General features: G+C 44.3%; 3 protein-coding genes and 1 long non-coding RNA gene across 6 annotated transcripts in view; 2 read left to right on the forward strand and 2 right to left on the reverse strand.

Moving 5' to 3' along the window:
- Positions 1-2,842: 2,842 nt before the first annotated feature.
- On the reverse strand, positions 2,843-59,778 carry LOC113428448 (major histocompatibility complex class I-related protein 1-like). The gene is made up of 10 exons (XM_087948914.1): positions 59,771-59,778; positions 59,517-59,668; positions 44,044-44,283; positions 10,687-10,947; positions 8,924-9,196; positions 6,992-7,300; positions 5,192-5,272; positions 4,506-4,581; positions 3,467-3,621; positions 2,843-3,097 (listed from the first exon to the last, which is right to left on the reverse strand). The coding sequence occupies exons 1-8, from the start codon at positions 59,776-59,778 to the stop codon at positions 4,529-4,531; spliced, it is 1,377 nt and encodes a 458-aa protein (XP_087805040.1). The 3' UTR covers positions 2,843-3,097; positions 3,467-3,621; positions 4,506-4,528.
- LOC113429703 (major histocompatibility complex class I-related protein 1-like) lies at positions 23,219-30,662 on the forward strand. The gene is made up of 5 exons (XM_026692213.2): positions 23,219-23,380; positions 28,586-28,831; positions 29,343-29,618; positions 30,251-30,556; positions 30,643-30,662. The coding sequence occupies exons 1-5, from the start codon at positions 23,305-23,307 to the stop codon at positions 30,660-30,662; spliced, it is 924 nt and encodes a 307-aa protein (XP_026547998.2). The 5' UTR covers positions 23,219-23,304.
- LOC148128502 (uncharacterized) lies at positions 32,737-36,324 on the forward strand. 2 transcript variants are annotated; one of them, XR_015746355.1, is made up of 2 exons: positions 32,737-33,087; positions 36,089-36,324. It is a non-coding gene; the product is annotated as an uncharacterized LOC148128502 (long non-coding RNA). The 2 variants fall into 2 exon arrangements; XR_015746356.1 differs by having other exon boundaries at positions 36,153-36,324.
- Positions 59,779-63,600: 3,822 nt separating the features above from the next.
- LOC113428064 (zinc-alpha-2-glycoprotein-like) overlaps positions 63,601-70,818 on the reverse strand; it is an 11,347-nt gene continuing 4,129 nt past the window's right edge. For both annotated transcript variants that reach the window (XM_087948917.1, XM_087948916.1), the window contains exons 3-7: positions 70,540-70,818; positions 69,707-69,994; positions 69,213-69,284; positions 66,198-66,343; positions 63,601-64,953 (exon numbers count right to left, since the gene is read on the reverse strand). In XM_087948917.1, the coding sequence (XP_087805043.1) occupies positions 66,222-66,343; positions 69,213-69,284; positions 69,707-69,994; positions 70,540-70,818 (761 nt within the window). In that variant the 3' untranslated portion in view covers positions 63,601-64,953; positions 66,198-66,221. The remainder of the gene's footprint in view (positions 64,954-66,197; positions 66,344-69,212; positions 69,285-69,706; positions 69,995-70,539) is intronic.

Genomic DNA, 70,818 nt, shown 5'->3' on the forward strand with positions numbered 1-70,818 from the left:
CCTCTTCTTCTTTGTGTTTCTAAGGAAAATTGGACACCACAAACGTCTTCTTCTTTATTGGTTTATTCTACAGTTAAGGACAAACCCCAGGTTGTATGGCTTGAAGATGCAATATTAGAAAGTTAGGATAATTAATCAATTAATGAATTAAAAGGTGGCCTTCACATTTTTCTGTGGCATCTTATAATAAGGACATTGAAGGATCTTAATATTCTTTTGAACTCTTAGCCATTGCTTTGTTGAAGAAATTTTGATTTCACAATGGTTGGAATACTTTATTTTTGTTCCAACCCATTGTAAAATCAAAAGTTCTTTAACTGAGAACTTTTAGATATCCCAATTACTTATTTCAAATGAATTAATGGCTTAGGAACCTCCCATAATTCCCATCATTGGTAATATCGATAAAATAATAAGACAGATTAAATTTAGGATGAAAAACTCTATGTCTATGGAGATCCTCAGTCATCCAAGTCATAGTTGCCCCAAAGGTGCTTTTTCAAGAGGCAAATGGACTTCAAAGAACTCTTCAAAGAAATAACAAGGAAGTCCAGTTCCTCTTGAAAAAGGACACGAAAAACTCTAGGTAGCAAATTCCTGAGTTGAATATAGGCAACTGCAGAGAAAAACCAGACTTTCTATGAAAGATGCATCTGCCCTGAGCAGTGCCCTTGTTTCCAATAAACATGAGGAATTGGACTATTTTTATAGGAAACATACACAAACTAGGCAGAATTTTTGTTCCCATAAGAATGATCACCAACAATCCACAACTGGAATTGTCAACAGAGTGTACATTGGTTAGAGGTGATCTCTGTGAGTGTATTTTATTTTATTTTAGTTTATTGTCATTGCACCTCATACAACAAAATTAAATGCCATCTTCAGTGTACATTATAACTGTAAAAATAAAACTCACACATCCTTCACATTCTATACAATTGAATTGAAAACCCCTGAAATTGCATTAATATTGCACTGTACAGTAGAATTCAATATAGTTACTGCCCTGGGGTAGAAGCTGTTTTTCAGCCTATGTGTCCTTGTTTCAATATTTCAATAGCTTTCAATAATTAACTTTAAAGGCAAAGATAAAGGTTCCCCTCACACATATGTGCTAGTCGTTTCCTGCTCTAGGGGCCAATGATCCTCTCCGTTACAAAGCTGAAGAGCCAGCGCTGTCCGAAGACATCTCCATGGTCATGTGGGCAACATGACTAAATGCCGAAGGTGTGTGGAATGCTGTTACCTTCCCACCAACGTGCTCCCTATTTTTCTACTTGCATTTTTACATGCTTTTGAACTGCTAGGCTGGCAGAAGCTGGGACAAGTAATGGGAGTTCACTCTGTTACGTGGTGCTAGGGATTCGAACCACCGAACTGCTGACCTTTCTGATCAACAAGCTCAGCATCTTAGCCACTGAACCACCACTTCCTAATTAACCTTAAGAGTCCACAAAACTGGCCTTAGATTGAATTCTGAGAAAATAAGCTAGCAAAACTACACCTGTTCCAAACATTGACATATCCAGCTTGTGAATCAAAGATCATTAGGATGGAAGGATCAAACCATATAAATACAGGAGTAAATACAGGAGTTACAAAAAAATAAAGGTGAAGCAATTCTCTGTGGTTAGGTCTTTATCTGGGTCTGAAATAAACTGCTACTACAAACCATCGTAGGAAGCTCTCCTCTCCCTCTTCCTCAAAAACAATTTACAAGGTGTTCCTTAAATGAGCCATGGTGGCACAGTGATTATAATGCAGTATTGCAGGCTAATTCTGCCACCTGTCAGCAGTTTGATTCTCACCAGTTCAAGATCGACCCAACCTTCTTCCCTTCCAAGGTCGGTAAGAACACAGATTGTTGGGGGCAATATGCTGACTCTGTAAACCAGTTAGAGAGGGCTGTAAAGCACTGTGAAGCAGTATATAAGTCTAAATACTATTACTATAAGAGCCTCAGTGGCACAGTGGTTAGAGTGCTGTACTGCAGGCCACTTCTGCTGACTATCAGCTGCCTGCAATTTGGCAGTTCAAATCCCACCAAGTTCAATGTTGACTCAGCCTTCCATCCTTCCAAGGTGGGTAAAATGAAAACACAGATTGTTGTGGGCAATAGGATGACTCTGTAAACTGCTTAGAGAGGGCTGTAAAGCACTATAAAATGGTAGATAAGTTTAAGTGCTATTGCTAGTGCTAGTGCTACTTAACAAGAGCTTGTCCTCAGTATAAGCCTTCTCTGTATAAACATATGAAAAAAGTTTAAACCCAATATTTTATCAACACACAATAATTTAATGTATGAGGTTAGCAAGACAAGACAGAGACCATGAAAGAAAGCAAACCATGCCAAGTGGGCGATTCACCAATTCAACCGATTCCCAATGTATAGGAAATATTCGCAAAAGTTGCTTGTTGTGAAAACTCTTAATCATCCATGTCATGGCCGTCCCAAAGGTACTTTTTCCAAAAGGCAAACTGGACATTCTTTTGTTGCTGTTATTGTTTTGAAAACATTTCACTTCTCATCCAAGAAGCTTCTTCAGTTTTAATTGACTGGGGGGAAATGGGAGGATTTACATCCTTTGCAAGCATCTGGTCACAATAAAGGAGAATATTTGTAGCTCAGGGTTGACATGAGAGGTCCTTGGAGCTCTCTGAGCTTGTCTATTTTCTTGCAGATACTTCATTACCCAAACTACATAACTTCATCAGTGCTAATCGCTAATACTGACTGTGGAGATCAGGGGTGGAATTCAATTTTTTTTTTACCACTGCATACAGGGAGACATAGTGAGAGTGGTGAGAAATAACACACAACTAGCACACAGATACACTGTATAGTAAAATGTAGGTTTTTACTTCCAGTGAACAGTTAAGCAAAGTCCAACAAGCAGTCCAAGTCATTCATGGTTAAAGCAGTTTTCAGTCCAGGGATAATCCAATAACAAAGTTCCAGTATCAAAAACAGTTCAGTAACAGACTTACATCAAATCCAAGAATAACGATGATCAGCAACAGTCAATAGGGAAATGCAGGAACAGCAACACTCTCAGCAACAACAGAACAGAACAACCCAAGTTTCTGGCTCCATCTTATGGCCGTTTGAGGAACCACACCCAATTACAATTCTAGCATTCCCTTAAAGAGACAGTATTAAAATGTCTGTCCTGGTTTATATATTTTCCAACCCAACTGTTAGGTGACTTACATTCCTGACAAATACCACCCTTGATGATGATGTTATCTAGTTCAGGGGTCACCAACCTTTTGGACTTCAGGGACCACCAAACTCATAATTTTAAATCCCAGGGTCCACTAACCGGTTCTGTGGGCATGGCCTAATTTGTGGGTGTGGCTTGGTGGTCATGTGACTGGCTGGGCATAGCTTTTATGTTAATATTAAAAATATTTATATAAATATTGATTTTTTTATAAAAAAGAGCAACTTTTACCCCAAAACAGGCAAAGCAGGCAGGCAGATTGAGTTGCCTGTCCTGAGGCTGGGGCTGAAAGAAGCTCTTAAGGTTGATTCTCCAAAGAATCTGGAAAGAAGTCCCAAAGCGGCCAAGATTTTGGATGCTCTTTAGCTGTTCTCGCTCTCCTTTCTTTGATGTCCTGCAGGGATAGAATGGGGGTCAGTGCTGGAAGACAGACACCTCCAGATACCACCCTTTTGTATCAAGGAGGGCGATTTCATTTTTTTAAATGAAAATAGGCCTAGAGTACAAGTGCTATTGCTGGAAATCCTCAGGCACTCAACCGAACAGCAAGTTCAAGGATTCAGAACATTTTTCTCTCCTGAGCTTTGTCCAAGATTTTAATCCTTGTTGTAAATTGTTTTTCCTTTCCCCAAACATGTTGTTTATTTATTTAGCATATGACGATGTTACATTAGCCAGGAGGCTCCACTTCTGAGGCAGAGTAGTAGTTTGGCTGCCTGTTTGCTAGCTCTGTTTGGTTCACACTTGGGTACTTCCCAAGTGGGCGAGCTAACTCCACATCAGAAAGGAACATGAGCAGCTTTCTTGCAGTATCATCCAAGGCCCTCTCTTTTCACCAAAGTCACCTTAAAATGGGAATCGCAACTGGGAAGGTTCAGGGCCAGGGGGGATTTTAACTATACACATGAAGCACTGGCTCAACTCCTCACTGAAGAGGTACCTATTTATCTACTCGTATAGAACATACTTTCAAATTGCTAGGTAGGAAGAAGCTAAGGTGAGTAACGGGAGTTCACCCTGTTATGCAGTGCTAGGACTCAAACAAAGACTATCTCCAGTGTTATTAAGCCACCAAGTCACCATGCTTCTACTCTCCAAACATAGAAAGTTGGAGTATGGTTAGAATTCCTATGGGATTTGTGCTGGATTTATCCCTTGGATTCTTTGGGGCTACATGATGTGACCCTGGGAAGTCTTGTGAATGTGGTTTTGGTTACTGAAATGGGGACAACACACTAAATTGAGGGAATAAATATATGATGTATAAATATATGAGACCTTGTGTAAAAACAGGTTGATGCTCACATATCTTCAGAACCTTCCACGAATTGGCCCCTTGACTTGACCCTGCATTCTTAATTTTAATATTTCAAACTTAAACAAGAATAAATTAGCCATCTGCCGTGCAAAGTACCTGCTTCTTTTATATATAGTGTTTATGGGTTTACGTCTATTTGTGCACCACCTCCCAGAGTCAATCTACGAGGTAAGTGGATGGTTTGTAAATAGGACATACATACATACATACATACATACATACATACATACATACATACATAAATGCATACATACATATATAAACAAATAAGCAAATAAATTGTAGCTTTATAGCTGGTTATACTGGCCCCATGGACAGGTACTTAACAAACATGCAAGCCCTTTCTAGCAGCCATTTTATGAGTGAACCCAAAACTTGTTCCAAATATTCCAATTGTATCCTGAAGGCAGAGAGTTTGCATCTTGGGGTTGAGGATGGAAGCACTGTAACACAAGCACTCATGCAGGTTCGCATGCAAATGGAAGTAGAGGCTGAGAAGAACATGGGGCAAGACTTCAGATCAGCTTGTTTGAAAGTTATTCAGAAAGGATCCGGTGAAAGCAGATCCATCATCCTAAGACCTTTCCAGTGGGAAGTGAGGGCAGAAGGAAGAACAAGCTGCAAAAAATATTTCCTCCTTACTTACTTATCCAGATGATTCCAGACACCAGAAGAATTAAAGCAGTCACAGCCCCTATGATGACTCCTACATGGAGGCTCCTGTTGGCTAAAAGTAAAACAGAGTCTTCAGTCTTCAGGATAATATAACAGATATAACAGATAATTGGAGTTAGAAGGGACCTTGTAGGTCATCTAGTCCAACCCACCACCTAAGTGGGAGACCCTACACCATTTCTGACATATGTCAGCATTCCAAGGAATGAACTCATAGAAAGCAGAATTCCGAGGCAGGTGGACAATTTATTGGATACATCATATTGGCACAACTGGTGAAAACCAACTCTGAAAGTTCCTGCAATTTTCACCTGATTAAAAAATAAAAGTTCTCCCTTCCCACAAGTCATCAGTCACATTGTCCAATGGAAGTGCTGGCCAGTTGCTTCTCGCCCAGCCACCTGTTGGAATGTCCTTGGTTCCCACAGGAAAATCTTTTGTTTTGACTACAAATCCCCAATTGGCTATTTCCATCCTCTCTGTCCCTTCTTCTTCCATGCCTGAAGCCACAAAGATGGCCTCAGTCAGGTCCGCTTCAGGGTTGACATAAAGATCCTCAGCTCAAGGACAAAGCCTGGGCATAGATTTGGCACCTGGCACACCCAGAGGGTGCTCACTGCCAAGCAACTGTCATGAATTCCTCTCTAGTAGCTTTACCTCTGCCAAAGAACCATTACTCCTAGGATCACAACTGTAGAAACCACAACCATGCCTGGACTTGAATGCCTTTCGCACTCTACCATCCTCTAGCACCATGATGGCAAACAGGTGGCACACAGAGCCATTTGTGCGGGCATGCGAGCCCCAAGCAAACTTACCTCACTGCGCATGTGCCTGCCTCCCAGCTGATTTTCGGGCCTTTTTCAACCTCCCAGAGGCTCAAGGGAAGCCTCTGCAGCCTTTGGAAGCTGAAAAACAGGCCCATTTTGTCATTTCCTGTATTTCCAGAAATATCGGAAGTGATGAAACAGGCCCATTTTTCAGCTCCAAAGGCTGCAGAGACTTCCCTCAAGCCTCTGGGAGGCCGAAAAAGGCCTGAAAATCAGTTGGGTGACACGTGCATGCGTAGTGCAGGTAAGGGGGCAGCGGGCCATGCATGGAGGGGCGCATTGCCTTCTGGGTGCTGGCACATGAGCACAAGCACAATTTTCAGCACAGGAGCCCAAAAAGGTTAGCCACCACTGCTCTAGCACATTTAAACAAGGGTTAAGATGATGGAATCACCCATTTTCCTTCACTCACATGACACAAAAACACAAATTACCTACAGGGGTACAGTTCTATGGTTAAGATGACAGGTGATTTTACTACCGGTTCTGTGGGCGTGGCTTGGTGGGCTTGTGGGAATGGCAGGGGAAGGATACTGTAAAATCCCCATTCCCACCTCACTCCAGGGGAAGGATATACTGCAAAATCTCCATTCCCTCTCCACCCCACTAACCTGCTTTCCAGCTTTGTTCTCCTGTGCAGGGCAACAAAAGAAGACCCAGCCAATCAGCTGGCACTCGGGAGGCAGAGAATAGATGGGGGTGGGGCCAGTCAGAGGTGGTATTAGCCAGTTCTCCAAACTACTCAAAATGTCCGCTAATGGTTCCCCAGAACTGGTCAGAACCTCCTGAATACCACCTCTGAATACATTGATACAAACAGGTTGAGATTGAGGGTGGAGAGAACTACACCTGGTGAGCTAATTGTTCTGTCTTTGCACCAAGGGTGAAGTTCCCTTTCTAATTGCCCAATCCCTCATGGGTGAAAATTCTTCTTTACCAACCCCAGTCTTGCAGTTTCTCCTCAGGGTTTTCCTTCCAGGCCAAGACCAGGGGCTCCTGTAAGCTGCCGTGCTTTATGTGGCAGTTGAAGATGTCCCTCTCCTTGGGGTCGATCTCAATGATGAGCCTGACATAATAGGTCCCATCCGAGTTGGGGGCCACGTTCCTAAGGAGGGTCTCGTACTTGCAATCCTCTTTACCCCTCCTCCAGATGGCCTGGATCTCCTTGGGATAGAAGCCAAAGGCCTGGCAGATGAGGACTTCCACCTTGTCACTGGCAGTCTTGTGCATCACCCTCCCCACTGGGGGCTCTGCAAAAATAACAACAGCACACCTCACAGGATCTCTCCAACTACCAAGACAATGCAACATCTGGAAGAAGCTCGCGGAATTGCATCCCTGCAATCCCTTCTTTCTTGAATCTATACGATCCTCAAGAGGTGGACCTTGATGTTCCATAGGTGTCAGTCCTACTAGGTAGACCAGTCCAAGAAACCAATGACACAGAAAGGCTAAAACTACTTTTCCTGAAATTGACTATGATAATGGAATTTGATGCACAGTGCACCCTTTTCCATCTTATGGCCAAGTTCCTTCAAAGTATAATCTGTTTGTTGTAGACTTGAGGTATGTTTCACTTTTTGTTGGCCAAGGATCATGCATATGTCCATCAGTGTTATCTTCCTTACTGTCAGAATGTTTACAGTGTGACTATTATTATGAGACAACCAAGGAGCAAAACACAGGACACAGAGGCTTTATCTTTTAACAGTGGTTTATATATAAAACTACTACATACATACATACATACATACATACATACATACATACATACATACATACATACACGTGTTAGACAAATACCAGGCAAGCAAGCAATCTTCAACTCTACACAGAGAACTACAATGGAGAGAGAACACAAGGAGAGAGGGAAAGAGATGTCCTCACATGGCCACCCTTATATAGACAGCTTCTTAAAGCAGCAGTACCCTTCTGACTCATCCTCAATTCTTCATCTTGGCTTACAGCCTTACAGCAGCTGGTCATTACCTTAACACTTACCTTCTACACCAGGGGTGTCAAACTCAAGGCCCGGGGCCCGGATCCTGCCCATGGCGTGCTTAGATCTGGCCCATGGGGCTGCCCTGGAAACAACAAAAGATTGGCCCGCAGTGCCTCTGCCAGTGAAAAATAGAGCTTGGGCCTCTTGAGCTCCATTTTTTCTGGCAGAGGGTCCCAGGAAGCAGTTGCAGATGAAAACAGAGCTCAGGAGCCTGTTTTTGCTGGCAAAGCTTTCGGGCCATCACTCGCGCCCCCAACACGAGTGACATCAAGCTGTCTGCTCCCATCCTGCCACACCCACACCAGCCCCCCTGAGGTCAAAAACAACCCTGATGTGGCCCTCAATGAAATCAAGTTTGATGCCCCTATTCTACACTATTAATGTTGCATATAAGTGATTGCATAGCCTTGGTAGATGCCATACGCTAAATAAAATAAATCAATAAATACCTTCTACACAAGGCTTCCTTCCATGCAAGATTGAGTTTATGCTCCTTAAGGAGAACTACAGACCTCCTCCCATCCAGTGGTGGGATTCTACCGGTTCTAGCGAATCAGTAGTTCTGATGAGCAGTTGACCCTGCCCGCCCACCCCTGCCCTTTCCTGTCCTATATTTCCCTGTTTTTTTAGCTCAGCTGATTCGTGCAGCACAACAGATTGCAGTGAGTCAGCTGTTTTACTCACCAGCACTGACATAGAAGTTTTTAAGCTTAAAATTGGTGGTGGGGTTTTAACGCTGCGTGTGCGTGCAAAGCACGCACTCGCCGAACCAATTGTTAAACCAGTTGCATCCCACCACTGCTCCCATCCCACCAGCAGCATTCAAAAGTCCAGCCAAGAAAATTATGTAGTTGCATTCCCCTGCACTTACCTATCCTTTGCAGAGCTTCCTTACTGTAAGACAAGTAACTCTTCAACTGCTCAATACAGGTCTCCAAGTAGACTTTGTTTCTCTGGGACCATCCTGAATCATCCTCCCACTTCTCCTTGACCTTCTGGGCCTGGGGCTGAGCTGTCACCCATCTGAAGGTCTCACCGTCGAAGCTGATGGAGTCCATCCCATCATAGCCATAGTGCAAAAACCCTCTTTTGCTCCCGTCTTCCCTGAGCTCACAGCCCAAAATTGCCTGCCAGGTGTGAGACCCTGAAAGAGAGATTAGAAGGACTGACTTCCTCCCCAAGCCCCCCCCCAAAAAAGCTTATAGTAGAGTCTCAGTCTGATTCTTTTCCCTTCCAACACTTCTGGAGAAGGAACCATAAACTTCATGGTCCTTCTGGAGAAGGAACCATAATCTTGATTGGCCTCCATGTTGTACAACAGGGAGAAAAGTGAAGAATGCCTACACCAGTGATGGCAAACCTTTTTGTTGTGATGTGCCAAAAGCAGTCTACCCCGGGCTCCAGAGGCCCTCTGTAGGCTGAAAACAGGCACTTCCAGTATTTCCGGAAGGCCCATTTTTCAGCCTCCCGAGGCTGCAGAGGCTTCCCTCGAGCCTCCAGGAGGGTGAAAATGGCCTCAAATGGGCCAAAAATCAGCGGGGAGGTGCATGCATGTGCAGTGCAGGTAAGTTTGGCTGGGACTCACGTGTCTGCACAAATGGCTCTGCGTGCAACCTGTGGCACACATGCCATAGGTTCGCCATCATGAGCCTACAACAAACTTTTCCCATATCATGCAACGGCCAGTATTTTGGGTGAAGGAAAATAATCTGGAGTTTTTCTTTCTTTCAGAGGAAAGAAAAAAAAATCATCATCGTCTCCTTTCAGTGCTGGAACTTAAAAAGAGAAAAGGCAAAAATGCTGCATTTTGTAGCCTGAAGTTGGGCTATATGGCCCCGTCTCCCTTCCTTGTGAGATGGGGGTGGGCTGCTACCGATTCACACCGGTTTGGGCAAACCGGATGTTAATTTTACATCTGGTTCACTGAACCAGCAGTTGCAATGAATGGCTGGCCCCGCCCACCCACCCCACTCCTCCCCTCCCAGGAGTCTCCAAGCGGCCCATTTTGGATCCCAGGTAAGTGCAGGGCCCATGCAGAAGCTCGGGGAGGGTGAAAAATGCCCCCCCCCGAAGTTCCAGAAGGCCGGAAATGGGCCCATGACAACTCTAAAAGACCAGAGAAATATTGGCTATGGATGTGTCCCATTGGAGAATATACACCCAGGGGGTGGGGGGAAGACCAGGGTCAAGGGTGAGATGAATGATGTGTCTTAGAGTCGGCTGCACCCAGGTAGTGCCGGCATGTTACTCCTAATAAATCTTTTTTAAACTCTGAAAGATGCAGCTAGAGACTCATGATTTGAATGGGGGTGGATTGTCGGAGCCCTGGGAGCATGTTTCCAGCCTCCAGAGAGCCTTTGAAGCCCAGGGAGGCCATTTTTGCCCTCCCAGGGGCTCAAGTAAGGCCTTCAGAGCCCAGGGAGGATAAAAATACCCCCCATCATGGTGCAGGAGGCTGACTAGGCTACACCCACCATGGCCATGCCCACCCAGCAACCAGGTAGAGACCCAGTTGCTAAAAAATTTAAGCCCACCCCAGGGGTATGTTTCTCCCTCCCTCCCCCCTCCCCTCTTCATTTCTCCCTTGGAATAATAAAAGTCAACTGGAGGAAGAAACAAACACAAAGAAACCACCGTTTTGCCATACGCTCCTCAATTCATCTCGGAAAACCTGCTCAGCGGCAAGCAACATCTCATTCCCTTCTTTCCCCTGGTTGGGATCCTCCTTCTCCATCTTCTCCATCCAAGACACCAGAGGCTCCACTTTCCCAGTATGGCTGTCATAGCGAGCAATGGGCTGGTCATCCAGGTAAGCCTTGGAGAAGAATTGGGGCAGCCCCTGGTTGGGCTCTGATGCTTGCAGGTAGGAATACCACAGGGGATGCAAAAGGAAGCCTGGGAAGGAAGAAGAGAAAAGGGTCTAATTAGGGGCCTGCAGCTCCAGGCCATCCTCATTGCATCATCACACAGAAAACCCCCAAGATAAGCCCTTCAATCTGTTGCTGTTGGGTAGGAAACTTCCAGTGGGGGGCGGGGGGAATGGTGAATTGACACTATGTTAAGCTATTAAGTTTAGTACCTGGAACAATAAAGTGTACAATAGGCCAGAATACCCAACTGTAGTGGGTTAGTTAGAAAGTGCTGACTTATGCATGAGGCAATCTACACTATGATTGGTTGCCGTAAGTATAAAGGGGGAGTTTCCCTTTTTTCCCCGCCTTTTTTTTTTCAGGGTGTTCTATATTTTCTTTAATTTTCCTCATGATGTTCCTGTGTTCCTGAATATCTTGTGGTGTTGTTTTTTTTTTCCTTTCTGGGTGATGACAAAGACTGCTATAAATGTTGAATATATTTTTTATAGCAATAGCACTTATATGTATGGCTTCACAGTACTTTACAGCCCTCTCTAAGTGGTTTACAGAGTCAGCCTATTGTCCCCCACAATCGGGGTCCTCATTTTACCCACCTTGGAAGGATGGAAGGCCTAGTCAATCTTGAGCCGTTTTGTGGTTTGCTGGCAGCCAGTGCAGACGGCAGCAGAATCGGACAGTGGGGAAGAAAGGGGAGTCTGGAGAGGACTCAGATGAGGGCCCTGCATCCAATGCAGGGATGGGGCCAGGACCATATGAGAGTGGGGTACTGCCTTCAGAGTCTGGCAACAGTGAAGCAGAGGAACCAGGGGAGCCTGTTCCCAGTGCGCATGTGTGCAGAGCTGCTAGAAGGTGAGAACAGCTGAAACAAAAGGGGAGACTTGGAAGTAAGGCTGGGAGGTGATTGCCCTTCCCATAAGGGATAAAAGTCAGGCCTAAATGATGAAACCTTTGCAGGAAGCAAAGTAGTTCGATCAGTTCCCGGGTCCTCCTTGAAGCTCTGTGTAATTCGGTTGTTTTTTTCTTGTACTTTGGTTGGTTTCTTTTATAATTAACTCGATACTTCTGTTTTTGGCAGCACTTCACAGAACTGAAAGGTGTGTGCTTATCTTGGGGGACTGTTTGAGTTTAATTCTGGCTGAGAATGAAAACAATTCCCAGCATCGCAATAAAATAGGTCTTGTTTTTAAATTAAGTTTGTGCATAATTACAGTTTACGAAGCCTGGGTCAGAACAAGCTGGTCGGGATTGAACCCCTGAATGTGAGGAGAATCAGTCTGCAATATTAACCACTGTGCCACTATGGCTTCTATTTATAGAAATAGCAATTTATTTCCCACAACAATCTGGGTCCTCATTTTACTGACCTCAGAAGGATGAGAGACTGAGTCAACCCTGAGCAATCAGGATTGAACACCTGGCTGTGGGCATAATTAGCCTGCAGTACTGCATTCTACTATAACAGCTCTTTTATATATACACAAGTTTGTGTTAATGTCTCCAACTCCATCTGGACAGCTGCTGTGCAACTCCCTGACATTCTAAAATTGATTTGGGGCTCGGACAGGACCCTTCTAGCTGGAAGAATTCCCTGGATTTAAGGAGAATTTTGGAAATTGTCCCGCTTATCCACTAGATACCAACTCTGTGTGAGAAGGTAGCTGTTGTGGTTCGCCAGCAGCCGGTGCAGATGGCAGAGGTATCAGACAGTGAGCATGAAAGGGAACCAGTCAGGGAGACTGGCAAGGACTTGGATGAGGGTCCTGCATTGGATGCAGGGATGGGATCAGGGCCACTTGGGAGTGGGGTGCTGCCTTCGGAGCCTCCGGAGCCTGGTAGCAGCAAAGCAGAGGACTATGGGGAGCCTGTTCCCAATTTGCATGTACACAGAGCTGCTAGAAGGTGAGAGCAGCTGAAGCAAAAGGGCAACTCAAGAGTAAGGCTAGGAGGTGATTGCCTCTCCCATCAGGGATAAAAGTCAGTCCTCAATGACGAAGAGCTTTGCAGGAAGCAAAGCAGTTCAGTAATCTCCGAGTCCTTCGTGAATCTCTATACTCTGGTCGTTTTTTTCCGGGTTTTTGGGTTGATTTATGTTAGCCTTAATTGGACTTCTGTTTCTTGGAACATTCTGCAGCACTGAAAAGTGTGCCTCTTATCTGGAGGAACTGTGTCTAATTAGTTTTGGCAGGGAATGCAAGTAATTCCCAGCATCATATTAAAAAAGGTTTTACCTTTAAATTCAGTTTGTGTTTCATTAAGTTTGATGAAGCCTGGGTCAGAACAGTAGCAAAACAAAGGTTGTGCAGTTGGCTGGTGAGTTAAGCTGATGAGAGGCAGGTCTTACATTAAGTTTGCAGCTCTGGAGTAGCAGTACAGGCAGTCCTAAACTTACAACTATTTGTTTAGTGACCACTCAAAGTTACAACAGCACTGGAAGAAGTGACTTATAGTTATTTTTCACACTTATAACTATTGCAGCATCCCCATGGTCTAGTGTCTGTTGTATAAATAAAACTGTATTCAGTTATTTATCTATATGGTATAGTCTATAATTTGCATGTTAATGTGCCATAAAACAGTTAACTTGGAAAACAAAAAAGAAACACAGAGAGGTGGATCTGGAGAATTTTCTGGAGGGGAAAAGTCCCAGGAGATTCTAGGACTGTGGTGCAATAAAGTCCTGAGCTGGACTCGAGAAAAACATTGCCTTTTGCTCAGGTAGATCAAAGTGATGGCATGACAGGCTGCCAAGGTGAGACCTGCTTCTGAATTGTTGCTGAAAATTGTTGCTGAAAAAAGATCTTTTCCTCAAGATTTAACCCTGTTTTTTTGCCTGAAGGGTGGAGGCCAGGCTGAGGAAGGGGGGCTATTACCACCCACTTCTCCTGCGAGGTATTGCCAGTGTTGAAGGGAGGAGGGCAAACATCAAACAGGACAAAGTGCAGATGGATAGCAGATTGTTGCTAGGGAGAATGCAAATATATTGGGTAGTTTCCAATTTAGTTTGCATCTGGCACAAAAGTAAAATTGGATATCCAAATCCAAAAAGCTACACTCCCCATTTAATATGGCCAAGAAAAATAGTATACCTTAGTTTATTTACCAAACTTCAGCAAATACCAAACACTGAACAAAACTGAACAGAAGGCAAACAAAAGCAGGAGAAGAGAAGAATTCTAACAACTTTATATATCTATCTCTATCTATTTATCTATCCATCTACCTACCTACCTACCTACCTTCCTACCTATTATCTACCTATTGTCTATTTTTATCTCCATCTCAAGGGGTGCGGTGGCTCTGTGGCTAAGACGCTGAGCTTGTTGATTCAGAAAGTTTCGAATCCCTAGCGCCGAATAATGGAGTGAGCTCCCATTACTTGTCCCAGCTTCTACCAATCTAGCAGTTTGAAAGCATGCAAAAATGCAAGTAGAAAAGTAGGGACCAGTTTGGTGGGAAGGTAACAGCATTCCCTGCGCCTTTGGCATTTAGTCATGCCAGCCACATGACCACGGAGATGTCTCCGGATAGCACTGGCTCTTTGGCTTTGTAACAGAGATGAGCACCACCCCCTAGAGCCAGAAATGAGTAGTACGGATGTGTGAGGTGAAACGTTACCTTATCTCCACCTCTAATCTACCTACTTACCTACCAACGTACCTACCTACCTACCTATTTATACCTATCATCTATCTATCCAAAGCACAAAACCTTTGTGAGCCAGTGAAATCAATTCTGTGGGGTAATTTAGGTTTGTTTGTTTGTTTGTTTGTTTATTTATTTATTTATTTATTTATTTATTTATTTATTTATTATTTATTTATTTATTGCCTCTCTTCTCATCATAGGAAGCAGCCTTTGGTAATTATGGCCTCAATCCTTTAATGTATGTAACAGTAGCAGCATAGAGATGGAAAGTTGGACACCAGATGATCCCTTTCCTGTTCTCACCACAAAGGGTATAATTTGGTGGACCAGGATCAATACAAATAAAGTGAGGAGGCAAAAGGAAAGATGACCTTGGAGGGGAAGACAGATAACACCAAGTGGAAGAAGAAAGAGCCAGAAGAAGGAAGGAAGGAAGGAAGGAAGGAAGGAAGGAAGGAAGGAAGGAAGGAAGGAAGGAAGGAAGGAAGGAAGGAAGGAAGGAAGGAAGGGGAAAAAGAAGGAAATCAAAAGAAAGAAAGAAAGAAAGAGGAAAAAGAAGGAAATCAAAAGAAAGAAAGAAAGAAAGAAAGAAAGAAAGAAAGAAAGAAAGAAAGAAAGAGGAAAAAGAAGGAAATCAAAAGAAAGAAAGAAAGAAAGAAAGAAATCAAAAGAAAGAAAGAAAGAAAGAAAGAAAGAAAGAAAGAAAGAAAGAAAGAAAGAAAGAAAGAAAGAAAGAAAGAAAGAAAGAAAGAAAGAAAGAAAGAGGATAAGGAAGGAAATAAAAAACGAAGTCATCCTTTTTTCTGCAATAAAATTCCTGGAGGTGAGAGAGCAACCAACCAATGGAATAGCTTGCCTTCGGAAAAAGAAACAGGCCGACTGTTTGTCTGAATTGGTCACATAGGGTTTCCTGCTTGAGCCAGGGGTTGGATTAGAAGACCTCCAAGGTCCCTTCCAACTCTATTATTCTATATTCTAAATGGCTTAGAGTGACAGGAAGAAAGAAGGGATTTTTTTTATCCATTTTGTCACACGGTGCCTTCTTCCTGAGTTAGTTAGTCAGTTAACACAACACAACATAACCAACATCGTATGAACCAGTTTGTTTTGACCTGGAAATGTTTTTTTTTTTTAAATTTGAGAAGATGACAATCAACACAGTAAAAGGACACGACTGTTTACTGTATACAGTAAGACTATTTACAATAAATATGAATGACAGGTGTAGGCAACAGTTTGGCAGCAGGCTAAGTCTATTCCCCTCTAGTTTTCCTCCTCCACTCCCTTTCTCTCAGTCCCCCCTCCGCCATTTCTGGGTTTATCAAGAGAGAGTGTCAACTTTGGAAGCCCTATTCCACACTGCCACATAGCCTGAGAAAGTGGGAGGAGGGTGATTACAATTAAGTAGCTCTGAATAGACAAAATAAAACTCTTTTGTTGGTTCCAGGTCATTTAGTATGGCGCAGGATGAAATAAGGATCTTACTTTTGGATGGATCGTGATGCGATGATGACCAAGGGGGGATGGATTTGCAGTTTGGGAAATTGTGGAAAGCCCCCCCAAAATTTTTAGATTCGGGATTCCACAGATGTGGCAGGCGCTATTCTAATAAAGATACTTTTGAGATATGTTTGTCTCGGAGTTACTGATTGGAATGGAGGTTTGCTGGAATGCTAACAGAGAGATTGGACAGCCATTTGTCTGAAATGGTCTAGAACTATTTCAGGGGACCACTGGTGGTCCACGAGAAAATGTTGGTGGTCTGCAGAGAAATGTCACCCCCAAAGCAATTAATCCAGGCTGCGCGGGAACACAAGGCTGCACTGCCCACGTGGCCCGTGGGAACACAAGGCTTGCCTCACTTGCATTGCGAACAACACAAGGTAGTGAGGGGAGGGGGGAAAGGGCGGAGGGGGGAAACTTGTCCCATGTACCCCACACACCTTGCTTGGCCACCAGGCTGCTTCTTTCTTCTTCTGCTTTAGGGTGCATGTAAAGAAAGCAGAAAAAGTCTTTCTTTCTCTCCCCCAAACTCTGCCAGAAATGAGTCTTTGGGACCCTGCAAGGCAACCTGCTCCAAGAGGCTGCGCTGGCACAACAAGCCACACAAAGACTCATTTCTGGCAGAGTTTGGGGGAGAGAAAGAAAGACTTCTGGCTGCTTCTGCTGCTTTCCTTGCATAAAGCCAAAACTCACTCACTCATTTTCTTTCTCTCTCCCTCTCTCTCTCCCTCTCTCTCCCTCCTTCTGCCCCTCCCCCTGAGAATGGAGCTGAAGAAAATATCCTGCAATCCCAAATAAAGAATGATGGATCTGTAGGAAAACAGGATGGGGAATTTTCCTGCAGACATTTTTGGGGGATTTTCCCAGGGTCTCTGGTCCACAGGATTCAAAATTATGAGTTTGGTGGTCCAAAAGGTTTGCAATCCCTAATCTAGTCCAGCCCCCCCCCCCCCGAGCTTTCAAGAAGAGATTAGACTCCCATCTGTCAGACATGGTGTAGAGTCTCCCGCTTGGGCAGGGGGTTGGACTAGATGACTTACAAGGTCCCTTCCAACTCTGATTATCTGTTATCTGAGAAGCAAAACGTCTTCAAAGAAAAACCAGAAAGTACAGTTGCCTCTTGAAAAAAAAAAAAAAAAGCACCTTTGGGACAACCATGAACTGGATGACTGAGAAGCTCCATAGACATTTATGCCACAATAACATATCACTATTATTATTGTTATCATTGTTATTATTACTCACAGTCACCATTCCCCAGCAGGATGACGAAGGTGGCCACTGTCCCCAAGCCCATTAGGGCCAGCGTGCACACAGTCATAGATGCCAGGCAGTGATTATACTGTAGGGAAATCAAACATTTGCCTAGCACACACACACACACATCAAAAGAGGGGGCTCAAAATCTTCATCTGCCTGCCTCCATTCCACTCAGAGGCTGACTCCCGCTCCACTCCCGCTCCCACTTCCCTTTCTCCTCTGGCTGACCCGTTCTTGCTACCGACTGCGCCCCGCCCCGCCCCGCCCCATTTTTCTCAATGGCTGCTCGCTGATGACGCAAAGGAGTCAGATTGGGTGGGGGGGAAGAGGGGGCTTTGCGACTTCCTAAGTGATTAATTGTATTTCTCGCTGTTGTGTATATTTTGGAAGGGACTGTGGGTCTGAACAGTCTAAGGACAATGATGTTATCTATATATCTTATAGGATTTGGCAACTTAAAGAATCCCAGAATTCTTCAGCTAGTCGTTTGGAGATTCTGGTTTAGTTCGAACCTGGATTTTCCTAATCTGTCCTGTGTAGGGATTCAAAGTTTATTTTATTTTATTGTATTTATTTATTTGATTTGATTTGTCAATCTCTTACAAGATAATAGGTATAAGTATAAACATAGTTTTGAATACATGAAATGGATACATATAAGAAAAATAAAAAAGAAACAATAGGACAGGGACAGTAGGCACGTTGGTGTTGCTGTCCAGGTGCTGAAATTCTGGAAAAGAAACTTCTCCTTCAACAATGAATCCTTTTGGGGAGGAAGGGGGAGGAGGAAGGCTCGAGTTTGGGCAGAGCCAAGTGACAGAACCGGCATGGAGGAAAACTCGGCAGTATCTGGATTGTGGTTCTTCCTCCCCCCACCCCCAAACATCACTTTACTAACATTGTACTCAGTTGCTTAAGGTGATCGTGACTCACGCGAAGTGTTAATACCACTTTATAATGCCTTGGTAACGCTACACGGGGAATACTACATCCAGTTTGGGTCATCATGATGTAATGGTGAGACTGTACAAAGAATGTAGAGAAGAGCAACAAAGAGCATTAGGGGACTGGAAGCTAAAACATACGGAAGAACGGTTGCAGGGACTGGGCAAGGCTAGTCTAGTGAAGAGAAGGATCAGGGGTGACATGACAGCAGTGTTCCAATATCTCAGGGGCTGCCACAAAGAAGAGGGAGTCAAGCTATTCTCCAAAGCACCTGACAGCAGGACAAGAAGCAATGGGTGGAAACTAATCAAGGAGAAAAGCAACTTAGAACTAAGAAAACAATTCCTGATAGAATAATTAATCAGTGGAACAACTTTCCTCCAGAAATTGTGAATGCTCCAACATTGGACATTTTAAAGAAGAGATTGGACAACAGTTTGTCTGAAGTGGCATAGAGTTTCCTGCCTGAGAATGGGGTTGGACTAGAACAGGGATCGCCAACCTTTTGGACCTCAGGGACCACCACTCATAATTTTAAATCCTGGGGACCACTAATATGAATTTTGACTGGCGGTGGCTTGCTGATGTTTGTGGGAGAGAGAGAGAGAGAGATCTAATATCTCTCTCTCTCTCTCTCTCTCTCTCTCATACACACACACAAACACACAGAGGAAGGGATGAGATTCAAATTTCTTAACAGCTGGATCTTGTTAGTGGCCTAATTTGTGGGTGTGGCTTAGTGGTCATGTGACTGGCTGGGCATGGCTTGTATGTAAATATTATAAATATTTATGTAAATATTGAATTTTTTATTTAAAAAGAGCAACTTTTATCCCAAATAAGCCAAAGCAGGCAGATTGAGTTGATCACAGAATAAGAAATCAGAGTTCTATCTTTTTGCCATCGGGTACCTGAGTCTGTCACATAAAATTTGCTTGCAAGCAAACTCACAAAATTAACTCACAACACACCATGTATGTAAATATTGAATTTTTTATTTTAAAAAAGAGCAACTTTTACTCAAAATCAGGCAAAGCAGGCAGGCAGATTGAGTTGCTCACAGAATCACAGATTCATTTAGAGATCTGTGTTTCTGCCATTGGCTATCTGAATCTGCAACTGAATAATAGAACCTTCAGTCCTAAGGGAGGTTCGGCTCTGCTTAAATGCAGAGCCGAAGATCTAAAGATTAGCTAGAAAGCAAGAAATCCAATGGTTTCCTGCTTTCTAGCTGATCTAAATCTCCCAGCACAGCAGAACAGCTGATGGTTGGGGGGGGAGGAAAAATAGCAACTTAGCCAGCAAGTTTGCCAGGTAAGGAGTGAGTGGGCAGGGAGGGTTCCTGTGGGCCATGTGGGCAGCGCAGCCTTCTGTTCCTGCGCAGCCTGGATTAATTGCTTTGGGAGGTGCTCTGAGGGTGACATTTCTCTGCGGCCCACCAAAACTTTCTCGCGGCCCACCAGTTGGTGACCACTGGACTAGATGACCTGCAAGGTTCCTTCCAACTATGTTATTCTATTCTATTCTATTCTATTCTATTCTATTCTATTCTATTCTACTCTACTCTACTCTATTCTACTCTACTCTACTCTATATTCTATTCTATTCTATATTCTATTCTATATTCTATTCTATATTCTATATTCTATTCTATTCTATTCTATTCTATTCTATTCTATATTCTATTCTATTCTATTCTATTCTATTCTATTCTATTCTATTCTATTCTATTCTATTCTATTCTATTCTATTCTATTCTATTCCTATTCCTATTCCTATCCTATTGTATCCTATCCTATCCTATTCCTGTTCTATTCCTGTTCTATTCCTGTTCTATTCTATTCTATTCTATTCTATTCTATTCTATTCTATTCTATTCTATTCTATTCTGATGCAGTTAAATGTATAAATTACACACTTGAGGAAAAGTTATTAAACGGGGCTCAGCCCGAGGCACAAGGATGTCCAGTGAGTTTCTGGTGGGGAAGGAGTCATTCTGTGGGGGACGCGGCCCGGCCTAAATGTTTCTACCCACCTTCCTCTCCCTACTGTAAACTGCAAGTCCTGTGAGGCAAGTCCCTGGCTCTCACCCCTAAAAGCAAGAGGGGCGCCAGGCACAAAAGCATCGTCCCCGTGTGTGTCAGCGGCCACCGATTGCCACCAAATCTGAACACCGCCACCATCACCCCAGCCCCACCCTCTCCAGCCAGCTCATTCTAAATAGCTTAGAGTGACAGGAAGAAAGAAGGGAGGGAGGAAGAGGAGGGGGGAGAAAGAAAGATGATAGGAAGATAAAGATAGATAGATAATTGATATAAAGATAAATAGATAATAGATATAAAGATAAATAGATAAGATAAATAGATAAGAAAGTTAGATAATAAATATGATACATTATAGATATATAAACAGATATAAAGATAGATAATAGACATAACTATATATAACAGATAGATATAACGGTAGATAATAGATATAGATAATAGATATATAAAGTTAGATGATATAATAGATAATAGATATATATATAGATAATAAAGATAAATAATAGATATAAAGATAAAGATAATAGATATAGATACAATAAGAAACAGATATGATAGATAATAAATATGATAGATAAGATATAGAGATAAAGATAAATAGATAATAGTTATAACTATAGATAACAGATAGATATAACAATAGATAATAGATAGATATAAATAGAATTAGATATATAGATAATAGATAATAGATATAAATAGATAATAGATATAACTATAGATAAGTAAGATATAACAATAGATAATAGATATAAATAGATAATAGATATATAGATAAATAGATAAAGATAAATGGATAATAGATATAAAGATAAAGATAATAGATAGATATATAATGATAGATAAGAAACAGGTATGATAGATAATAAATGAGATAAGATATGAAGATAAATAGATAATAGATATAACTATAGATAACAGATAGATATAACAATAGATAATATAAATAGATAATTAGATAAAGGTAGATAATAGATATAAATAGATATAACTATAGATAAGATAGATATAACAATAAAGATAATATAGATAATAGATATAACTATAGATTGATAAGATAGATATAACAATAGATTATATATATAAATAGATAATAGATATAAAGATAAATGGATATAACAATAGATAGGTGATATGATAAAGACAGATACACAAAGATAGACGGAGAGAGGGAGGGAGAGAGAGAGCGAACCATCCGTGGGGAAAACAAGGATCCCTCGGCGAAGGAAAGACGTTGGGCTGGTGGTGAGTTTCTGAAGCGGTAAAGCCCAACTTTCGCCTTCCACTCTAGATTTAAGTAAGCCCTGGAGCGGAAAAGACGAAGCGGCTAAGAGCAGCTCTGTCTCCCATTACTAGAAAGCGCTAAGAAGGGCAGGGCAAGAGCAACGGCTGGAGTTTGCGGGGCGGGCGGAAGGCGAAAGATTGCAAACGGGCGGGGCGATGGAGACCAATCAGCAAGCGGGAGAGGAAGTAGAGATCAGCCCAGCGGCCAGGCGCGGAGGAGGAGTCGCTTGGAGAGCGGCGTTTTCTCTTGTTTTGCTCGTTTTAACCCGCACGCTCCAGTTCTTCGGCTGCACTTCGGAGCTTTGCCGATTCTCTTCCTCTTCCTCCTCCTCCCCTCCTTCCATAACCTTTGAAACAAGCCATTTTTAAATATATATGTGTGTGTGTGTGTGTGAGTGAGTGAGTGAGTTAAGTTAGTTATTCAGCTTTGTTCGGGTATTTTCCCACGTCATCATAGCTTTGTTCGGGTATTTTCCAGACGAACACAATACAGAAGCCTGATGATGGCAGATGAGATTCTGCCGAAAAGTTGCTACAACTTTAAAAGCACAACTATAATGACGTGGGAAAATACCCTAACAAAGCTGAATAACATACATGTAAGTACCCGCGAAAACTTAAGAAAACAAACAAATATATATATGGATGAATATTTTGTAGACTCAGAACCATCAACCAATGGAACAGTTTTTCGGGGGGGGGGGGGGTTGGACTAGATGACCTACAAGGTCCCTTTCAACTCTGATTACTTGTATGTAAAGTTGATGGAGTTGGCTGACCTGGCGAAATTGACCACTATGATTAAAGAAAAGAACATAAGGACTTTGGTTTCCACATGGACTTCTGAACTTCGTGCTTGAGGCGGAAAAGAATGAAACTCTGACTTTGGGTTTTACCGCCTTGTTCATCCTATTCTGGAAAAGTAAAAAGTTGTGATTTGATGTTTGTTAATGCCTTATTTTACCGTTGGAATGCTTCTTCTTTCTTCCTTTTCCCCCCTATCATTTCTCACTTTGCTTCCCCCCCCCCCCACCAACGCCTTTTCTATGTACTTTTGCATTTTGTATTTTACAATACTTTATACCTCAGTCAAAATGTTAAACTCGGATATGTTCACAGCCTTCATTTGTAAAAAATAAAATAAAATAAAGGTGGGATACAAATTAATGAACAATGTGACAAGCAGTGAGTGTTCTCCCTGTCTTAAAAACACTTGGATACATATTTTTTTACTTCTGCAGTAAAAAACAAAAACACATTGGATTAGATTGGTTTCCTGCCTAGGCAGGGGGTTTCTTTCTTTCTTTCTTTCTTTCTTTCTTTCTTTCTTTCTTTCTTTCTTTCTTTCTTTCTTTCTTTCTTTCTTTCTTTCTTTCTTTCTTCATTTTATTTTATTTATATTGCCGCCTATTCACCCACAGCTACTCGAGGTGGCTTACACAATGTGAAACCATATTTAAAACAAAAAATAAAAACAAAAAGAACCAAATAAATTAGTAAAGTACACTAGAACAAAATTGTACAAAAACAAAGTTGGACTAGAATGACCTCCAAGAGTCCCTTCCAACTGTTATTCTATTCCAGCTTTAGACTCCCCCCCCAACTGGTTTTCCCGCCAAAACAGGAGGTCAAAAGTGAAAATCTAGCGGGAAAAGATTCTTGCAGGAGCTCAACTTGGGCGCATATCGGCTGCGTGCATGCTGTTCCACTCTGCACCCCTCTGGCTCCTGGGGGTGGCTGTGGGCGTTATCCTGCTGCGGGGAAACTGCTGCAGTGAGTAACGCAGGGATCGGGGAGGGGACGAAACGCGGGCTGCAGCTGCCTCTCCGACCTTTCCCGCTTCTTTACCTGCCAGAGATGCGTTTCTGGCGCTCCGCCAATGCCCAGAAGGACTGCGCGGACCTGGTGGGGGTGAGGGGCTTCTGGGTGGGAGAAAATGTACCTCGGAGCACCGACCGACATTTGTCTTCTTGCTCTGCCGTTCAGCCTTCTCAATTAAGCGCCCTCCCCCCCACCTTTTTCAGCCGTCTATTCAGTACTCCTTCAGTCCCGGAGCTTCGATCACCCAAGACGGTCCAGTCCCGGAGCTCCCTCCGCCTTAACGTTAATTGTTGCACGTGTGGAATCTTGGCTTTCTTTGCTGCACGCGTGGAATCAGGGCTTTTATTGCTGCACGCGTGGAATCTTGGCTTTTATTGCTGCACGCGTGGAATCTTGGCTTTTATTGCTGCACGTGTGGAATCTTGGCTTTCTTTGCTGCACGTGTGGAATATTGGCTTTTATTTTTGCACGTGTAGAAACTTGGCTTTCATTACTGCACTTGTAGAGTCTTGGCTTTCCTGCCGTTGGGGAGGGTATGTGTTCTCTGGGTTTTCCCCACTTTCACTTTTTCTCTTTTCCCCCCTGCTCTGATCTTCACTGAGTTGTTCATCAGTCAGGGCAGAGTCTTCTTGCACAAACGTAGCGTGTTTGGTGTGTGTGTGTGTGTGTGAGAGAGAGAGAGAGAGAGAGAGAGATGAGAGTTAGATAGTTCTTGGACCGCTGGAACGATTAATCAGTGGAACAACTTGCCCCCAGAAATTGTGAATGCTCCAACAGTTTTTAAAGAAAAGATTGAGCAGCCGTTTGTCTGAAATGGTATAGGGTTTCCTGTCTGAGCAGGGGGTCAGACTAGAAGACCTCAAAGGCCCCTTCCAGCTCTGTCTTTTTTAAAAGCAGCTCATGAGGTCAGAACTAGTTCTAGTACTCCAGCCAGCTGATACAGAAACTCCCATTTCCAAGTGATCCCTTTAGCTTTTTTTAGGGTCATTCAAACTATCTTGGGGAATTGTCCCCTTCCAGGTTTACAAACAGGACTGTTAAAATGCCACCAATAAATTTGAGCTTGCTTGTTTTCTTGCAGATGTTTCATTACCCAAAGTAGTGTAAGGTTTTTCAAGTGCAGCTCTTTGATAGATAAGATAGATAGATAAGATAGATAGATAAGATAGATAGATAGATAGAATTTTAAACAGATATAATTCTTTTATTGGCCAAGTGTGATTGGCCACACAAGGAATTTATCTTGGTGCAAATGCTCTCAGTGTACATAAAAGAAAAGATACATTCATCAAGAGTCGAGAATCATAAGGTATGACACTTAATGATAGTCATAGCTTACAATAAGCAATCAAATCATACTAGGAAACAGTCAATATGAATAGTAAGGATACAAGCAACAAAGTTACAGTCATACAGTCACAAGTGGGAGGGGATGGGTGATGTGATGAGAAGATTAACAGTACTAGTTGTTGAGGTAATTCCCCGTTAGGAGAATGAGCGCATATAGGGAGACGTATTTGAGAGAAGTGTTTGAATAATACACACACAGTACACAGATACACCGTACGGTAAATGTAGGTTTTTACTTCAAGAAAGGTTTAAGCAAAGTCCAAAATAAGCAGTCCAAAGTCATTCACAGGTAAAATCAGTCACTTTTCAATCCAGGGATAATCCAAATATTAAAGTCCAGTGTCAAAAAACAGTTCAGTAACAGACTTACATTAAATCCAGTAATAGCAGTCAATTAGAAGAAAATGGAGGAACGGCAATATTTTCCAATATTAGGAAACAAAGATACTCAGACACACTCTCTTCTGAGACTAAGACTAAACAACCCAGGTTTCTGGCTCCATGTTATGGCTATTTGAGAAACCACACCCAATTGCATGGTCTTACATTCCCTTAAAGATATAGTACTAAAATGTTTATCCTGGTTTATATATTTTTAACCCAAATACCTGTTAGGTGACTTATATTCCTAACAGTAGTGCAGACTTAGTAAATAGTTGGACAGTGTTGAGGGAATTATTTGTTTAGCAGAGTGATGGTGTTCGGGAAAAAACTCCTTGCGTCTAGTTGTTCTGGTGTGCAGTGCTCTATAGCGTCATTTTGAGGGTAGGAGTTGAAACAGTTTATTTCTGGGATGTGAGGGGTCTGTAAATATTTTCACAGCCCTCTTTTTGACTCGTGCAGTATACAGTTCCTCGATTGAAGGCAGGTTGATAGTACTTGTTTTTTCTGCAGTCCTAATGACTCTCTGAAGTCTGTGTCTGTCTTGTTGGGTTGCAGAACCAAACCAGATAGTTATAGAGGTCCAGATGACAGAATCAATCATTCCTCTGTAGAACTGGATCAGCAGCTCCTTGGGCAGTTTGAGCTTTCTGAGTTGGCGCAGGAAGAACATTCTTTGTTATGCTTTTTTGATGATGTTTTTGATGTTAGGTGTCCATTTTAGGTCTTGTGACATGATAAGTCCAATGAAACTCTGAACACACCACTGATAATCAGTTTTATTTCTCTGATCAGAAAATAAAAACTGGGCGACCTTTTAGTCTCCCACCTTAAAAAGCAAGGCAGAGAGAAAGAGAAGCAGGCGCATGTGCAAAAACTTTTTCTTGAACTTGTATAGCTTACACCAGGAGTCACCAACCTTTTGGACCCAAGGGACCACCAAACTCATAATTTTAAATCCCATGGACCAGAAACCCTGGGAAAATCCCCCAAAAAAGTCTTCAGGAAAATTCCCCAATCTGTTTTCTTACCAATCGATCGTTCTTTATTTGGGACCACAGGATACCGTCTCCAGCTCTGCTCGCAGGGAGAGAGAGAGACCTTTGGCATCATGCAAGGAAAGCACCATAAGCAGCAGAAGTCTTTCGTTCTCTCCCCCACGCTTTGCCAGAAATGAGTCTTTGTGAGACTTGTCATGCCGGCGCAGCCTCTTGGAGCAGGATGTCTTGCAGGGTCCCTCATTTCTGGCGGAGTTTGGGGGAGAGAAAGAAAGACTTTTGCTGCTTTCCTTGTGTGCAGCCAAAAGCAGCAGAAGAAAGAAGCAAAAAGAAGCAGCCCAGTGGCCTAGCCAGGCATGTGGGGTGAGTGGGGCAAGTTCCCCACCTCTGCCCTTTCCCTCCTCCCCTCACTATCTCATGTTGTTCACAATGCAAGCGATGCAAGCCTTGTGTTCCCACAGGCCATGTGGGCGGCGCAGCCTTGTGTTCCTGCGCAGCCTGGATTAATTGGCTTGGGGGTGACATTTCTCTGTGGACTACCAGTGATCCCCAGCCCACTGGTTGGTAACCACTGGCTTACACAGCTTGCAAAGACCCGTCATTGCTATGGAAACATTATTTCATATCATGCAAAGCTCATGAAATTTTCTCAGTGCTTTTGCAAACAAACTTTACTTAGAAAGAAATACATTTTAGCCCAAAGCTTCGTTTCTCACATTCTAAGTTGCTGGGAAGAACACATTCTAAGTTAGTTGCAGCAAGCAGATTGATGCATTTTTGCGTTTCTCAAGCAGTTACATTGCTAGGCTAAGGTTGGCAGTTCACTTAGAAGTTTTTATCTCTGCAGTTGGTTCAGCTGCTAGCTCAGCACAAGTTACAATGGAGATCAGCCCAGCCTAGCAAGGGAATCAAAGATTGAGCCAGGCACACACTGTATATGCTCTAATCCTTTCAGTAGGTAACATCATCAGTGCAAGCAGTAGCACTGATGATGTTACCTACTTTGGGTAGTAAAACTGAGTAGTGAAACATCTGCAAGAAAACAAGCAAGTTCAGGTATCACCAAGGATCTCTCATTTCAACCCTGAGCTACAAATATTCTCTGTCAACCTGCAAAACAACTTCAACTGAAATGATGTTTCATTTCTTGGTTGCCATTCAAGGGGGAGGGGACACTTAGGAATGTGGTGCCTCAGTTGGCTAGTGTTCTGACCTAGGCGTCCCAAAAGCACGAAGCCGACTCCTCATCCTGATAAAAGCCCATTTTATTTAGGTTAAAGGGAATTCCTCTCCAGCAAAGTCCCGGCCAACAGTCTTTCAAGAGATTTCACAACTACAGACCTTTATCAGGCTTGGAGAGCTGCCAGGCCGATATCTTCCAAACACCACTCTGTAGAAGACAATACTTGGCAAGAAGTCAGGAACAGATCTTCACCCTAATGAATTGAACTCATTGTCTCCTGCAAACACCTTTCACTCCTCTTTATTCCCTATGGGAGAGGCCATTCACCATCCACCTGTGGCTTTACTCCTGAGTCAACTCTTGTTCCTTAGCTTTTCCCTTCTCCTGGCAGCTCTGCACATGAGTACACTGGGAACAGGCTCCAGCTGTTCTTCTGCCTCACTGATGTCTGACTCCAAAAGAAGCTGATAACTGCCAGACGGCCTGGCCCCATCTCTGCCTCCGATGCAGAGCACTCATCAGAGCCTACCCCATACTCCAAGACTGGCCCATGTTCCTCCCCAACCTCCTCACTGTCCAAATATGCTGCCAGCTCGGTTGGCCGGTAGTGAGCCACAACAGCTAGTCACAACCTAGTGTGTGAACCAAGATCATGTCATTGGATACCTGTCAGAGCCAAGTGGGAACCTGTGACTGAACTGATTGGCCCATGTGACCTAGGAGACCTGGAGGGTGAGGAGGGAAATCCTATTCTTTTAACTATTCCCATGTGGGAATAATTTAGAGCTAGTTTCATCTTTCTAAGTGCCGATATGATGTACTCAATAAAGGGATACTTGAACCTGAGCCACTTTGGTACACAAATTACTTCTCTCTGGAAACAAATACTGTGGGGGTAAGACACCCCTAACATCCCTTGGGGTGTGTGTTCTATTAAGATATAACCTGTTGTGCCTTAAAATGGCTTCTACTGTACAGCACTGTGGAGTTGCCATAGTAACAGCTTCACGGTACTTCACAAGGGGGCTCTCTCTGGTAAGGGGGAAAATCCAACATTAGAAATTACATTTGTATCAGGGCTTTTCCTATCTAATACAGGATTAGGATAAATAAATACCAAGGCAATGCCGTGTTATCGGCTTTGGTACCATAAATCAAAAGAGGGTTACTGATGATAGTGAGGTTCAGAGATGGTCCCGAGTTGTAGATCTCCTAATTCTGACCCTTTACCACAACCCTTTCCAGGCTCTTCCAAACATTCCCTGTCTTATTCCTACCTTCAAGTGTCAGGGCCCAGCCAGGAGCTCCCTCAGTTTCTCTCCATGGTCCACTTGGATGACCAGCCCATCGCTCGCTATGACAACCACACCAGGATGTTCGAGCCTCTGGTGCCCTGGATGGAGATGGCGAAGATGAAAAGCTATCTGGACCCTGACTGGGTATTCAGGGCTGACCTGAAAAGTCCACAAAATGGCCACCCCCAAAATGAAGGTGAGCAGGCAGATTCTTCCCTTCAGCCATGAATTCACTCTCAATTACTCACCTTCCACATCCTGTTGTTTCAACTATCAAGCAAAGAAACAACTTGCCACAGATTGTGGAATGGAAGCAGAATGACACCTACCCACCCACCCACCCCAAAAAACACACACACACACACTCCACAAAGACAGGACAAAGCAGCTATGAAACCACCCACACATGCATTGCAGGAATCATATCCAAGTGCCAGGAATTCTTTTGTCTTTTTTGGTCTCCAAGGATGCAGAGATAGCGATGTCATATTTTTCTTGGGGGAGGGGAGATAGATAAAGGGAAAAACCCATTCACACACCCACACACACACACTTTCTATTTGTGAAATAGTTTTGTAGCTGTTGACAGTCAAATTTGTGCCTTCTTCATCTAAAAAGAGATTGAAACTCCTGATGAGGGGGTGAGAAGGGAATGCGTGGGGGGAGGAATCTCCACCCTTTCCAACCTCACTGAGTTTCTACTTCAGGACTTCACACCTGGCAGGCGATTTTGGGCTGTGAACTCAGGGAAGATGGGAGCAAAGGAGGATATTTCCACTATGGCTACGATGGGATGGACTTCATCAGCTTCGACAGTGAGACCTTCAGATGGGTGACAGCTCAGCCCCAGGCCCAGAAGGTCAAGGAGGAGTGGGAGGATCATCCAGGATGGTTCCAGGAAAATAAACTCTTCCTGGAGGAGACTTGCCCTGTGTTGCTGACGAAATACCTGTCCTTTGGGAAGGAAGCTCTAGAGAGGACAGGTGAGTCCATTGGAGAAGAAACCTTGTGTCAGGGTTCCGACGGATGCCCTAATTAATTCATGAGCCTCGAGCCAAGTTTCCAAAGAAATCCAATTATTTATTAGGAGCAACATGTCAGCACGTTTCCCAAGTGCAGTCATCTCTGCCCAATATAATGTACTGTTCACCTATTAACCTGTTTCCCCGCTCCTCTCAGGGTGTGTCATAAATCATATTCTCCAACAAAGCACTTTCGGGGGGCTGTGGAAAACACACCTCTCCAGCTGGGCTTGATAACTTGAGACACAATCTGGAGAAAGGTATGCATGGATCTGGTCATAGCAATGAACTGCTCCATCAGATCTCTTCCCCGCTCCTCCTTATGGCCACTCAAGAGCAAGCCAGGAATGCTTTATGAGTTGAACCCTTGGGGATCTCTCTAGGCTGGACATTTGAGGATGCAGGTGGGAAGGGAGGCCCTATTTTGGAAAAAAGCCAACCTTGTGTTGCCCCTGGCTTCCCAGGGGGCTCTAGCATGTCTAAATTTTGAAGCCTACTAGATGTTCAGGAGAGAAGCAGAGAGAGTGTGAGACAGGCCGAGTCACAGGAGGACATTCCTGCTCTGAACTCATTTTGTTTCTTGGTTTTTTCAGAGCCCCCAGTGGGGAAGGTGAATTCAAAGGTGGTGGATGACAGCCTGGAGGTCCTCACCTGCCAGGCCTTTGGCTTCTACCCCAAGGAGATCCAGACCACCTGGACCAGGGATGGAGAGGCCTGTGTCTACGAGACCCTCCGTAGGAATGTGGCCCCCAACTCAGATGGGACCTATTATGTCTGGCTCAGCATTGAGATTGACCCCAAGGAGAAGAACCATTACTGGTGCCATGTGATGCATGACGACTTGCAGGAGCCCCTGCTCTTGTCCTGGAAGAAGTCAGGTGAGAAACTGCAACATCCGGGTAGGTAGAAAGGAATTAGCACCCATGTTGGAAAGAATGAGGGGAAAAAAGGTCTCTGCTAAACCATCTCAAATCTTGAGATGCAGAGTATGAAACATCCCCATAGAGCCTTCTGCTGAGATGATGCTAATGGTAGAGCCCCCACATCAGGGGTGGTATTCAGCAGGTTCTGACCAGTTCTGGAGAATCAGTAACGGAAATTTTGAGTAGTGCAAAGAACCGGCAAACACCACCTCTGACTGGTCCCATCCCCATCTATTCTCCGCCTCCCGAGTCCCAGCTGATCGGCTGGGTCTTCTTTGCTTGCCTTGCACAGGAGAACGGAGCTGGAAAGCAGGTTTTGCAATAACTTTCCCCCAGGAATATAGAGAGGGAATGGTGATTTTGCAGTATATCCTTCCCCTGGAGTGGGGTGGGAATGGAGATTTTACAGTATCCTTCCCCTGTCATGCCCACCAAGCCACGCCCACAGAACCAGTAGTAAAACTTTTTGGAATCCCACCACTGCCCCACATCCCAACCTTCCAGTAAGAGCCATATGGCTCTTGGCTTCCATGTGGCTAATGGCTTCCAGAAAGAAACATTATTAATACGAGTTGTAAGGGAAGCAAAAAGGGTGCAGCAGAAGCCAAAAAAGCCAATGCTTTTTAAAATTGCATTAACAGAGGGACTCAATCAAGATCATGTAGAATAGAATAGAATTCTTTATTGGCCAAGTGTGATTGGACACACAAGGAATTTGTCTTCGGTGCATAAGCTCTCAGTGTACATAAAAGGTATAAGTGATAAATCATGATCATAGGCATCATAAATACATTCCTCATGAATCATAAGATGCAACACTTAGTGATAGTCATAGGACACTAAATAAGCAATCATACTAGGAGACTAAATAAAAAAATATAAATTGTAAAAACAAAGGCAACAAGGTTATACTCATAAGTAGAAAAGGAGATAGGTAATAGGAAGGATGAGAATAATAATAATAATAATAATAATACGGTCTTAATAAATAGTTTTTTTAGTAAAACACTTTGTAAAACACCTTGACAGTGTTGTGGGAATTACCGGTAGTTGTTTAGCAGAGTGATGGTATGCGGGGAGAAACTGTCCTTGTGTCTAGTTGTTCTGGTGTGCAGTGCTCTGTAGCATCGGTTTGAGGGTAGAAGTTGAAACAATTTATGTCCAGGATGTGAGGGGCCTGTGGATATTTTCACAGCCCTCTTTTTGACTCGTGCAGTATACAAGTCCTCAATGGAAGGCAGGTTGGTAGCAATGTGAGGTACTAATTCTACTCTATAAAGCCTTAGTAAGGCGACACCAAGAGTACTGCATCCAGTTTTTGTCACCACACTATAAAAAATATGTAGAGACTCTAGAAAGAGAGCAGAGAAGAGCAACCAGGATGATTAGAGGACTGGAGGCTAAAACATATGAACTGGGCATGGCTAGTCTAGTGAAGAGAAGGACCAGGGGAGACATGATAGCAGTCTTCCAATATTTGAGAGGCTGTCATAGAGAGGAAGGGGTCAAGCTATTTTCTGAAGTGCCTGAAGGCCAGATAAGGAATAATGGATGGAAACTGAACAAGAGAGATTTAACCTGGAAATAAGGAGAAACTTTCTGACAGTAAGAACAATCAACCAATAGAACAGCTTTCCCTTGGAAGTTGTGGGAACTTCATCGTAAAGTAGACTAGACTAAGAATAGAATAGAATAGAATAGAATAGAATAGAATAGAATAGAATAGAATAGAATAGAATAGAATAGAATTCTTTATTGGCCAAGTGTGATTGGACACCCAAGGAATTTGTCTTGGTGCAAATGCTCTCAGTATACATAAAAGAAAAGATACATTCATTAAGAGTCAGGAATCATTAGGTACAAGACTTCATGACAGTCATAGGGTACAATAAGGAGTCAAATCATACTGGGAAACAGTCAATATAAATCGTAAGGATACAAGCAACAAAGTTACAGTCATACAGTCACAAGTGGGAGGGGAGGGATGAGAAGATTAATAGTAATAGTAGTGCAGACTTTATAAATAGTTGGACAGTGTTGAGAGAATTATTTGTTTAGCAGAGTGATGGCCTTTGGGAAAAACTGTTCTTGTATCTAGTTATTCTGGTGTGCAGTGCTCTATAGCGTCGTTTTGAGGGAAGGAGTCTCCACCCTTTCCCCCCTTCCCTCACTACCTCATTTTGTTCGCAATACAAGCGACACAAGCCTTGTGTTCCCACGGGCCATGTGGGCATCACAGCCTTGTGTTCCCGCGCAGCCTGGATTAATTGCTTTGGGGGTAACATTTCTCTGCGGACCACCAAAGTTTTCTCATGGACCACCAGTGATCCCTGGCCCACCAGTTGGCGACCACTGGAGTATAAGACCTCCAAGGTCCCTTCCAACTCTTACTATTCTGTGCTCTAATCAGAAATGTGTTTCTCCTCCTTTAGCCAGAGAGAGATTTGGTCTGCTGGCGATCATCCCTCTTGTCCTGTTGCTGGCTTTGATGATGTTCCTTTGGAAACGTAAGTGAACTGGAAATACCCTGGTGCTGATGGGTGCCAGGACCCTCCCTCCAAAAAACCCCCTTCCCATAAATACCCAAAAGTTCTTTTTTTCCCAACAGACAACTGGACTTTCTATTGTTGTTGTTTTCTTTTGTAGGAAGTTAAAACCCACCCCCCTCCTAGAAAAATGAAAAATTTTAGGATATACTAAAAGGGCAGAATATTTCCCCTAAAAGAGAGGTAGAAACTCAGAGAGGCAGAAACTCAGCCCCACTCCCACCTTTGTTAATGGGCCATTAAGGCCTGGGCCAGTCTACTGTACATAACAAAGACCTACCTCCTTCAGGCAGAGCCACTCAATTGCCCTTCACTGCACCACCCAGCAAACTATTGCTGATTCAACCAAACTTAGCACATAGACAACCTACAAAGCTAGTGGTGACCTCTGACAGCAACCAATTAAGATACATTTCTTTCCCCAGGAACAGAAAGCAAGTTCAAAGCCCAACAGAGGGTATAAATATATCTCACTCTCCACTCCATGTAGTCAGCTGCCCAGAATCACACATGCTTGGTGGTTCTGCTTCACCAATGAACCATCTTTCCAATCAGCCTCCATGTTTCTAGTATCTTTCTTCCCACTTGGAACTGAACCCAGAAGGACATTTCTTCCAAAGGGACTTCCTTGGTTTTTTTGGTTTTTTTCCCCACTTTGGAAATGTTTCGTGTCTAACCCAAGAACCTCCTTCTTTAGTTCGAAGTTCAGTTCAGTTGTTCAGTTTCTAAGGTTTTTGGCCAAGAAGCAAAACATTTTTGAAGAGAAAAAAAAAACCAAAGAAAATCCAGCTGCCTTTTGGGGGGAGGGGAGGGGAAGCACATTTGGGACAGCCTGGATGATTGATAATCTCTATAAACATCCTGCCATAAAGAGGCAGAAGGGAAGGGCAACCCAAGTAACCATTTCGTTCTACAAATCTCTCTGTCCATACCTGCCTTCTTGGAATTTAGCTCAAGGACCGCCTATCCGCCCACCTGTTAAGCCAGGCAGGAAGCAAAATCTTGCCAAAGCCTGAGGAGAAGTACAAACTTCTCCAACTGCCACTTTTAACAGCTTGATTCATTAAGGCAGATCCTTTTGTAGTTTCTTTCACTGAACTTTTAACCCATTCTGGGCACCTCTCCTCTCTTTTGCAATTGTTTCGTAAGAAGCTTCTCTTCCTCTGGTCTGCCAAGCTCATCCACACATTTATTTGCACAACCTTAACAAGGGAATTATTGTTCAGAAAGTTAAAAAGAAAAAACCCAGGAAGTTTTCCTCCCTATGAGACACCCCCCCCAAATTATCCGAACCAGGGGTGTCAAACTTGATTTCATTGAGGGACACATCTGTCAGTGTTCCAGAAAACCTCAAATCCAACCAATAACTCCAGACAAAAGGTTCCTTTTATTAGAGTAGTAAACTGGCACATCTGGGAAATCCTGAATCTGAAAGTTCCGACTTTCCCTTCAATAAGTAAAATATTACAAATGCACCCCCTGCACCTCTCAGGGCATCACATGCCCCAATCACCATCCGTCCCAGCTTGAGACGTCCTCTCAGCCAAGTGCAGAAATAACATGACCTTGATTTTAAAAAAGAATGCTATTATGTCTAACCACATTCCCTCCAAGAAACTCCCCCCTCCCATTTTCCCAGGCTCAAGAATGTGGCAGCATGGAAGCGTCTGGTGCTAATATGGCTTCCAAAGCTGACAGCATCAGGGTTGTGTTTGACTTGAGGGGGCATGGCCAGCTCGACATCACTTGAGTCAGGGCGCAGGTGCTCTGCCAGCGAAAATGGCCTCCCTAGCTCCATTTTCAGCTGCAACGGGCTCCTGCAACCCTCTGCCAGCAAAAACGGAGATCAGGAGAGCCACCTGCAACCCTCCCGAGCTTTGTTTTCACTGGCAGAAGCACCACCGACCCAGTGGTGGAATTCAAAAAAAATTACTACCAGTTCTGTGGGCGTGTCTTGCTGGGCGTGGCAGGGAAAGGATATACTGTAAAATCCCCATTCCCTCCCCAACCCGTTCTCCTGTGCAGGGGAACCAAAGAAGACCCAGCCAATCAGCTGGAACTTGGGAGGCAGAGAATAGATGGGGCAGGGCCAGTCAGAGGTGGGATTTGCCGGTTCTCCGAACTACTCAAAATTTCCACTACTGGTTCCCCAGAACTAATCAGAACCTGCTGAATACCACATCTGCGGCGGCTGGTTCTTCATTATTTCCAGGGTGGCTCTGCAGGCCAGATTTAAGAACCCCATGGGCTGGATCCAGCTCCCAGGCCTTGAGTTTGACACCCTTGATCTAAAGTGATCGCCAACCAGTGGACCGGGCTGAGAAAATTTTGGTGGTCCGCAGAGAAATGTCGCCCCAAAGCACCTCCCTCAAAGCAATTAATCCAGGCTGCGTGGGAACACAAGGCTGCGTACCCACATGGCCTACCAACCTGCTGGCCGCACTCTTTGGCCGAGTGCAAATTTTACCTTCAGTAGAGCCATGCAAACTAGAACTGGAAGGTAAGAACAATAGCGGGGGAGGGAAATTCACCCTAGGGTGGCTTGCTGACGTTGGTGGGAAAGTCGGTCCCATATTCCAGAGCTGCAGTAGTCACAAGACTGGCCCTTTGGTCATCCCAGAGCAGCTGCTCCTCCCCCTGGATGCACCGGCCTGCCATGGGCTGGAGGAGCTGCTCCAGGATGACCAAAGGGCCAGTCCTGTGACTACTGCAGCTCTGGAATATGGGACCAACTTTTCCACCAAGGTCAGCAAGCCACCGTCAGTCAAAATTCATATTAGTGGTCCGCAGGATTTAAAATTATGGGTTTGATGATCCCTGAGGTCCAAAAGGTTGGCGACCCCTGATCTAAACCATCCTTCCCTTTTATATTTCCTCCAACTTTGAAAAGGACAGTTTTTACAACAAAGGATAATGTGCTTTTCATTTCACAATCTCTCCCTCCTTCCCCCAAAACTGTCAGCTAATCAGATCCACATCACAGTGGCCCAGAGGGTATAAAAATCCTGATTTCTCCTTCATTCAAGGTTTTTCTTCACGCAGAGTGGATGAAACAGCCCTGGAATAAAGAGATGGCAATTTCTCGCGGGTTCCCACTTTTTGATAACAAAGCCAATGTGCATAACTATTTTTGTACTTTTTATAGTTTTATACTTTGTACACTTTTTATAATAAAAATTGTTATGTCAAAACTTGTAAGGTCATGCTAAAAGCTCGCGTTTTCTAGTAATGTTTGAAATCAAGAAATGGAGGCAAGGATGATCTTCTTACGCTGCCTTAGAACTGTCCACCGGTCCAAGAAGTGGTAGGTGACAGGGTCAACGCCCATCTTCCCTTGGGTGGGGTGAGCCTGTGTGAGCCCTCCGGGAAATGACCCTTAAGCCTGAACTTCTGTGGGGAAACCTTGTGGGACTCTGCTCCGTTTGGGAAGATGGAGACAGCTGGGGCAGCCAGGCACTTCTGCTGGCAACTGGATGGATGCTCGGCAGCTCTTTAGCCTGGCCCTGTTCGGCATCGCTGATGGACCGAGGGTGTTCTGGACTCCCTGTGCTTGTCTTGCAACATCAGTCATGGAGCCTTCTCCAAGAGATGGGACCCAAAGTTCTCCAGGAAAGAAGGGACTGCTCCAGAGAAACTTTTCGCCTTGCTTCTAGTTTCGCCTCTTGGCGAAATCAAGGCCATTCAATCCGAAGGGTTCCATTTTCCTTAAATTAATGTGAGGTGTGTATGTGTGTGTGTGAACAAACCAAGTTAAGCTTACAAATGGATTGAGTTCTAGAAGGTCCAGAAGGGACATGACAGCAGTTTTCCAGTATTTAAAAGGCTGCCACAAAGAAGGAGGGGTAGATCTATTCTCCAAAGCCCCTGATGGCACAAGAAGCAATGTACAGAATTACAGAATAGCAGAGTTGGAAGGGACCTTGGAGGTCTTCTAGTCCCCTGCTTAGGCAGGAAACCCTACACCACTTCAGACAAATGGTTATCCAACATCTTTTGAAAAACTTCCAGTGTTGGAGCATCCACAACTTCTGGAGGTAAGTTGTTCCACTGGTTAATTGCTCTAACAGTCAGGAAATTTCTCCTTAGTTCTAAGTTGCTTCTCTCCTTGATTAGTTTCCACCCATGGCTTCTTCTCCTGCCCTCAGGTGCTTTGGAGAATAGCTTGACTCCCTCTTCTTTGTGGCAGCCCCTGAGATATTGGAACGCTGCTATCATGTCTCTCCTAGTCCTTCTTTTCATTAGACTAGACATACCCAGTTCCTGCAACCATTCTTCATATGTTTTAGCCTCCAGTCCCCTAATCCAGGGGTCCCCAACCGCCAGTCCGCGGACCGGTACCGGGCCGTGGAACAAGCCTTACCGGGCCGCTGGTTGCTGGGCGCCGCCATCTTTTTGGTAAGCGCTTCCGGTGAGCTTTTCCGGGTAGAAAGCTCACGGGCGCTTTCGTCAAAAGATGGCAGCGCCAGCGCTTCGGTGAGCTTTTCGGGTAGAAAGCTCACCGGAAGCACTTTTTCATCAAAAAGATGGCGGCGCCAGCGCTTCGGTGAGCTTTTCCGGGTAGAAAGCCATTTCTGCCGAAAAGCTCACCGAGCGCTAGCGCCCTCTTTTGACAAGCGCTTCGTGACGTCACCGGAAGCGCTTTTTCGTCAAAAAGATGGCAGTGCCCAGTTGACGCTGGTACCGGGCCGTGGCACCCAGCTGATGCCGGAACCGGGCCGCGGCGTCGAAAAGGTTGGGGATCCCTGCCCTAATCCTCTTGGTTGCTCTTCTCTGCCCTCTTTCTAGAGTCTCAACATCTTTTTTACATCATGGTGACCAAAACTGGATGCCGTATTCCAAGGGTGGCCTTTCCAAGGCATTATAAAGTAGTATTAAAAGTTCTTTTGAAATCCAGGCAGTCTCCTCCTTCCAGATCCTGCCCTTATTCTTTTCCTCTCCCTTCCTCCTTACAGAAAAAAAGGATTTTTAGTGTCCAGAAATCTTTATTGTCCCTTTGGCATTTAATTATGTTTTCAGCTTAATTACCTATTAGTGCCAAAGTGGATTTTTCCGATTTTTTATTCAGCTCTCTTCGTTGTCAATGTGAGGAAGGAGAGTGAAGAAAAAAAAAAAACTTTCCCTTTTCACTTTCTTTCGCTGGTTCCAACTCTTCTTTGGGAATGATGTTATCTTTTATAAAATTTAAATTCCAGGGTACCTTAGTTGTTGCTTTTTATCCCAGTCAGCCAAAACTTTCACTTCTTATCTTCCTCCTGCACTTTCTTTTCTGGTTGAGTGCTTCTTTGAGGTGGCCATTTCTGACCATCATCGTACCGCCTTCGGGAAAGGGAGTTTGACCAGCTGAGGAGGAGAGATGCGGCTCTCCTTGACCTTGCTGGCGATTTCCCCCCCTCTTCACCACCTCTATGGGGTGGCTTAGCCCTGAAGCCAGCTGGCTCGGGGTGCTCCAGCGGCGAGCCCAGGCAGAAACCGCACACGATCGTGGATTCCTGCCTGTCGCCGAAGCCCTGCAAACCGGAAGTAGTATTAACACTTCATGTCATCTTGATTGTAAAGCCTTGTGTTGGCTGTATTTATACAGAATTGTGTTGGCTTTTTTGGCAGCTGCTGCACACGGCTGGCTCATATTTAAGTGGTTGTCCACTAGGACTCCGAGATACCTCTCAGAGTTACTACTGGTGAGCGAGGTACCACCTATACTGTACCTGTGCAGGTCTTCTAGTCCAACCCCCTGCTTCAAGCAGGAAACCTTATACCATTTTAGACCAATGGTTGTTCAGTCTCTTCTTAAAAACTTCCAGTGCTAGAGCATTCACAGCTTCTGGTGGCAAGTTGTTCCACTGATTAATGGAATGGAGACTAATCAAGGAGAGAAGCAATCTGGAACGAAGGAGAAATTTCCTGACAGTCAAGAATTAATAATTAGAATGACTTGCCTCCAGAAATTGTGGATGCTCCAACGGTGGAAGTTTTTAAGGAGATTGGACAACCGTTTGCCTGAAATGGTGTAGGGCTTCCTGCTTGAGCAGACGGATGGACTAGAACAGTGGTCGCCAACCAGTGGGCTAGGGACCACTGGTGGTCAGCGAGAACATTTTGGTGATCCAGAGAGAAATGTCACCCCCAAAGAAATTAATCCAGGCTGCGCGGGAACACAAGGCTGCGCCATCCACATGGCCTGCCCACCTGCTGGCCCCCACCCTTCAAGTGCAAACCTTACCTTGAGTAGAACCATGCAAGCTGGAACTGGAAGGTAAGACCAATGGCGGGGGAAGGAAATTACCACGGGTGGCTTGCTGACATTGGTGGGAAAGTCGGTCCCACATTCCAGAGCTGCAGTAGTCACAGGACTGGCCCTTTGGTCACCCCCGAGCAGCTCCTCCAGTCCATGGCAGTCCAGTGCACCCAGGTGGAGGAGCAGTTGCTCTGGGATGTCCAAAGGGCCAGTCCTGTGACTTCTGCAGCTCTGGAATATGGGACTGACTTTCCCACCAATGTCAGCAAGCCACCGTCAGTCAAAATTCATATTAGTGGCCTGCAGGATGTTTGCTGGTCCCTGAGGTCCGAAAGTTTGGCGACCCCTGGACTAGAAGACTTCCAAGGTCCCTTCCAGTTCTGTTCTGTTCTAATCTTGCTCCTTGTTTTTGCACCCTTCCTGGAAGTGGGAGTTCTGGACATCTTAGACGTCACAGTGCATCTAGGAGGTTGGAGAAGCAGCCAAGTGCATCATGAGGCAGACTGCATTCCTCACCCACAAGGCTCCTCCTTGTGCTTCCTTGCCTCCACCAAGAGAGGCTTGGCTGCTGGGCATCTCATCAATGGGGGGGAATCTCCATCTTGCCCTCCAAAAACCCCACCTAAGAATGAAACCCGCCCAAATCTGGTTTCCTCTCCTGCAAATCTGTGGCAGCAGTGCCTTCATTTGATATGGATTCTCTGCCTGGTCAATCATGGCAGTGGTGGGATTCAATTTTTTTTACTACTGGTTCTGAGGGCGTGGCTTGGTGGGTGTGACAGGGGAAGGATACTGTAAAATCTCCAGTCAGAGGTGGGATTTGCCGGTTCTCCGAACTACTCAACATTTCCACTACCGATTCTCCAGAACTGGTCAGAACCTGCTGAATACCACCTCTGGGTCCAATTCAGCCTTGCTCCCACCTCTGGGAATTGGACCCTTCTCCAGCTGCTGCATCTTTTTCAGGGCTACACATTTGACAGATGATGGGTGGCTGAGAGAAGTAAGGACACCATCTTCACCAGGATTGTTGGCTTTACAGCTATGGGGCAGGGACCACAATCAGGTGGAAGGAGCAGCCTTTCCCTTGGGTGGCAGTTGTGCCCCAGAGCAAGTGCTCAGGTGAAACAATAACATGGGTCAGAGGGATCCCAGAACCAGGCCACTCTCTGGAGGAGACCCATATTTAGCATCTGCAGTACAGAGGTACTTGGACTAGGGAAAGGAGGCTTTGCAGAGAACAGGTGAACATCATTATAATAAGTTAATAAGTTGCATTAACAGAGAAATACAATCAAGATCAACTAATAAAGGTAAAGGTTCCCCTGACATATACATGCTAGTCATTTCCGGCTTGGGGGGGGGGGGCTCATCTCCATTACAAAGCCGAATAACCAGCACTGTCCAAAGACATCATGTGGCTGGCATGACTAAATGCCAAAGGTGCACAGAACACTTACCTTCCCACTAAAGTGTTCCCTATTTTTCTACTTGCATTTTTTACATGCTTTTGAACTGCTAGGTTGGCAGAAGCTGGGACAAGTAATGGGAGCTCACTGCATTATGCGGTGCTAGGGATTCAAACCATTGAACTGCTACCTTTCTGATCGACAAGCTCAGCATCTTAGTCACTGCATCCCCTGAGGTACTAATACCACTCTATAAAGCCTTAGTAAGATCACACCTAGAGTCCTGCATTCAGTTTTGGTCACCACACTATAAAAAAGATGTTGAGACTCTAGAAAAAGTACAGAGAAGAGCAACTGGGATGATTAGGGGACTGAAGGCTAAAACATACAATGAACGGCTGCAGGAACTGGGCCTGGCTAGTCTAGGGAAGAGAAGGACCAGGGGAGACATGATAGCAGTCTTCCAATATTTGAGGGGCTGCCACAGGAAGGAAGGGGTCAAGCTATTTTCTAAAGCGCCTGTAGGCCAGACAAGGAATAATGGATGGAAACTGAACAAGGAGAGATTCAACCTGGAAATATGGAGAAACTTTCTGACAGTGAGAACAATCAACCAGTGGAACAGCTTGCCCTTGGAGATTGTGGGAGCTTCATCATTGGGGGCTTTCAAGAAAAGATTGGACTGCCATTTGGGCTCCATAAAAATGGCAGTAGTACAACTCAATAATTCTAAGGACAAGACAGAAACAAATTACTTTCAGATACAAAATAACATTTCTCTATAAATGTATTTTTTCAGTTTAAATAGACTTAACTTCCATCACAAATGACTTGGGGATAGCTTACAGAGTTTTTATTTATTTATTTAACATACAGCGATGTTACATTAGCCAGGAGACAACAATAGTAATGCAGAGGAGTACTTGGCTGCCTGTTTGCTAGCCTCTGTTCGGTTGATGCTTGTGCACTTCCCAAGGTGTGCCACAAGAGGGCGAGGTAGCTTTGCAACAAAAAGACAGGCTTTCCTGCAGCATCTGGGTCCCTCTCCTTCCACCGAAGCCACGTCACAAATGGGCACTGCAACCGAGAATGTTCAGTGCCTGCAGGATTCTGATTGTTTTCACGAAGTGCCAGTTCATTTCCCAACCGAAGTGGTACCGATTTATCTATGTTGGAAATTGTTGTTACAATTCCCCCCTCTTCTAGGAAAACAGCCCAAGTAGGGCTATTAAAATAGCTGGAGCCAGCTTATTTTTCACAACAAAGGTAGGAGAAAATTACAGGCATGAGATACACAGAGAAAAAAACCCTACAAACTAGCTAAGATCCTTTCCCATAGAAATCAAATAGATGGCAAGTTATAAAAACTTGTGAAAAGCAAACCAAAAGGCATCAGGACCATAAATCCAAGATCCCAATTTCAAAGAGACAGAAATTCAACACACACAAATCAAAGACTTCACTTCCAAATCAAAGGACCTGAAAAAGTATAAGGGAGAGTGTTATGTCTCCCCTTTAATTACAGGTGAGCAAAACGAAATTCAGCCATTTCAGAAATATCTCAAATCAAAAACAAACCCTCACAAGAGAACTGCTGAAGTATTTCCAATACACAGCAGTAAATCCACACTCTGTCCGGCAATCCTGACGTGGCAGTAATTCTCAAGCCTCAAAGAGTTTGCTTCATGTTTTCACTCCCATTAGTCACTTTGCTTCTGGCGAATTTCACCAGCCAAGCTGTTTCCTTTTATCCTCTATGGGGCCTGTTAATCTCCTTAATTAGTCACTGGCTCAACGCCTCCTTCCTAATTGAGATTGACGTCTCAACCTCCATCTATTTCTGACGTCAAGCCATGATTTCTCCAAGTTCTCTTTCTTCGCTGGAAAACTCTCGCATGTTTTCCTTGTTAGCCATTCCCGGCTGCTGCTCAGAGAAAGAACCAGAGGAGGTCGAAGGTCCTGACATCTCTATTAAATCAGGTTCATCTCTCCTTGTTAAATCCATTTCCTCATCCTGGCTACCATCCAAGTCACTCAGCAATGCCGGCTCATATTTCCCTGCCATATCCTCTTCGCTCGAACTCACATCTGCCAAAGGAGCAGATTCCAATCCTGGAGTCACAACAGGAGAGGTTTTCCTACTCACTTATTAGATTAATCCTAGGAATGCTGTGAGAGTTCTTACCTGCCTTCCTATTAATAAACTGATTCTGACATTCAACGCAGCTGACCAAATCATTTTGCATTTCTCCCAGCTGGGAATTTTGAATCCACAAAAGGAAAGAACTTTGCCTGTTCCTTAAAGGGCAAGGCTTCTTTTTTTCTTTTCCTCATCTACCTGCATGGAACATGCTTTCGAACTGCTAGGTGGGCAGAAGCTGAGGCGAGTGACAGGAGCTCATCCCATTATGCAGTGCTAGGACTCAAACCACTGGAACAAAGACCATTTCCAGCATCATGAAGTTACTGAACCATGACTCCTCTTGCTTAGAATTAAAACTGAACTAATTTTTTTTAAAAACCCAGCATGTAACAAGATCATTAAAACAATCAGAACTATTAAAACCAAATAGAGAAAGAGGGAAAGAGAGAAAGAGAAAGAGAGAGAGATAAGAAAGGAAAGAAAGAGAAAAGGAAAAGAAAGAAAAGGGAAGAGAGAAAGGAAGAGAAAGGAAAGAAAGGGATAAAGAAAGAGGGAGGAAGGGAAAGAAAGAAAGAAGGGAAGGAAGGAGGGAGGAAGGAAGGGAGAAGAAAGTGAATGAGATGGATGAATGGGTAGATGGATGGATAGATACATGGAGGAAGGGGGAGAGAGAGAAAAGGAGAGGAAGGAAAGACACAAACCCTGGCTCCAGAAGACTCTGAAACAGCACAGCAATCTAGGGCTGGAAGGGATCTCGGAGGTCATCTTCTAGTCCAATCCCTTCCTCCAGCAGGAGATCCTTACAGAATCATACAATAGCAGGGTTAAAAGTGTGAGTGTGTGTGGCTATCAAAACTCCAAAAACAGATCAAGTAGCTCTGGGGAGGTAAATCGTAAATTAGAACACCTGTTAAGCAATCGCCCATTAAGCGAGGACCACTTGTCCTTGGTTTGCCAGTCACATGACCACCTAGCCATACCCAGCTAATCACATGACCACCAAGCCAGTCAGCAAGCCACACCCACCAAGTCACATGACCACCAAGCCACACTCATAAATTAGGCCATGCCCACAGAACCGGTTGTTAAGAAATTTGAATCCCACCCCTGTGGTACACCCTTTGCTTCACCGTCAGTCGAATGGTTTTGTCTTGACAGCTTTTCCAGTTCACTCCTAAAGACCCACTTGAGGGGCAGGAAGGTCTCCTTCTCCACTTCCTCCATCCAGGGCATCAGAGGCTCTACCCTCCCGGTGAGGCTGTCAAAGAGAATGATGGGCGGGTCATTCAGGTAGCCCCTAATGAAGGACGGAGGCAGCTCCTGGCTGGGCTCTAATAGTCGCAGGTAGAAATAATGCAGGGAGTGCGAGCCTGGGAAGAGAGAGCAGAATTAGGCAGTCTCTACTGCAGTTCCAGCCCCTCCAAATTTTTACTGTCACACAGTAGCCCCCTCCCCTGTAACAAGTGGGCAGCCAGCTTTCACATCTGCTGGGAAGGTTTATGCCTTTAAACCAGGGGTCTTCAAACTTGACAGCTTGAAGACTTGTGGACTTCAACTCCCAGAATCCCTCCTCCAGTCATGTTAGCTCAGGAATTCTGGGAGTTGAAGTCCACAAGTCTTTAAATGGCCAACGTTGAAGGCTCCCATGCTAGACCAGGGATCTTCAAACTTGACAGCTTGAAGACTTGTGGACTTCAACTCCCAGAATCCCTCCTCCAGTCATGTTAGCTCAAGAATTCTGGGAGTTGAAGTCCACAAGCTTTAAAACTTGCCAAGTTTGAAGACCCTTGCTTTAAACACGAGGAGGAAGTTCCCGCATCCATTGGCTGATCTTCAAAATAAATGGTCAGGCCCATATCTGGTTAAGGTGCTCCCACAGTTCCTCTGGGGGAGGGGGGAGGATTCCCAGCCAGCTGGTGGTAATCTGACCTTGATTGTAACCTCCTCGCCTGCCAATCACAGGGAGTCTAGATTCAGAATTAGAATCAGAATAGAGCTGGCATGCACCTTGACAGACTTCTAGTCCAACCTCCTGCTCAAGCAGGAAAACCTATACAATCTCAAGTGACTGTCCAGTCTCTTCTTAAAAACCTCCAGTGATAGAGCACCCATGATATCCATGAAGGCAAGCTGTTCTACAGGTTAATTGACCTCACTGTTAGGAAGTTTCTCCTTAATTCCAGGTTGTTTCCGTCCTTGATTAGTTTCCATCCATTGTTTCTTGTCTTGCCTTGTGGTGCTTTGGAAAATAAATTGTCCTCTTTGTTGCCGTTAGGAGCGCCCTGTGGGCAGCCAAGCCTTGCCTCGCCATGGTGGAGCGCGGAGGGCTCCCTACCCCAGGCAAACACCTTTGCTACAGACCTAGGCATGGTGCTGGTTGCAGGCCGGGTCAGCAGGTGGGCGGCGTCAGTGTGGATGTGCGGCCTCAGCAGGGCACTTTAAATCGCAAGACCGTTGGCACCGCCGCTGCTGCTCCCTCTGCTGCTGTTGCTTTCCCTTTGCATTCCTTCACCGGCAGCATTTCAGCCACTTCTCAGCATTCCAGCGCCGGTGGGAATTGTGGAAGTTACAGAACAGAGCTGAAAAGCAGGTTAGTGGGCTGGGGAGGGAATGGAGATTTTGCAGTATATCCTTCCCCCAGGAGGGGAAGGGAATAGAGACTTTACAGTATCCTTCCCCTGCCACGCCCACCAAGCCACGTCCACAGAACCAGTAGTAAAAAAAAATTGAATCCCACTGCTGGTCTTGAGATGAACCCTGAAGGAAGTTCTTAGGCAACTCTTGGCTGGCCCTGGAAACAGCTGGGCACATCTGGTGTGGGGGACCTCCGGGTTCCCACAGCTGCTTGTGGACCTGACCCCCCTCCCATCTGACTCTGCATACACCTGCCAGGAGGACCAGCAGGACAGGAGCTGCTTGGAGTTTCACAGCAGAGTATGGAGTATGGAGACTTCAGCTCCGGGAAGCTGCACTACTCAAAGAAAGACACGCCATCCTGAGTTTGTTTCTCTGTTTCCTCCTCAAGAGGGAGATGATTGGAGGCTCCCCGCCTTTGACCGACTGGGGGTGGGTATAGGAGGGAGGACGAGGAGGAGGAGGCTTCTTCCTGGCTTGTAAACATGGTCTCGTGGCTTTTACTAGATGTTTATCATTTTACTTAGAATTGACGACAAATTAAACACCACGTGTTATATTGTCCCATAGAAGCCACAAAGCCTTGTATTGTTTAGGTGTCTCAGATGTTGATAACAGGAAATTAAAGAGAGAGAGAGAGAGAGAGAGAGAGAGAGAGAGAGAGAGAGAGAGAGAGAGAGAGAGAATATTTAATCAAAAGAGACAGGGAGAGGGAGGTATGGACTCTACATTCGCATTCGTTGTTATAAATACAAATAGGAATTACAACTATAAATATATAAATACATAAATATAAATATATAAATATAAATACAAATAGGAATTACAACTAGAATACCAAAAGGTCTTGAACTACCTTTTCAATGGGGGAGAGGGGAGAGAGGAGAAAAGAAGGGGAAGGAGAGAGGAGGAGGAGGGAGAGACGAGGGAGAGAAGAGGAGGAGAGAGGAGGAGGAGGGGAAGAAGAGAGGGAGGGAGAGAAGAAGAGGAGAGAGGAGGAGGAGGGGGAAGAGAGGAGGGATTGAAGAGGAGGGGAGGAGAGAGGAGGAGGAGGGAAAGGGGAGGGAGAGAAGAGGAGGAGGAGGAGAGAGGAAGAGGAGAGGAGAGGGGAGGGAGAGAGAGAGGAGGAGGGGAAGAGGAGGGAGAGAGGAGGAGGAGGAGAGAGGAGGAGGAGGGGAAAGGGGAGGGAGAGAAGAGGAGGAGGAGGAGAGAGGAGGAGGAATGGAGAGAGGGAGGGAGAGAAGAGGTGGAGAGAGGAGGAGGGGAAGAGGAGGGAGAGAAGAGAGAGGAGGAGGAGAGAGGAGGAGGAGTGGGAAAGGGGAGGGAGAGAAGAGGAGGAGGAGGAGAGAGGAGGGAGAGGAGTGGGGAGAGGGGAGGAAGAGAAGAGGGGAGAGAGGAGGGAAAGAGGAGGGAGAGAAGAGAGGAGGAGGGAGAGGAGGAGGAAGAGAGGGAGGGAGAGAAGAGGAGGAGGAGAGGAGAGGGAGGGAGGGAGGGAAGAGGAGAGGAGAGAGAGAGAGGAGAGAGGGAGAGGAGGAGGAGAGAGGAGGAGGAAGAGAGGGGAGAGAGAGGAGGAGAGAGAGGAGGAGGGGAAGAGGAGGGGAGAGAAGGAGGAGGAGGAGAGAGGAGGAGGAGGGGAGAGGGAGGGAGAGAAGAGAAGGAGGAGAGAGGAGGAGGGGGAAGAGAGGAGGAGAGAGGAGAGGAGAGAGGAGGAGGGGAGAGAGGAGAGAGTAGGAGGAGGGAGAGAGGAGGAGGAGTGAGAGGAGGAGGGGAAGAGAGGAGGGAGAGAAGAAGAGGAGGAGAGGAGAGGAGGAGGAGGGGAAGAGAGGAGGGAGAGAGAAGAAGAGGAGGAGGGGGAAGAGAGGAGGGAGAGGTGGAAGAGAGGAGGAGAGGTGGAAGAGGAGAGAGGAGGAGGGGGGAGAGAGAGGAGGGAGAGAAGAGGAGGAGAGAGGAGGAGGAGGAGGAGGAGAGAGAGGAGAGAGAAGAGGAGGAGGAGGGGAAGAGAGGGAGGAGGTGGAAGAGGAGAGACTAGGAGGGGAAGAGAGAGAGGAGAGAAGAAGAGGAGAGAGGGAGGAGGAGGGGGAAGAGGAGGGAGAGGAGGAGGAGAGAGGAGGAGAAGGAAGAGAGGAGGAGAGAAGAAGAGGAGGAGGAGGAGAGAGGAGGAGAGAGAGGAGGAGAGAGGAGGGGAGGGAGAGGAGGGGAGGAGGAGGAGAGAGGAGGGAGGAGGGAAGGAGGAGGGAGGAGAAGAGAGGAGGAGGGGGGAGAGAGGAGGGAGGAGAAGAGGAGGAGAGAGGAGGAGGGGAAGAGGGAGGAGGAGAGAGGAGGAGGAGAGAGGAGGAGGGGAAGAGAGGAGGGAGAGAGGAGGAGGAGAGAGGGAGGAGGGAAAGAGGAGGGAGAGAGAGAGGAGGAGAGAGAGGAGGAGGGGGAAGAGAGGAGGAGAGAGAGAGAGAGGAGGAGAGAGGAGGGGGAGAGAGGAGAGAGAAGATGAAGAGGGAGGAGAGAGAAGGAGGAGGAGGAGAGAGGAGGAGGAGGAAAGGGAGGGAGAGAAGAGGAGAGAGGAGGAGGAGGGGGAGAGAGGAGGGAGAGAAGAGGAGGAGGAGGGGGAAGAGAGGAGGGAGAGGTGGAAGAGGAGAGACTAGGAGGGGAAGAGAGGAGGGAGAGAAGAAGAGGAGAGGAGGAGGAGGGGGAGAGGAGGAGGAGGAGGAGAGAGGAGGAGGAGAGGAGAGAGAGGGAGAGAGAGAGAGAGAGGAGGAGAGAAGGAGGAGGAGGAGGGGAAGAGAGAGGAGGAGAGAGGAGGAGGAGAGAGAGGAGGAGGAGAGAAGAGGAGAGAGGAGGAGGGAGAAGAGGAGGGGAGAGAAGAGGGAGGAGGAGAGAGGAGGAGGGGGAAGAGAGGAGGGAGAGAAGAGGAGGAGAGAGAGGAGAGAGGGAGAGGGAGGAGAGAAGATGAGGAGGAGAGAGGAGGAGGGGGAGAGAGGAGGGGGAGGAGGAGGAGAGGGGAAGAGAGAGGGGAGGAGGGAGGAAGGGGGAAAGAGGGAGAGGAGGAGGAGGAGGAGTGGGGAGAGGGGAGGGAGAGAAGAGGTGGAGGAGGAGGAGGGAGAGGAGGGAGAGAAGAGAAGGAGGAGAGAGGAGGAGGGGGGGAGAGGAGGGAGAGAAGAGGAGAGAGGAGGAGGGGGAGAGAGGAGGGAGAGAGAGGAGGAGGAGGAGAGGAGGGGAGGGGGGAAGAGGAGGAGGAAGAGGAGAGGAGGAGAGAGGAGAGGAGGGGGAGAGAGGGGAGAGAGGAGGGAGAGAGGAGAGGGGAGAGAGGAGGGAGAGAGAGGAGGAGAGAGGAGGGGAGGGGGAAGAGTGGGCCTGACTTGGCCCACAACCCGGAGCCTAATCCGTGGCATAGGATGATCATGGTGGTAACTAGGGTTACTGTTATGGTGGTTATTATGCTTATTATTTTACTTATTAATTCAGGTGAAACAGAACTTGAAACAGAAACAGGATATGGGCGGGACCTTGAAGGTCTTCAATTCTAGACCAGCTCTCTGCCAAACAGGGACACTAGCATTTAGCCAGCAAAGGACCTGGTTACGCCTATTGTGTGAATGCAGCCACATTGAGGAGGCCCTACTCATTCTTCTTGCAAGACTCCTCCTCCAACGACCCCTCCCCCCCAGACCTTCTTTTTGGCAGAGCATCCCAACAGAGACACCGACACATAACATTAAGTCATTGCCACGGTGAAGGATAATATACCAGACAGGAAATAGAGGTGTAAGCCAGAACACGCCCCCCACACACACAATTCTGCCTTCACCCCCTCCCCTTCCAGGCTACCCCAGGCGCTCCCTGTGCTATTTCTACCTGAAGGTGTCAGAGCTCAGCCAGGAGCAGCCCCAGTTCCTCCCCATTAAAGTTGGAGTTGGTGGCTGAAGAATTGCTGGACAGTAAGGAGGAGGAGGAGAAGAGGAGGAGGGGGAGAAGAGGAGGGAAAGGGGAGAGGAGGAGGAGAGAGGAGGGGCAAATAGAGAGCAGGAGGAGGAGGAGGGGAAGAAGAGGGAGGAGGAAGAGGGAGGAGGAAGTGGGGGAGAAGAGGAGGGAAAGGGGAGAGGAGGAGGAGGAGGAGGAGGAGGAGGAGGGGCAAATAGAGAGCAGGAGGAGGAGGAGGGGAAGAAGAGGGAGGAGGAAGAGGGGGGAGAAGAGAGGAGGAGGGGGGAGAAAGAGATTGAGGCAGGTCATCTGCTTCCCCTCCTCCCCAGGCAAGGAGAGTCATTGGGGAAGGAGCTCAGACTGTTCTCTGCATTGAAATCTGGCCCCTCCCACTGTCAGGGCCACTCAGACCTAGTTGAAATCAGGGATCCTTTTGTCCAGGTTTGGCTGCTACACCACCTTTTTGAGGGAGAGCCCCAGTTCCATGCTCCACACCCTTGTGCTTCCCCCCTACCCCAGGTTTGACGACTGCTATGGGCTCTCCCTTGGGCTCCCCTAGAAGACTGTGCAGAAACTGCAGCTGGTACAGCATTCTCACAGACAGGCTGGCATGGGAGGGTGCAGCAACACTGCCTCCTGCATTGGGGAGGGGGTTGCATGGCCTCCAGTGGGTGTCCTGAGTGCAATTCCAGGTTCGGCTTGGAACTTAGCTTGGCCAAGAGGGCCCACAGGGCCACCCCTCCAATGGGCCCTGGCTGGGTTTTTCTGTCCTGCTTACGAGCACAAGAGGGAAGGCCAGGAAGTGGTGGTTTTCCCTAACCCTCTGACAAAATCTCTCCAAGACCTCGTTAGCTCCTCCAGCCATCTTTCAATGTTACTGAAAAAAGAGGTGAATTATAGATGGCTGATCCCAGAAGGGTTAATGTTTGCATGTCAAGAACAGAGACACAGAATTGATTCAATTGAGAAAGCAGAATTATTTTACTCAGAATTTTTTGGAAGGAAAGAGGAAGAGGCGGAAAAAGAGGTTTCACTAATTGAATTCCAAGATGACCAAATGGAGACTGAAAAAGAAGAAGGCGCAGTAGGTGGACAGGTGGAAACCAAAGAACAATGTGAACCAAGATCTACGAGAGCTGCCAAACCCAACTATAAAATATAATCATGGAAGAAAAAAAATTGATCACAATTAATATAAATGGACTTAACTCAGCTGTTAAAAGAAGGAAAACCTTTCACAAATTAGAGAAAACAAAATTTGATATAATTTGTCTACAAGAAGTACATATCAAAAAACAACATGAACAACTGTTGGTACAGCCAAAACTAGGGAAAATATTTACCTCTCTGACCCAATGTAAGAAAAGAGGAGTGGTTTTATATATTAAAGAGACCACTCCAGCAAAATTGATTTACAATGATGAAGATGGAAAAGTATTAATGGTGGAAATAATGGACAATAATATGAAAACACTTCTGATTGCAATTTATGCCCCGAATGATAAACAAGAAGAATTTTATAAAAAATTACATATGAAATTAATTGAACTGGACTATGCCGATATAGTTATGATAGGAGATTTCAATGGAATTGTAGACAATAAACTGGACTATGCAGCAACAACAACAAAGCAAAACAGAAAGATTCTCCCAGAATCCTTCTTTAAAATGGCTGAGGAATTAAATTTAAAAGACACATGGAGAGAAAGAAATGCCAAAACTAAACAATATACTTTTTATTCAAATAGACATTTATCATGGTCCAGAATAGATATCATATGGATGTCAACAGAATTACTATCCAATATCCAAGAAGTAAATATTGAAACAAGTTCTTGGGCAGACCATAATCCAATGACAGTCAAATGGAAAGGACAAAAAAGAAGATTGAGATGGACGCTAAACAATACTATTTTAAAGGAAAAAGACTTTACACAGCGGATGGAGAAAGAATTGGCCTTTTTCTTTAGAGAAAATAAAAAAGAAGATACATCAATTCAGAATGTATGGGATACAATGAAGGCATATGCTAGAGGCTTGATAATAAATTATACAAGGAAAAGGAATATTAGGAAAAGGCAAGCCACTAAGGTTTTAGAAGATGAGCATAAAACACTTGAAAAAGAGCTACAGAAAAAGCCACAGAAAAAGGACATTAAGCTAAAAATGGATATAATTAAACACGAAATGGGTCAAATAGAGAAAGAAGAATTAGCACAGAAAATTAGAGGTGCTAAACAGAACTACTTTGAGGATGCAAATAAACCAGGTAGATGGTTAGCATATAAGTTGAGAAAAGAGAAAGAATCAAGGAAAATACTGCAGTTAATAGATGACCAAGGTCAAATCTGCCATGGCAACAAAGAAAAGAAGGAAATTATCCGAGATTTCTACGGGAAATTATATAAGCAAGAGAATATCGATGAGGAAAGAGTTAAGCAGTATTTACAGAATGCTAACTTACCCAAGATACCTAAAGAGACCGAAAAAATGCTAGAAAGCAATATAACAATGATGGAGTTAACTGAAGCACTTAAGCAAAATAATGGAAAAGCACCAGGCCCAGATGGACTTCCTGCAGAATTTTATAAAACACTACAAGAAGCATTGAATCTTCCATTGCTAGAAGTTATGAATGAAGTTATGTTAAAGAAGAAGATACCCCAATCATGGTCAGAAGCCTACATCACACTCATTCCAAAAGAAGAGACTGATCCATTGCAGATTAAGAACTATAGACCTATTTCCCTACTAAATGCAGATTATAAAATTTTTGCTTCAATATTGGCAGAAAGACTTAAAAAAATACCTAAATAACTTTATTCATTCTGATCAAAATGGATTTCTGCCAAAGAGACAAATCAAAGATAATATGAGAGTAATTTTGGATACTTTGGAATACTATGAAGCACACCCTGAAAAGCAAATGGCTTTGATATTTCTGGATGCACAAAAGGCATTTGATAATGTGAATTGGCGATTCATGTTGTTATTGTTGGAACAGATGGGGTTTGCCAGAAAATTTATTCAAGCAATAGAAGCCATATACTACAAACGGCAAAGGTGATGATAGAGGGAGAATTGACAGACTCCATTAATATAAGAAAAGGAACAAGACAAGGGTGCTCACTATCACCTTTGCTATTTGTGTTAACTTTGGAAGTGTTAAATAGAAATATTAGAGACAAAAAGAGTATAAGAGGAATGAAAATTAAAAAGGAAGAATTTAAATTGCAAGCCTTGGCGGACGATTTGGTTTTTATCTTAGAAGACCCTTTAGAAACAGCACTAAAATTGCTCGAAAAGATAGAGGCATATGGCAAGGTGGCTGGTTTGAAAATTAATAAAGATAAGACAAAGATTTTGACAAAGAATATGTTATCAAGACAAAAGGAAGAATTGGCAGATCTATTGAAAATTCAAGTCACGAATAAGATTAAGTATTTGGGAATATATCTTACAGCAAGATGTAGTACATTAAAAGAGAACAATTATATTAAACTTAAAGAGCAGATAGTGTTAGACTTGACGAAATGGGAAAATCTACAATTGTCATTAATAGGGAGAATTTCAACAATCAAGATGAATATATTACCCAGAATTTTATATTTGTTTCAAACAATTCCAATTAGGCTTGGAAAAGACTATTTTGAAGATTTAAACAAAATTGTGTTGAAATATATATGGCAAGGTAAGAAAGCGAGAATAAAATTAAAACTTTTGCAAGACGCTAGAATTAGAGGAGGATTTGGTTTGCCTAATTGGGAGTTGTATTACCAAGATACAAATTTGATGTGGGTCAAGGAATGGATAACATTAAGAAATACTAGATTGTTGACATTAGAAGGACATGATCTGTTGTTGGGGTGGCATGCTTTTTTATGGTACAAGGGAACTAAAACACAGGGATATTTTAGAAGACACCAAATACAGGAGTCTTTGTGGTTAAATTGGGAGAAGACTAAAAGACAATGCTATTTGAAAATTCCAGTCTGGTTATCGACTATAGAAGCATTTTCTTATCCTATAATATATAAGAAGGAACAATCAGTTAGATATGGGGAAATACTGAATGAAAAGGGTGAACTTAAATCGATGCAAAATCTAGAGGAACAAGGTATAAAGATGAATTGGTTTTCATATGCGCAAATACATTCAAGGTATGATAAAGATCTCAAAACAGAAGGATTTTATGACAAATTGACTTAGATAAGATTTAGACAGGTACTGATGAAAAGGTGATTAAAAAATTGTATGGATATTTATTAGAAACTAAACTAGAAGAAGAACAAGTTAAAGAAACTATGATTGCTTGGGAGAAGAATTTTGGATATGGGATTGATTTAGAGAAATGGCAAAAATTGTGGTCTCAAAATTATAAAATGACAATGTCAACAGCATATAAAGAAAATTTGTATAAGATGTTTTACAGGTGGCATTTTCCCCCGACAAGAATAGCAAGAATGTTCAAGAAAAACCCGAAAAATGTTGGAAATGTCATCAGATACCTGGCTCATATTACCATAGGTGGTGGACTTGTGCAGATGCTAGAAAATACTGGACTAGAATCCACATGTGGTTGGAAAAAATGACAAAAAAACATATAGATTTGAAACCAGATATGTTTTTATTGGGAATTTTATCTGATACATATAGCAAAGATTTGAAATACCTGATTGTAAATGTACTAACTGCGGCTAGGATTGTATTTGCTAAAAACTGGAAAAATGAGAAAATACCATCGCAGGAGGAAATCATTAAGAAAATATTGGAATGTGCTGAAATGAGTAGATTGACATTTGAAATTAGAGAGCAAGAGGATAAACAATTCTATAAAATTTGGGACCTTTTTTTTTTTTATCAATGGTTAGATAATAAAATACAATAATGAAATATGTAGAATCTTAGAAAATAATAAATATATAAAGATGTACTCTTTTTTTTCTTTTTTACTATATCTATAAAAAAAATTAGGATAGATTTGGGAAGATTATATGAATTGTTATAAAATGATACTAAGTAAATTATAGTTATCTCACAAAATATGAATGAACAAAATTATTGTCAAATGATTGAATAATAATGATACTAGGGTAGTTAATCTCTGATTGAGAATATGAGTTATTATACAATGTAACTGTAATTGATGACTATGAAATGGATGCACAAAAAATTTGTAAACCAGCCGACACACTGCTTGTATATTCATGGAAGAAAGGTTGATGTTTTTATGTTTTGTCTGTTTTTGTTTGTTTTTAAAAACCAATAAAATTTACAAAAAGAAAAGAAAAGAAGAAGCAGCAGCTATGGAAACAGAAAGTTGCTATTCTCACAATTCTAAAATACAGTTGCTATTCTCAGAAGCTCCTGAAATAAACATCTGCAGTTTCCCTCCCTCCGTTGAGCCTTTCGTTGCTGTCCAGGAGCCTCATCTGGTGGTTTCACATCCTCTGAGGTTACTGAACGCCCCCAAGAGCTGCTGGGGAAAAGAGAGAAGGCTGCCCAAGAAACGAAGTGCTTGAAATGAAGGACACAAGGACCCCCCCACTCTGCATTCTCTCTCCAAGCATTGAAAGAACCTTTATCCTCCCACTCCATAGATTATCCCAATTTGATTTAACTGCCAGGAAAAAAATGTCCAGGTAGGAGAACTGAGGCCAGAAGAGAAACTGATACCAATTCAGATACACCCACCGAGTTCTTCTTGCCAAACACTGTTTTTTATCAGTTAAAACTGAGGAAGAAATATTTCATGCTTATCTTTTTCGTAGGCAAGGATCTTCAGTTAGCAAGCAAATGTATATTTGCAGAACTTCCTGCAGTTCCTTCACTGTTTGAATGGCTCTCTCCATAATCCACACTTTTGTTAAAATCAATGACTTTGCTTTGGCTTGTTTAGCCTACAACAAAGAGAGTCCATGGAGATTCTCAGTCATCCAGGTCATGGGTGTCCCAAGGGTTTGTTTTCAGGAGGCAACTGGACTTTCTGGTTTGTTTTTTTCTTTTGAAGACATTTCCCTTCTCATCCAAGAAGCTTCTTCAGCTCTGACTGGAGAGTGGGGAATGGAAGGATTTATATTCCTTGCAGACAGCTGGCCATTTGCATCCTCTTAGAGAGTCATTGAGGCCACTTGGAGGTTTATCTGTGCCCTCAGGGTCACATGAGTCCTGCAAATGTTCCTGTAGTCTGCAATTTTTCTCTGGAACTCTGTCCCTTCTCCCACACCATTCATATGGTGTTCATCCTAAAGTGCATGGCTAAAAGTCTATGGAAATTCTCAGTCATCCAGGTCATGGTTGTCCCAAAGGTTCTTTTTTCAGGAAAAATCTGGACTTTCTGTTTGTTTGTTCTTATTTGAAGACGTTTCGCTTCTCATCCAAGAGAAGCTGAAGAAGCTTCTTGGACGAGAAGCGAAACCTCTTCAAAGAAAAACAAGGAAGTCCAGTTGCCTCTTGAAAAAAAAAAGGCACCTTTGGGATGACCCGATGGGTGTGTGGATTTTTATATCATTCTAGGGCTACGCCTTTGAAATTGAAATATTTTGGGTTGTAAAATATGAATATTCCTTGAATGTGTGTTTGCAAAGTTGTGTCAGTTTGTTGCTATAGAAAAAGGAAAAGAATTACATGGAAGGGACAAAAGAAGAGAACAAGATGGACATTGAATAATTCAATTTGACTGGGAAAGTTAATACTAAGAAAGGAACAAGACAAGGATGCCCTCTGTCACCACTGTTATTTATATTGACATTAGAGAAGATAAGGAAATAAAGGGCATGGAGATAAAAAAGGAAGAGTACAAATTGCAGGCATTTGCAGATGATCTGGTTTTTATATTAGAAGAACCACTAGAAACAGGACCCAAACTGAAAAAAAGGATAGAAGAATATGGAGAAGTTGCGGGATTGAAAATTAATAAGGAAAAAACTAAGATTTTTGTGAAAAATATCACAGAAAAGCAAAAAAGAGAATTAATGGACAGATTAGATATTCAAATTACAAAGAAAGTGAAATACTTGGGGATTCAACTGACAGCAAGATGTGGGACAATTAAAGAAGATTATTATAAATGAAAACAACAGATTAAAATAGGTTTGGAAAAATGGAAAAATTTGCAATTGTCATTAATAGGGAGAATAACAATTAAGATGAATGTACTACCAAGAATACTATATTTGTTTCAAACAATTCCAATAAAATTGGAGAAAAAATACTTTGATGACTTAAACAAAATAATACTAAAATATATATGGCAAGGGAAAAAAGCAAGGATTAAAGTAAAACTGCTACAGGATGCAAGAATTAGATGAGGGTTTTGGTTACCTAATTGGGAATTATATTACCAAGCTGTGATATTGATGTGGATGAAAGAATGGATTGTATTTAGGAATACAAGGTTATTGATGTTGGAGGGACATGACTTGTAATTGGGATGGCATGCTTTTTTATGGTAAGGGAAAAATAAGTCTCATGGTTACATTTAAAGACACTATGTAAGAAATGCTTTATTGTTAATATGGGAGAAAATAAGAAAACAACACTATTTGAAGATTCCAGTCTGGCTATTGACGATGGAAGCATTTATATATCTAAATGTTTTTAAAATGGGAAATATTGTTAGATATAAAGATGTTTTAAATGAAAGGGTGAACTCAAAACAAAACAAGAATTAAATGAACAAGAGATTGATATGAATTGGTACTCATATGCAAATACATTCTAGATATGAAAAAGATGTTAAAGAGGAGGGGTTTTACAATAAGTTGACAGAATTAAATAAAATTATGACAGGAACAGAAGAAAAGATGATTAAGAAACTATCTGTTAGGAGTGAAACTAGAAGAAGAACAAGTGAAGGAAATGATGACAGCCTGGGGGGAAAACTTTGGTTATGGGATAGAACTAGATAAATGGCAGAAGCTGTGTGTCAGATCCGTGTATCTGTCATTTCTTCAGTGGAGGAAGAAAAGAGGGGCAGGGAGGCTGATAAAGAAATCCTTTCTTGATGTAACCTGAATATATTTAACCTTATATCGAATTTGTATAACCTACACATGATACTGCTTTTGTTGCAGCAAATCTTGCTTCCAAATCAGGACACAAGACCACAAAAGGTTGGAGAATACGGGTTTTATTTGCGCAAAGTGTTCAGAGCATTAGCATGGCAAATTCTGAACCCCCAGTTCTTCCTAAGACAATATTTTTATACTCGTTATGACCTCAGCTCAGACCTGGGCATTCCTTTTACTACATTTTACCAAATAAGGATAATATTGTATACATGTCTATTAAGGAAGTATAAAAAGGAAATAACAAGTACATTTTTGATTACTCAGTTATCTTACACCATGAGTTATTTTCCATATTCACCCTTGTTTACACTAACGTGGTTAGTTCAAGTTCCTGAGTTCAGCAATATTGCGGGTTTACACATTGTTATGTTAAGCAAAGCTATGGGAAACTGGGACCTTTGCTAAATATGACTTGTTGACCTGTGCTAAATATAAAAAGTGCTTTATATGCCTTTTTCAACTGCTTCACTTTGAACTCCTGCATGAATTGTCTCATCTCAATAAAGGATTCCTTTTGATACGTTTGGTTCTCAGAAGTTCATTCTTGCTAATGGAATGGGAAAAAGTTCTGTAGCCTGACACTGTGGGATAGAAGCTATAAAGTAACAATGTCAACAGCGTATAAAGAAAATTTGTATAAGATATTTTATCGATGGCATCTTGTGCCAGCAAAGCTGGCAAAGCTGTTTAAAGATAAATCAGCCAAATGTTGGAAATGCTACCAGATACCAGGATCATATTACCATATGTAGTGGACATGTATGTGGTGGACATGTGGTGGACTAAAAGATACTGGACAAAAAAAACATACATGGTTGGAAAAGATGATAAAACAACACATAGATTTAAAACCTGAGATATTTCTGTTGGGAATTTTACCTGATAATTATAGTAAAGAAAAAAACATTTAATTATTCATATATTAACAGCAGCTAGAATTGTATTTACCCAAAATTGGAACAATGATAAGATTCCAACAGAGGAAGAGGTGAGTATGAAAATATTTGAATGTGCAGAAATGAACAGACTAACACTAGCAATTAAAGAACAAGAAGAAATGGAATATTATATGATACGGGATGTATTTTATAAATGGTTGGAAAACAAAGTAAAGAAGCTAAACGAATACAAGATCAGATGTATTGAGATTATTATAATGATGAGAGAAATAAGGATGGCTTTTTTAACATGAATGCAATCTTAATGATATTATAGTAAGAAGTGTATATTAAATATGAATATATGGGCAAGATATATGTACCCACTGTTGAATTGAAAGATGGATAAATAAAATAAAAATACTTAAAAAAAAAAAGATTGTCGCTAACTCTCTTTAAAGTGTTATGTCCTGTCTTTGAAGGCAGATGGGAATATAAATTTAAAAGGGGTCTTTTATCTGTCTGTCTTGTAAAAGACTCTGGCAGTAAGCAATCTGTTTGTGGCTTTGGGTACTCATGAATGAAACTTGCCGGTGTCTAACTGCTTGAGTTCTTTAGAGCAGGGGTCCCCAGCCCCCCCCCCCCCATAGCCCCGCATCGGGCCACAGCATGCCAGAAACTGGGTCACACAAATAAGCGAAGCCTCATCCGTGGGATGCAGGGAGCATGCAAATCCACGTCCTCTCCGGTCCACGGAAAAACACCTCTCCACGGAACCGGTCCCTGGGGCCCAAAAGGTTGGGGGCCGTTGCTTTAGACTAGAGATTTAAATAATGCCCGAGGTGATTTATCGCTATCGCTGATAGAGACACCAAGGGAGAGGCATGGGTTGCTTCTTATTCTCAGGGAAGTTCCCCCCCTCCCCTTTGATAGAGGCGTCTTTTCGGGGACATTCTTAGGGGCGGGTCTGCCTTCTTACAGGATGATGGGGGCTGGTTTCGAACTCCCGAGGAAGGCGCTGGATTGTCTCTGGGTGACCAAGAGCCGGCTGGAATCGGCCGTTCTTTAAATCCAGGTAACTGAAAATAAAGCTCTTCCCTTTTTCACCCGCCGAGCCTTCCCGCCTTCTTTTCTCCCCCTTGGCTGGCTTGCCTAGCCCGCCAGTTACCTTCGGCGCCAAACGCGGACACGAATCTAGGCACAAGACACAAAGCGAGCCCAATTTGGCGCTTTGCGACTTTTTTGGATCACTGGCGGTCCTCGGCGTTCAGTGCCGGCTCTTCCCCGCAGGCTCTGGCGAGTCTTCGTTGAGTCTTCCAAATTCAACCAAAGCAGTTACAAGGGAAGAGGCCACTATGAACCTCGACATTAGCGGTCAGTTTTGCCCTCTGAGCTCAAGCCCAGAGCCTGGACAGTGGAACCAGGGAGGCCCAGGCCTTTGGCCGCTGCACTTGGTTGGTCCACAACAAAGAATGAAGAAGGGGGAGAAGCAGGGAGGGAAGCGGGGAGGCGCTGCCTCTTCCCTCGCGGAAACTCCCTTCGCAAGAAAACGGCTTCCTTCCTTGGCGCTTCACCGAGCCCCCTTTAAGGAGTTGCGGTGGGGTTTTTTTCCCGTTTGTTTTTCTGAAAGGAGACTTGCCCAACTCCTCCTCCTCTACTCACGACCAGCCCTTTCCAGGCAAAGGCTAAGCTTCCCTCCAATCCCCCACGCCCACCCCAATCATAAAATTCTCCGGGCGGCGCCTGCTAGCTCCGATCTCCAGCTTCCAGAGCTGTGAAGTTCATCTTTTTCACAATAGCCCTGGAGAGAAGAGCTGGAGCTGCATATCCTCCTTTCCCCGACTCTGCCCTTCACCCTCTCTTCCCTTTCCAGGCTCCTCCTGGCTCTTCCTGTCTATTTGGCTGGCTGCTAAGAGGGATGTCAGTTGGGGCTGTCCCTCTCCCTCACCAGGCTCTGAACTGGACCCAGAAACGGCCTGACAACCAGTGCATCTCCCAGGGCAGGGCTGCAATATGGGTTTCTTTTGGAAACACACATCACTGCCTGTGCCTCTTCGGTTCCCAGCAGCTGAAGCTTCCACATACTCTTCAAGGGCAGCCCCATAGAGAGTGCATTGCAGTAGTCCAACTAGGAAGTGAATAGAGCATGAGTGATAGTGAGCAGAGGCTCTAGATCTAGGAATGGATGCAACTAACACACAAGACCAAATTCAACCAAAGCTCAAGCCCAGAGCCTGGACGGTGGAAGCAGGGAGGCCCAGGCCTTTGGCTGCTGCTGAACACTTGGTTGGTCCACAACAAAGAATGAAGAAGTCCTCAATCTTAAGTCTTGGCTGGAACAAAGAGAGATCCAACCTGGAATTAGGGGGAAATGTTCCTGTCTGTGAGAACAATTAATCAGTGGAATGAACCACTTGCCTCCAGAAACTTTGTGTGCTCCAACACTGGGGGTTCTTAAGAAGAGATTGGACAGCCATTGGTCTGGAATGGTATAGGTTTTCCTGCTTGAGCATGGGGTTGGACTAGAAGACCTTCAAGGTCCCTTCCAACTCTGTTATTATTCTGTAAAGGAGGACCCAGATTGTTGGGGGCAAGAGGCTGACTGTCAACTGCTTAGAGAGGGCTGTAAAAGCATTGTGAAGCGGTATATAAGTCTAAGTGCTACTGCTATTCGCTTCTGCTGCTTCCTCATGAGCCACACACACTGCAGTGAGGAGAACTAGGAAGGGTGGAAACCCCCAAGGATTTCTAGAATGTGAGCGTGTGAACTGAGTGCCAGACCCAGCCTGCACTGCAACTGAGTCAGACCCAGAAGGCATGACACATTGATTCCAGATGACTGACAGATATAAAAACCCCAAGTGGAAAACCCAACAAATCCCCCACCCTCCTTGACAACCATCAAAGCAATAGGGGTGGGAGCAGATCTACAGGCAAAATCTTCAGGGCCTTTGGAAAGAGTTTCAAGGTGGGAGCCAATCTTGACTCCAATGGGGAAGGAACCACCAAGGAGTAGGAACTTCTTCTTGATCCAAATAGATGGACCTCCTTAAGGGAGGGGACCCATAACGTACACTGCCTCTCCACTTCAGCCTCTCTTGTCCAGGTCATTGGGAAAGCTTGCTAGGCCTCCAATGTGGCCTTTAACTCCCACTGGGATCCTAAAAGATCACTTTCTAGCTTAGGGGGCTGGAGAAAGAGGTTGTGTAGATTGTGCAGGGCTGTCAGATCCATGTATCTGTCATTTCTTCAATGAAAGAAGAAAAGGGGGGGGGGACTGATAAAAATATCCTTCTTGATGTAACCTGAATATATTTAATCTTACATCGAATTTGTATAACCTACACATGATACAATGGAGAGATGAAACCCAGATGGCCGGAATCTATCACCTCCAAGAGAAACAGCCAGGAGATGAAGAGACCATAAAAATTCCACAGTGAGATGTGGCCTGGGAAACTCTGTAAAAGATCGTTCTAAAAAAGGGGGTGGGGGGGAATTAGGTATGCCCTGGGAAACTCTGTAAAAGATTGTTCTAAAAAGGGGGTGGGGGGAATTAACATGTTGGCTCTTTGTTTTACTAAATATACATCAGGATAAGGGTAGGGATTTTAAACTCCCTTATCTATCTCTGCATGCCTGAGAGACCTTAGACGCTGCTTTTGACCCCTACATGAATTGTCTCATCTCAATAAAGGATTCCTTTTGATACATTTTCAGATGTTCATTCTAGTTGATTGAATGGGAAAAGTTCTGTAGCCTGACAGGGGCTCTATGGAACAAGCACCTGGGGCCTCATAAGGGGCAGAGGTTCCACATAGTGGAAATAAACTCATTGTGGGGCTAAATCACTCTGGATCAGTGGTCACTAACCGATGGGCTGTAGCCCACTGGTGGGCCGTGAGAAAATTTTAGTGGGGCGCAGAGAAATCTCACCCCCAGAACACCCCCACAAAGAAATTAATCCAGGCTGCGCAGAAACACAAGGCTGTGCCACCCACATGGCCCGCGGGAACCCTCCCTGCCCACTCACTCCTTACCCAGTAAACTTGCCTGCTAAATTGCTATTTTTCCTTTTTCCGACCATCATCTGTTCTGCTGTGCCGAGAGATTTAGATTAACTAGGAAGCAGGAAATGGTTGGATTTCTTGATTTCTAGCTAGTCTTTAGATCTTCAGCTCAGCACAGCCAAACCTCCCTTAGGACTGAAGGTTTGCTTGCAAGCAAAATCAGTGCAGACTCACGGCAAGCAAATTTGAGAGACTGAGCTAGCCGATGGCAGATAGATAGATCACTGAATGATTCTGTGAGCAACTTAATCTGCCTGCTTTGCCTGATTTTGGGTAAAAGTTGCTCTTTTTTAAAATAAAAAATTCAATATTTACATGCATGGTGTGTTGTGAGTTAATTTTGTGAGTTTGCTTGCTACCAAATTTTATGAGTTTGCTTGCAAGCAAATTTTATGTGACAGACTGAGCTAGCCAATGGCAGATAGATAGATCTCTGAGTGAATCTGTGATTCTGTGAGCAACTCAATCTGTCTTCCTGCTTTGCCTGATTTTGGGTAAAAGTTTTTTTTTATATAAAAAAATTCAATATTTATATAAATATTTATAATATTTACATACAAGCCATGCCCAGCCAGTCACAAGACCACCAAGCCACATCCACAAATTAGGCCACACCCACAGAACCGGTTAGTGGTCCCTGGGATCTAAAATTATGAGTTTGGTCGTCCCTGAGGTCCAAAAGGTTGGCAACCCCTGCTCTGGATGATTCTGGTGATTCTGATTTCAGAGCTAGTAGTTGGGCATTTCTGAGCTTGGACAGAAGGTCTGGGAGCCCCTTTACCTGCTTTGTAGGAGGTTCTTTTTCTTCAGGGCATGGGATGAGGAAGGATATGGGAGAAGGGCATGATCTCTGAGGCGATCTAGGAGATCCATGGAACAACAGAGAGTAGCTGGCAAAGCTTTGGGGATGGTGGGACACGAGGGAAGAGGTGGGGCAAGGGGTTCAGCAGGGACCCCTCAGTTCAGCCACTTCTTCCTTGAACTTCTCCTTTTGCTGCTTCAGACGCTTATTACTCTCCTGCAAACTGAGATGGTTGGATTCTTTTTCTGCTCTTGCTGCGGGGCCTCTTTAAAATGACCCTCCCTTCCCACCCATAGTAAGTTTAAGTTTCGCACACCTGTTTGTTAAGACTCCTTTCTTACATTTTTATTTGATTCAAAAACTTACAAAAGAAACTTCCAAAAAGACTTGCAAAGAGAAATCAAAACTAGTCAAAACATTTTTTAAAAAAAAATTGCATCAAAAAAATACAAAAGACAAAACTCCACATACATATATTGTGAATACTGGTAGATATATTATAGCAATAAGAGTTTCCTCCCTGTGCAAAACAGACCCACATCTGTTTGTCCCTAATTGTCTTTCACATTTTCTCTTTTAAATAAGCGAACTGAAATCTTCCTTCCTCGGGAAACTGGTTCTCCGCACATCCTTTTGTTCAATCGCACCACAAACAATTGTTTTTAAAGGTCTTTAGCCATATTTTTCTAACCTAAAAGCTCAGAGGCTACCTGGGAATAACTGGACGCTCCTTTCCCTGGTGTGCAAGCCCAGCAACCCCACCTGATAGGTGGGAAAGTGTAAGACTTTTATTTATAAAGAAGTAAATTCCAAAATGGGACACCCCCTCTCCCCGCTCCACAGAGTAGCCACTGAGATCCTATATATGGCGCTAGATGCTAGCAGCAAACTGCAGCGTTTGGCCTATGGTGGCCTCTTTGTTACTATGTGATCTCATCCTCTATCCTGGCTTGGAAAGTCCCAGATTTTCTGGATTTATAGGTGATCTCATTTTACTAACATCACCACTATTCTTAAGGATTTAAAGGTTGGGAGGTTTCACCCATGTGGGATCTATTCTCCAATCCAAATACTGTATCTATGCTACTCTTCCTTGCTTGTAAAAATGGTATAAAAGTAACAAATGCCACATATGTGCCACATCTTGGCACCCTGCACAATGACTGGTCTTTGAAACCCATCAGAGCCCCTTTTGTACAGTTCTGAAAAGCACACCTTGTCATGAACCAGCCATGAAAACATGCAGACTCCAATCTTTAAGAGCAATATCATACATTCTGTACATTTTCTGTGACCACGGTTACAGCTAAAGTTCAAGTAAAGCTTAGGAGGTATGGGAGATGTTGACCTGATGATCAATAATATTACTACACTCAAAGCATCCCTGAGCCCCTTGGGGACTAGCATCTCATCCATCACCTTAATGGACAGGCATCCTTCAACAGGAAGGCCCATGGTCGGACTTTCATCTACGGCAGGTCAACCAGTCAATCCAAAGCTGACAAACCAATGGATAATCTCATCAGTAGATACAAGGTATCTTGCCACTGTTACCTCTAAGTTGTGCTAAATAAGAAGTAATCATAAACTGTTTTCCTTCTTCGCTGGGCAACGTTGAAACAGTGTCTTTGATAGTCCTCTTGAGCCTTCACCCTCCATAGGTTGGGTTGTGCTGCAAAGTAAGAAAATGGAGAAAGTCACAACTCCCTGGTTTATATGGGGAGGGCCTTTTCTGCCCTCTCCTTGGCTCCCTCTTCCCCCCCACAGCAAGCCCCCAGGAGGCATGGGGGGAAAGCAGCCAAATTGGAGAAGGTCTTGAAATTCTCACCCAAAGAGACAGCCCCTCCCTGGAGAGAGGAATTCTCGGGGTGGGATCCTCACTTTCTCCCTTTTAGAGTTCCTTTCCTGTTACCCCTCCAACTCAGCATCCTCAAGCAGCATTTTTTCTGGATAGCCCCCCACACACACACACTGGATAGCCCCCTAATCTCTTTCCCTCCTTCCCTTCCAGTCTTCCTTGCAGAAACATCCCTCATTTTCCCAGCGTGCCCAACACTTTCTTCCGTTCTCACATTTTTCCCTCAGAGCTGATGAGAGGCTGAGCTGGGCTGGATATTTTCTGAAGAGCAGCTGATCGGAGGGTCCCAGGCAGGAGGGGCTGAGCCCCAAAGGAACCCCAAGCAGCCCACCATCTCTTCTCATGGCTGTCTTGGAAAGACTTTAGAGGGTGGATTCCTCACATCCCCCCTTCACAACAAGCCTGATGGTCTTGGCTGCCAGATATTTTCCAAGCTCAGAGATTGCACTAAAAGCTGCACTAAAAGCCTCCAATACAGGAAACACAATGTTGCCAGCCAATCAAGACCAAAAAAAAAAAAAGCCACAAAACAGACAGAAGATATTAGAAACACCAATCAAGCAGAACACAGCAAACTCCAAGACCAATAAACACAGACCAAGACTCCCAACCAATCAGGATGAAGAAAAAAAAACATTCTGGCACAGCAGTAGGCTAGCCCCAAATTTAAAACAGAAACGGCTGTGAAAGTCTGACTCACAGATGAACACAATACAGAAGCCTGATGATGGCAGATGAGATTCTGCCGAAACATTGCTACAACTTTAAAAGCACAACTATAATGACGTGGGAAAATACCCGAACAAAGCTGAATACCATACATGTAAGTACCCGCGAAAACTTAAGAAAACATACATATGTATGTATGTATGTATGTATGTATGTATGTATGGTATTCAGCTTTGTTCAGGCAACGTTTCAACGAAGTCTGATTCGTCATCTTCAGGCTTGTGTCTTCAGCTTTGTGCTTCTCAGAATAAATACTTCTTGGCTCCCAGGTATATTTCCAAGCTCAGAGTTCAGTCTTTTAAATAGACTTCAGCAATATTCAGACTCACCTCCACTTATTGCAGGATGGAACATCACCAGCAATGAATCCCAACTTCTGCACTTGGGCAAGAAGGGAGCCTTTCTAGACAAACATCATCAGGGAATGTTGTCTCTTCCTGAAGGTGTTTTTTCCTGCATCTCCACCATCTGCAGCCTGATAGATGGTGAAAAGAGAAGACAGGCAGTTTATTTCTGGGGCAGCAGCTCCTGCCTGGGCTGGAGAGGGTTTATGCTAAAGACCCCAAAGGGCCCAGACAGCACAACTACCTGGATTTTAACCCAACATCTTGAGAAAAATATATTTGTCCTTCCTCTGTTTATTTCAAGGGCAAAATTGTTAGCCATCAAGAGTTGCTAACCAGGGGGAAAATGAAATGGAAGATTCCTGGAAGTTCTTGAGAAACCATCAAGTTAAAACTATCCATGTTCTAATTACAGCTCCAATTAGACAGTCCTGTTTTTCCACCCTCTTTCAAATATGTCCAGCAGGCTCCGCCCAATTATACTAAATAGTGCTTACTTGCACTAAAGCATCATGAATGGCTTTTAAGCAACAATGTGGAAGGACTTTGTCATTTCCTTCTTCCTCATGTCCCACTTGCTTGACAGTTGTGGGATGAAGTTGGTAAGTCAACATCCTGCCATCAATTGCTAGGAGCGGGTGGGCAGAGGAAGAAGCAAGGGACCAAATAAGCAATAAACAAGGATTAGCCTAGGGCTGGGAAATAGGGGGGAGGGAATGACAGTTGAGGAAGACCAGGGATGCTTTGAACCAGATTGTGCCAGTCTTCAAGGACACTGAGAAGATGGAGATGCTTGAGAATGGAATGTTGATTGCTCCAAACACGGCAGGTTCTCAAAACACCTAGACATCCACCCATTGGCCGGAGACGGACTGATCAAGAGGGGAAGGTAGAATTGGAGGGAAATAGTCGGTATGCTTTTGCATGGGAAATAATTCTATTCTGCTACCAACTGCTACCAACATCACTACATCCAAATGGAGTCGAGGGTGTTTCTTTCCTAAGGGATTGGATTGGGGCAGGTTCTGACAATCCCATTCTGTGTTTTTAATATTCCAAAGCTCGATTCCAACGTAACCAGCTCTAAGGAAAAGGTGGCTGATTCTGGAAAGTTAAGCAGGTCTGACAGGCTTGGCACTTGCACCTGAGACTGACAAGCAAGCAAATCTCAAGCAAGTCAAAGGCCCACCCTGGAAGAAGGAAATGGTAAAGCAGTTCCACCCTCTTGCTGAGAATATTACACAGATGTGAATGGACAAGAAGCAATGAATGGAAAATAAACAAGGAGAGAAGCAACCTAGAACCACGAAGGAACTTCCTAACAGTGAGGTCAATTAACCAGTGAAATGGCTTGCCTTCAGACGTTGTGGGTGATCCATCACTGGAGGCTTTTAAGAAGAGACAGGGTGGTCATCTGGAATGAGATAGGGTCTCCTGCCTGGTTGGAATAGAAGACCTCCGAGGTCCCTTCTAAGTCTGCTATTCTGTTCTGTGCTGCCCTGCACTTGGTGAAGCTCAACTGAGGAGACCCTTCCCACATCCCTCCTCCCTCTCTCATCTCTTGCTCTGAGTAGGAAAAGAACAAGCAATGGCTCCTTTGACCGCTGGACCTTCCTTCCTGTTGAGGTTTGTTCCCGAGTGTGATTGCAAACACGGGAAGAAGACACAGGCCCCCTCCCTCCATTGCCCTCCCCACCTTCCACCAAAACTTCCCCGGTCTTCTTCAAGTGCAGGATTATGGTTTTTCTAGCACTTCCCAGATCATTTATGGCACTTTTCTTTGATTCCTCAGTTCCTGATATTTGCTTCTCTATTCAGGTTTAAGAGGCTTCCTCCCAGACACGAGGAAGGGGGAACATCCTGAGGTTTACAAGAAATGGGAAAAAATAGCTGCGTAGCTTCTTCCTGTCTGACTCCTGTTCAAAATGCTGCTTAGGGGAAACATGAGTGAATGTTCTGACCCAACCTGGTTACCAGCAAGAAAATCTCAAACAAAGGCAGTAACTCAAACCTTCACAGCTTTAATCTACAAATAAACTTCTTTGTAGATAAAAGATGGCTTGCAGCCAATTAGTCCAACCAGAAAAGCTCTGACAGAATTCTTTGGATAAGCCGGAGTCTCCACACACAATGCTGAGTCCTTCGAACGTTTTTGCCTTCTACAGAGCAAAAACCCTTTGAAACCAGGCTTATATTCCCTGGAGGGAGGGGCCATTACTTACAGGGGTGGGATTCAAATTTTTTAACAACTGGCTCTGTGAGCGTGGCTCAGTTGGTGGGCGTGGCTTGGTGGTCATGTTATTGGCTGGGCATGGCCAACTCAATATCACTCACATCGAGTCACGCATCTCCTCGTCTGGCCTCTCGTGATTGTGGGGATGCTGCAACAGTTGTAAGTGTGAAAAATGGTCATGTCACTTTTTCAGTGCCATTGTAACTTTGAATGGTCACTCCACTCAAGCAAAGGACGGGAAAAAAAACTCCAGAGACGTTCCTGAGACAGGAAGTCTAGTCCTGCCAAGAATGTAATAAGGGTTAACGGAGAGGCAGTTTCTGTAAGCAACACCAGAATGTTTCCTTCCTGCCTTCCTTACAGGATTAGGCCAGTAATTTCTTCTAACTACCGGTTCTCCAAACTGTTTAGAATAGGTGCCAACTGGTAGAATCCCACCCCTGATTACTTAGCATTCTTACTCCCAATCACCTGTGCTGCTCCAGCTGTTCTCTTCTACGAATCATCCTGCACTCAAACGTACTTGGCAAGGCTCCTTGGGAACCTCCTCCTCACTGCTGCCATCCCCCACAACCCCTGAAGGCAGCAGCCCACTCCCTGATGGTCCTGGCCCTCATCGGAATCATCGCTCTCCTCAGCCATCTGCACCTACTGCTGGCTAACCACAACAGTGAAACTCTCAGGGAGGCTCTGTCAGCCACACCAGCTCAGTCAACACAGAAAGACACAGGGGAGGGGATGTCAGTGGATGTGTTTGTTTCACTTACCTATCAGGAAGAGAAGCCCAGCTCCCAAGATTACGGCAGCCAGAACTCCCACAAGAGCCCACCTTGTGGTAGCTAAAGGAGGAGAAATTCAGAAGTTCTGATTAGACAGATGCTGAGTTCCCTGAAGTGGAGATGCTGAGCAGTGGAAGCATTTCCCAAGCTGAACCGGCCACCAGGAAGTGCCCCCACCTGAAGGAAGCTCCTCCCCCCCAAGGCTGAAGAGGGCAGAGCGAATGGCCTTGAAGGGCAGAAGGAGGAGCCTCCACCCATCATCTCGTATATCATATATTCACATTATTCCTATTACCATTTCCTACTTTTCTGACAGAAATCACTTCTCTCCCATTGCTAAATAGATGGCTATACCGTATTTGCTGTTCTCCACGTGAAAACATGAGATGAAGCAGCAGCAAACTCTGCCCACATTGTCAAATATTGATGTAACTTCTACACAAAGTTTTTTCCTACACATCACAACCCCATCAGCCTCTCACCTGTTTCCTCCTTGAAGGCCAAGTCGAGGGGCTCCTGCAAACCCTCGTGCTCCAGGTGACACCGAAAACGGTCCCTCTCCTTGGGGTCGATCTCAATGTTGAGCCGAATATAATAGGTCCTGTCTGAGTTGGGTGCCACATTGCTACGGAGGGTCTCGTAGACACAGGCCTCTCCATCCCTGGTCCAGGTGGCCTGGATCTCCTTGGGGTAGAAGGCAAAGGCCTGGCAGGTGAGGACCTCCAGCCTCTCATCCACCACCTTGGAATTCACCTTCCCCACTGGGGGCTCTGCAGAAGAAGTAATACCAGAGTAACCAGGTTTTCTAGAGTTTCTGTCAAGATGGCTTAATGACAGGCAAGGCCTCCTTTGGCCATTCTCTCCCTCTGCTCCTTCTCCTCCTCTGAACCTCTGGGAGTCTCCAAGATTGGGGCATTGAAACTCTTTAGATCTATTTTTGGAAGGGTTAAAAATAAAAGTTGGGTAAAGTTCTTCTGTTGACCAACGTAATTCAGTGTTTGGAGTTTAATTTTAACCCCCCCAATTGAATTTATTCAAGTTCTTCCAGATAGAATTCAGGAACAGACTGATCTTTTCCTTCTGACCCTAAAACAGGACATCGGTTTCTTCTGCTTTGCAAGATTCTCCCAGGGAAACAAGGAGACATCCAGCATTAATTTCTTGCTCAGAAGATTATTTTCCTCCTGTCATGTGATGTGGGATCCTGCCTGACCCTTTTCTACAGAGGTTAGCTTGGCTATGTAGGACAGAAATACTACGGGGAGGGGGGAGCCCGAAGAAACATGCCCAGTGGAGACCCACTTTTGTCACTCACCGATCCTCTGCACAGCCTCCTTCTTCTGGTAGGACAGGTATCTCTGCAGCCACTGAATGCAGGCGTTCTCCAACAAATCTTTCATTTTCTCTGATGACCCTGGATCCTCCTCCCACTCCTCCTTGACCTTCTGGGCCTGGGGCTGAGCTGTCACCCATCTGAGGGTCTCCTTGTCGAAGCTGATGAAGTCCATCCCATCGTAGCCATAGTGGAAATATCCTCCTTTGCCCCTGTCTTCCCTGAGTTCACAGCCCCAAACAGCCTGCCAGGTGTGAAGCC

Source organism: Notechis scutatus, unplaced genomic scaffold, assembly GCF_049901735.1.
Source record: "Notechis scutatus isolate UNSWTSFEM ecotype Mainland unplaced genomic scaffold, rNotScu1.2 NSCUSCF38, whole genome shotgun sequence".
Classification (NCBI taxonomy): domain Eukaryota; kingdom Metazoa; phylum Chordata; class Lepidosauria; order Squamata; family Elapidae; genus Notechis; species Notechis scutatus.

Coding starts and splice junctions, on each gene's coding strand:
- LOC113429703 (XM_026692213.2), top strand. CDS start 23,305: ATGCTGTTCCACTCTGCACCCCTCTGGCTCCTGGGGGTGGCTGTGGGC. Junction 28,832..29,342: donor TGGCCACCCCCAAAATGAAG/GTGAGCAGGCAG, acceptor TTTCTACTTCAG/GACTTCACACCTGGCAGGCG. Junction 30,557..30,642: donor TGAGAAACTGCAACATCCGG/GTAGGTAGAAAG, acceptor CTTGAGATGCAG/AGTATGAAACATCCCCATAG.
- LOC113428448 (XM_087948914.1), bottom strand. Junction 9,197..10,686: donor GAGGAGCGTATGGCAAAACG/GTGGTTTCTTTG, acceptor TCTCTCTTTCAG/GGTCTCACACCTGGCAGGCA. Junction 5,273..6,991: donor GGAGAAACTGCAAGACTGGG/GTTGGTAAAGAA, acceptor TTTTACTTTTAG/CCAACAGGAGCCTCCATGTA.